This window comes from Euleptes europaea, chromosome 3 (assembly GCF_029931775.1).
Source record: "Euleptes europaea isolate rEulEur1 chromosome 3, rEulEur1.hap1, whole genome shotgun sequence".
Taxonomy (NCBI): domain Eukaryota; kingdom Metazoa; phylum Chordata; class Lepidosauria; order Squamata; family Sphaerodactylidae; genus Euleptes; species Euleptes europaea.
This window is the reverse complement of record NC_079314.1, coordinates 54,233,614-54,305,702: the sequence shown is the minus strand read 5'-3', so window position 1 is coordinate 54,305,702 and position 72,089 is coordinate 54,233,614. Positions and strand designations below refer to the sequence as shown.

The 72,089-nt window shown below is 42.5% G+C and overlaps 2 protein-coding genes across 4 annotated transcripts in view; both read right to left on the bottom strand.

The window, feature by feature from the left end:
• Positions 1-17,941, bottom strand: part of PANX2 (pannexin 2) — a 25,685-nt gene extending 7,744 nt beyond the window's left edge. Inside the window, exon 1 of one of the 3 annotated variants that reach the window (XM_056846757.1) lies at positions 17,704-17,941. In XM_056846757.1, the coding sequence (XP_056702735.1) occupies positions 17,704-17,932 (229 nt within the window). In that variant the 5' untranslated portion in view covers positions 17,933-17,941. The remainder of the gene's footprint in view (positions 1-17,703) is intronic. The other 2 variants (XM_056846755.1, XM_056846758.1) reach the window with 2 other exon arrangements.
• Positions 17,942-33,963: 16,022 nt separating this feature from the next.
• MOV10L1 (Mov10 like RISC complex RNA helicase 1) lies at positions 33,964-68,365 on the bottom strand. Its single transcript, XM_056846485.1, has 23 exons — positions 68,236-68,365; positions 64,162-64,352; positions 61,945-62,085; positions 58,601-58,737; positions 58,322-58,484; positions 57,498-57,692; positions 56,969-57,083; positions 52,884-53,061; positions 52,157-52,224; positions 51,591-51,682; positions 50,512-50,570; positions 49,386-49,495; positions 48,838-48,931; positions 48,069-48,247; positions 47,272-47,418; positions 45,027-45,148; positions 41,381-41,480; positions 40,441-40,596; positions 39,727-39,900; positions 38,316-38,465; positions 36,648-36,755; positions 35,998-36,135; positions 33,964-34,099 (listed from the first exon to the last, which is right to left on the bottom strand). The coding sequence occupies exons 1-23, from the start codon at positions 68,359-68,361 to the stop codon at positions 34,004-34,006; spliced, it is 3,039 nt and encodes a 1,012-aa protein (XP_056702463.1). The 5' UTR covers positions 68,362-68,365; the 3' UTR covers positions 33,964-34,003.
• Positions 68,366-72,089: the final 3,724 nt, after the last annotated feature.

Below are 72,089 nucleotides of genomic sequence, written 5' to 3'. Positions count from 1 at the left end.
ACAGCCTTTGGACTTATGGCAATGCATAAAGTGATAATTGCAGTCCTTTAAGCCTAGCCAGCTATAGCCACACAGTGACCACCAAATCTGGCTGGGATCTGAAGATCTACTTTAGGCGTAGCCTAAACTGGACTCCCCCACCCCCACCCCCCGCCTATAAACAACAAATCCCTGCTTTGGAAAAACAGTTGGCCATAAGGCAAAGAGTCCCCCTTAGGTGCATACAGATGTGGATCTCTCTCTTCCCTCCCCACTTTGCTAAAAACAAAACAAAACAAAAAAACTAGAAATTTGGGGGAATTCTGAAAAAGCAAGTACCATCTTAATCAGTGCATGGTTCCCAAAGGACTCACAAAATCTTTTAAAATTACTCTGTATCAACTAAATGCACCACAGCCTTGCTCATTAGTGCTCTACATCAAAATATAGTGATCCTGACAGACAGGAATTTCCTGTGGTTGAAGAAGGTGTGTAATAGCTGCCTTGCGTATAAATTCCCTAAATAATTATGTTAAATCCAGTACTTCTAATCAGTAGCACTGTCGCTCTCACTGCTTCATTCAAAACTATGAACCCTAGACCAAGTACAGCTAGAAAAATGTATAGCAGCATAAACATAGGTGCTAGACGAGGTTTTCATTTATATATGAAGAGTCTGTAAGCAACAACAAAAATAACCATTGTTAGAATTTCAATAGTTTGCCTCTCAACAGAAAACTCTTTGGTGCTAATTTCATGTTGTTTGGAAGTGCTAATTTTCTGATAAATGCAGAGCGTTATGTTTTACATGGCAAGGACCAACAGCACACAAGCATTCATCGCTGAGATTTAAACATATTCTGTGGTATTGAACAGTACTAGAAGTCTGGATCTCTGACCTTTACGACAATAGATCTCGGTGTGAAAAGATAAGAAATCCAGCACTAGGAGTTCAGCTAGCAGAAAGCTTATTTTACAGGCCTCGCATATGACAAACGAGCATAATGAAGCACATCATTTTCAGTCCCTCTGTAGCCTCTCATGCACAACCCCACTGAAATGAGTGACAAGTGAAGAGCACACACCTGTGAGATTATGTTCTTAACAAAGCACAACATTACAGACGTGCACTCAGAAAGAAATATCCTTTTAGGTTGGGTATATGACTCCATGAATAAAAATACAACACAGCATGTGAATTATTAAAAAAATTTATTGGATGAAAAGTAGGGCTTCATAGTTCCGGTGAATAGGACTTAAAAAGGAAAAGTGGGGGGGAGAGAAATTGTCCTGGATCCTCTTCTTTCTGGAAAATAAATTATAATAGATTAAAATAGTTTAAACGCGTATATTTATTTGCTACCAAGTAATCACATCAGCCTTTGGCAGGTAAGGAATTTTATATAAACTTACTCTCCGGTATTACCAAGCAATGGTAACAGGGTGTATCCTAAGCGCTAGAACTGAGAATCTTGCAAGTGCCATCCTAAGCAGGGTTACACCTATCTAAGGTCACTGAGGTCTATGGGTCTAGAAAGGTGTAACTCTGCTTTCCAGTTATTATGTCTACTAAGCCACTCATATGCAAAGGCATGGAGGTAACATATTCTGAGAAGGTTCCCAGTCAGACCTGCTTCAGGATCTTTGATTATCTCCTTATGATCAAGAACCCTACAAATGGGTGGGGTGTGATGTCATCAATGGGACTTTGCCTGAGGAACTGTTGCTGTTTGTACCATAATGCAGGTCTCAGTACATCCACTCTCTCAATAATATTCCTGGAATCTGTCTGCCTACTTGCCCTCCTGAGTATCTTCCCCATGTTCCTAAATCAAGTTTCTAACACCCAGGGCCAAACTAAACATCACAGCATCCATGCGTCTGACCCATGGGTGCCGCTGCCATTTTAAAGCCTGATGAGGTGTTAGAAACTTGATTTTAAAAGGCTGTGAGAGACTGATCCTGATAGGCCCTGCAACATGACAGGATTAGGTCTCTTGTTCTCCCCTGCATCCTAGCTGTACTATAAACTCAATCAGGATCGGGACCTCATGGCATTTTTTAATTACATCATTAGGCTTTAAAATGGCATTGTCATGCATGGGTTAGACCTGTGGATGCTGTCATGTCTACCATTCTCCTCTGCATGAACCTTAGTTATTCATTGTGATTTGAATGACAACGATCTCTGAACTACAGATGTGTAACTGATTCTTCTCCAGATGATTCTCCTTGGACCCTACTGGTGTTCAGTCAGCACTGGGGCCTGACTTTCACATGCCTAAGCTCCATACTGAAATTTACTCATGAAATATACTCATAAGGCCAGTGCTATTTTAATCAACAGATAATTAGATCCCTCATGTTTTCTTATGATAGCAAAGCCTTGTTGAAAGTTTTGACACAAAATCAGCAGCGGTAACCTCTTATATTAGAGCCCCGTGGCGAAGAGTGGTAAGCTGCAGTCCAAGCTCCGCTCACAACATGAGTTTGATCCCGACGGAAGTTGGTTTAAGGTAGCCGGCTCAAGGTTGACACAGCCTTCCATCCTTCCAAGGTCGATAAAATGAGTACCCAGCTTGCTGGGGGTAAAGTGTAGATGACTGGGGAAGGCAATGGCAAGCAAAGTCTGCCTAGTAAATATCAAGATGTGACGTCCCCCCATGGGTCAGTAATTACCCAGTGCTTGCACAGAGCTTGCACCTTTACCTTTTTAACCTCTCATATTACTAATTCTGTTGCCCCCTCGGATTTAACAATAGGATAATATTACCTTTGGTTAAGAGTGCAGAATGCAGCGTTTCCTGACGACACATTCTCATACAACATACGTAACTAAGTACGGACCTCAGTCTTGTGATTCTAAACGTAGTTCACTGAAGTGAGTACAACTGAATGGGATGGTGTTACATCTTCAAAGAGTTAGTATCTGTTATTTAGTCTAGCAAGGGACAAAATCATCTTTCCAAATATAAAACAGTCTGCCATGTGGTTAAAAGTTCAATATGGGTGGCTCCAGGTGACTTTTGAGGTATGTAGCTGCTCCAGCTTTGAGGCCCAATGAAGAGATCTGAGAATGTTGGACAAAACCTTCATACAGAAGTAGTACATGGATGTCACTGTTCACTTTGTCTTAATGAAGCTTATTACTACCCTCCTTTGAAAAACAAATGAGGCAACGTTTATAAATGCACAACACAGTATTTGGCATGTGGCTTGCCTTGCTTACTTGAATCATCATTTTGAAGACTCTGGGGCACTCTCCTTATTTGCACATCCACTCTTTTTGCCCCATGTCAACTAAAGGGGCCCTCTGATGATTTATTGTCTAGAGGCCCCCCAAATCCTGAAGCTGGCTGTGTCATTCAAATGCAATAAAAAGTACTCAGGAAGGACAGCAGTTTTGCTAATTAGTTGCCTGCAAGGGGTAATGCTGCCCATGTGGCTTCTGTAGGGTTGCCAAGAGGCCTTGGAGAAAAACATCTTTTACCTTTAATCCAGTTCTAGTGCAAAAAGAGTGCCTGTATGCAAATGAGCATTTAGGCATAATTTACCTTTAATAAAGGCTGCATATGTGGAAAAGGACATTTGAAGCCTTGACATTTGAATGGCCCCCCTGGTCCCAGCCCCCCTCTCCCCCCAGCTCTAGTCTCTTCTGCTGGCTTTATCTATACTTCCTCGTTACACGATGACACTGTTGTGCTTTGGGGAATTGGATCTAAAGTTTAGTGTCCTCTGTGAAGCATCAGGCAACCACCAGGTCCTTGATGTTTGGGAGATGGCACTAAAACTTGCATACTGTCCCCCACAGCACATCAGGAGACAGATGCCGTGGTGCTGCAAGTAGGGGAATGGCAACCCCAAAGGGTTCCCAAGTTTTCATAAGGTAATTTCTGTTGTCCCTCATTCTCCGTTTTTTTAAAACAAACACCTTGCCCCCATTTTTTAATCAAACTAGATTTTTCTGCAGATGTGGGGTCCACTTGGATTTGAAAGTGAATTATAACCAGGGCTGTACCCGTTTTGAAGATTTTAAATCTGCTCAGGGGTCAGACCTTGAGTACTAGATATACAGATATTAAGAAACAACAACAAAATGAAAACTTATTTAGATTTGGTTTCTAGCTTTCAAAAGCTGAATTTTGAAAAAGAAATAAAAATATATACAAGCATCCATATTAAGCAGTCTGTGGTATAATCCCCACATGTGAAATGACTTTTGACCTTTTCTTTGCAGGAGACCGGCTATGTCTAATTTCCTGCCCTTTAAAAAAAACTAGCAGCTGTATAGACCCAGATTCTAAATTTAGCATATATCAAAGCTACAGCTATCATTGGCCCTGGCAGAGCCCCAATCCAAACTCACTTCGACCACACTGCAGCCCTTTCACAGATGTCTGCTCTGATTCAGAAATTATTTGTTCCAAATGTCTTGACACACCACAATATTAACAGAAATGGTCATTGCACCTATCCACAAAATATGAAGACGATAGTGGTATAAGACGTTTGGTAACAAATAAAAGTTCTTAGAGCTCCCTCTCAGGGAGAGTCTGAGTGGTATAGTCATTAGAGTGTTGGACTAGGGTCGGAGTGGCCCTGGTTGAAACCTCCACTCCACCACTGGAGCTCATCAAGTGACTTTGGGCAAGTCACTCTCTCTCAGCTGAGCCTACCTCACAGGGTTATTGTGAAGATGAAATGGAGGAGGGAAGACCAATATTATAATCTATGATGGGCTCCCATTGATAAGGATATAAAAATAAATAAACTAATCTGCATAACCTCAGCCGTTTTGAGGGCTGGAAACAATGTAACTGATAAAGAAATCCCATCTGCACTGAACTTAAATAGGAATGATTAATGGCATATCTGAAATGCCTGATTACTTGAACTCATAATGGATTACTTTGGATATGGTAGCAGAACTTAGTGCATAAACTGCTAATGTACCATTCAGAGCCAGGGTCACTTTCCCTCTTGGAAAAAAGGGCTATGGTGTTTGCTCAGGCTGCTTTATAGGTTATCCCATATTTTCCTCACAATAACAATATTAGCTCTGAGGTCAACTGACCTGCCCCAAGGTGAATCAATGATCTTTATGGCTGAAGAAACACTGTGGCTGTGTTCAGATGACAAAGACCAACTCTGGATTTTTCACGGTGAAAATCCATGCTGTTAGTTCTTGGGCTCATGAACCCCCTTCCTCCCTTGGTGCAGGGCGTTGAGATTGAAGGCTTCCTGTGTTAGCGAGTCTGATCAAAATGCAGTTTGTTGTGCAAGTCTGATTTAAAAGTACCTTCATGAATTGTTAGTCCCTCCTTGACATTCTAGAAACCTTTATTTATCATGGCACTTGCAACTTCATTTTGGGCCATCCTCTCTTTATCATCCCCATTAATTTCTATATTGTCTCTCTCATCTTTCTTTGTTTCCTGCTTTATTTCTTCTAGCTTCTCCTCAGTGGCTGGATAATTCAACTCCAATCTGCATCTTGCTTGGGTTGAGTTTCAGATATTTCTCTCTGCATCTTTCCAGCAGTGCTTTTAGGTTATCATCATGTTCTTCTCTGGTGGAACCATGTGCCAGTATGTCATCAATAATTACTTCCACACTTTTCAATTCTTCTACTACTTTATGGATTTTTTTGAAAGATTTCCTGAGCAAAAGGTATTCTGCTGCAGTTCCAGCATCCAAATGGTGAGCTGAAAGTAGTCAGTTTACTGCTTTCCTCATCTAGCTTCAGTTGCCACTATCCATTATGTCCATCCAGTACACTGAAGTACTTATCCCTTGAGAGCTTGTATGTTCTGTCTTCTAATGTAGGAAGTTCGTAGTGTTCTCTCACGGTGACTTTGTTTAAGTCTCTAGGGTCTATACAAATCCGTAATTGTTTGGAATTTTTCTTCTCTGTGGCAACCATCAAACTTACCCATTCTGTGAGTTCAACTGCTTTTATCAGAACTCCAATTTGTTCCATTTGTTTGAATTCTTTCTCAGTTTTCTTCTTAAGTGTATTGGTACTCTTTTTGGTGAATTTATTACAGGTTTTGCATCTGATTCCAGCTTTATGGGGCACAGTCCTGGTAATTAACCTAGTCCTGTAAACACATCTGATAATTGTTCTTTCACTTTTTTGCTTAGTTATCTATGTGCCTTCTGTGTTCACTAGTCTTACAAGCTTTATCAGGTTCCTTTGTTTACTTGCCTTCCAACCCAAAACTGGTTTTACATTTGTTTCCTCCATAATGCAGAATGTACGGGTATGCATAATCTTTTTGTGCTCTAAGGTACATTTTCCCAACACCATTAATGAATATCCCTGCATCCTTTCAAGCTTGGTAAGCCAGTTTGTTTCCAAATTTACATCTGAGAACAGCTTGTGATATGTTTAGGCTGGTATGCCGTTAACATCAGCTCTTATATCTATTTGGAACTGAATCACTTGCTATTTTTGCCTGCTTTTATATCCACCATTGTTTTGTTTTCTTTCTTTTATTTATTTATGACTGCTGCCAAAAATAGTGTATCTGTGCTGCTAGATGTTTCCAGAGGTCCCTCTCCTTTTTGTATCTCATTTACTTTCCTCAGGGTTACATTCACTGTAATGCATAGTTGGGCAAAACAAATCTTTTGCATTTATAACAAATTTCCTCCATGCTGGGCATTCATCCCCTTTGCTGTGTTTCTTTCCACACTGTTTTCACTGTTTGGTTGAGGCAGTAATGAGATGGAATGTACCCTCCCAGCTTCTATGTCCTTGAAGCTGTTATGCTCAGTGGTGTGAATTGCACCTGGGTTCCCCTCCCAGCTCCCTTACCTGGGTCTCTGGATCCTAAACAGAAGGGGTCGTTGTACCTGTGGGACCGCCTCTCCCGCTATGTCTCCTGAAGAGCTCTTTGGTCTGCTGAAGGAAATCTGCTGGTGATCCCTGCCTGAAAGACGTCCGGCTGTCCTCTGCCAGGGCCTTTTCGGCTCTGGTGGAACACTCTCCCAAGTGAGATCCGGGCACTACGGGACTTCAATCAATTCCACAGGGCCTGCAAGATGGAGTTGTTCCACCGGCATATGGTTGAGGACAGCAACGGCTTCTACAATGCTGGCCTCCCTCCTCCTTCCTCCCTCCCTCTTTGCTGCTGGGATGTGTAAATGAATTGAAGGGTGTGGTTGTATTAACTGATATTTTAATTAATTTGTATATGTTATTATTTTAAAGTCTGTAATAATGATGTAAGCCACTGTGAGCCCAACTTGTCAGGATAGAGGGGCCTAAAAGTCTAATAAATTATTATTAGTTGTTATTATTATTGCAAGCAACTCAGCTTGAGTTTTCAGTAAAAGAAACTTCCATCTTTTCTAGGCCTCAGCCTGAACCATTGTTTGAACAAGACAGTGCTTAAAGGAACCAGTTTCTTGATACTAGCATTGCAGGCTCTGCCTGGATACCTCTGCCTTTCTGGCCAATGCTGATTTGAAACTGTGCAGCCTTTGGTTCATCAGACCACTTGTCTGCCTCTAAGTCTGCAAATATCAGTTCCATGACTTCCTTCCACTGGGCCCAATTCTCAGCAACATCCCTATGTTCAAAGTCCACAGGGGGTATTTGCCTGGTGCTGAATGCCATTCTGTTCAGTCCACTTTTCAGTTCGCCTTTACTTTTAACACCATGTTATATATCTGGTCTCTCACAAAGAAGTGTGCACCACAAGGCCTCAGTAACAAAACAGTAACTTGTTTACAAACCCAGGGGAGGGGCCATGACTCAGAGCATCTGCTTGGCATGCAGAAGGTCCCAGGTTCAATCTCTGGCATCTCCAGTTAAAGGATCTGGCAGTAAGTCATGGGAAAGACCTCTGCCTGAGACCCTGGAGAGCCGCTGCCGGTCTCAGTAGACAATACTACCAGCTTCTTGCTGTCATGTATTCCACCATTTTGAATATAACCTTACAAAGACAGTGAGTACTTTAGAGCCTGCTCTGGTCTACCAGCAAACTGCACTTCTATTATATTCTGCATATTGCAATGAAAGAGCACTCACCAGGCCTCCCAACATACACTATTTCCTTAACTGAAACAGCCCTATTGAGCCCCTATTGCTCTGTTGGGGAAACACACAGATATTGATAGGAACAAACACTGGCTACCCAGGACTGTTTCAGGTAGGGGGAAAGGGCTGACCTATTGGAAAGGGGGCTAAATCCTCCCTTCGTGCTACTACTTCAATCAGGTGGCCACTGAATGCCTGAAAATTAAATTTAAAGTGATGCTGGGAGTTGAGCCCATGTGTATTGTTGTAGCAGAATTCAGGAGCTAGATTTTCAAACACAAAGACTCAAAGCCAGCTTTGGAAGAATCAGATTTATTATTTCAAATAGCTATTTGAGTCTCCAGACTCTGCCCTTCAGAGGCTTTCAATGTGGAGTTGGAGCCCTGAACATAAATGTGTTTAGACTTATATAACCTTTGGTTAGCTCATACATTATCTAAAATACGTCATTTATACATTATACTAATGATTGGTTTACAACTTTTCTGCTAACTTATTGGTTGATTAATATGTAATTCATTTGTTCATTGGCTTACTAATACAGACATTTCATTGGTAAGTCATAAAGCAACAATAACATGATTGGTTAAATAAACTGGTGTAAAGAGTCCATTGTTAAGACACCTGGTATTCTATCTAATCTTCCTCCCTACTAATTCCCTGACGCCTTTTCTGTTTTTCAACCTTGGGCTTGGCTGAATAATAACTTTTTGGTTATGTTATTGTCTCCTTCTTGCCTCTCCCTGTCTATTTCTGAACTAAATATATCTTCTTGGCCCCCTCCTTTGGAACCCAGTGATTTTCCAAAAGGCCTATTGATTTTCCAGAGACCTGCTGTCTCAGTATGGACACACTTTAGCCACACAAACCGCTTTCACTTACATGGGGGTTGTGTGGACAAAGCATTTTGCAGACATATAACCGCAAAGCCACGTGGTGCAGCTTTTGCTGGGCTCCAGCGTCTCAAACTGAATGAATGCTTGTTTGAACAAATTCTTCTCCATATTCCTCCATAGATACCAAAGCAGTCTGCAAAGACTGAAGCTAGCCTCGAATTCTCCTCTCAAACTTGGATGTGGAGGGAGATGTTTTAATACAGGGGAGCAGTCAGACATAGAAGATTCGCCCATTTCAGTTTGAAGTGGCACGACTGAACAAAAGTTACACAACTGGACTGTGCAATTGCGCATCATAAAAGATGAATGGAGAAAAGAAAAAAAGAATGGAGAAAAGCCAGGCTCACCAGGCAGAGGTTTTTTTTTTTTTTTAAAGAACAAAATCCATCCTGGCTTCTGTTTTTCTGCATGACAGTGAGCATACAGTGCATTCCTGAGAGGAATGCCTGCGCCGGGCTTAGGAGACAACACAGCGGCACTGCCTCTTAAGGAGATTTCAGCCAGGCCGAAACCTCTGCCCGGCGTCAAAAATCAGTGCAAACCTGCATTTTCTTCAAAAATAAAAGGGGGCGTTCCCAAGCCATAACGGCTTAGGAGGCTGCTTAACGGCGGCCCCACCCTCCAGCTGGCGCTGTGACGCCCTGGGAACACCTCCCGGGACGCTGCTGCGGCCTTTGCCAAGGTCTGGACACCGGCTGAAGGCTCTGTTGGAGTCCGGGCTTGGCGCTGCCACAGCTGGCGACCGGCCTTCACACCGGGGCTGGGGCCACAAACGCTGGCGTATGCCGCCCGGACGCCGGCGCTGTGGACCCTTGCGCTGGCACAGGCCTTGGCCAGCCTCCTGAGGCCTTTCGTCCTGGCCATCGGTAAGGCTCAGGAATGCGCTGTCAGTCTCTTGTCTGGCCCTGCTAACCCCAGGGAGGTCTTAACTTTGGAGTACATTTGCACAGGACTGGGCTGCATGAACTTTAATAAACACTGCTGCTCAGAGACACAACTAGGGATACTCAAAACAAATCATGCTTCACAAAGAAAATCCTAAACCCTTGCAAATCATGTACAGCAGAACAAAAGCATCAGTTATGCCAGACTGCTTACATATCACGGATTACAACAAGAAACCAGTTCTGACTACGCCATACTGTCTTCTCCATCACTTCTTCATGAGAATTTTGTAATAGACGCATGGCTAAAGACAGAACTAGCTAACTGCAAATAAATGTAGAATAACAGTTGATATGGTATAAGGGAATCATTACAAATAAATGAAGCAAGTAAGCAGAGGCCAGAGGATGTAGCTCTGATTAAACTGTACATAATTTGCCCTCTTAGTTTTTAAAGGTGGCATTTGGGCACATTTTGGGATAAGGAAAAACTTGGTACATTCATGCAGTCTTTTTGAGATTTACTAACAGTTTGGACACATTCAGCACAAAAATGATACACACTTTTAAAGCTTCTTCAAAAGCATTCCAAGAACACTGTAATTTCATATTACTTGTACAATGGAGATAATGACCCTTCTCTTCTCTCAATGGCAGAGGTGCTAGGGAAACAAAACCCTACCCCTTCCCTGGAATTATCTCAAGATGAATCATTACTCTTGTGAGCCTCATAAACCCTGACCGGAATGGACAGAGGTGAGAAATTTAAAGCCAGCTTCAGAAATCCCTGCCATAGCAACAGCAGAAATAGAAAGAGGAATGAGCAGAATGCACTGGAGCAAGAAATGCAAGCCATGAAAGAATTCATATGATATCTAATTAGGCAATAAGCTCCACATTCCCCTGGATTTTCATACTTGCCCAGAGGATAGTTAAACATTTCTTAGCTAGCTATTTTCTCATTTGTGACTTCAATCATAGGAACAAGGAGGTAAATATGTTTCACGTGATGAGGAGACATGGGAGCTTTATGCAGAAAACCTTTTAATTGTATTTGAAAGGTTGAGCGATGATATTTTTACCTCACATGTCCTCAAGGAAGGGGAAAAGGTTCTTCCCTCCTCCATTTTGTCTTTAACAACCCTGTGAGGTAGGTTAGATTGAGAGAGAGTGACTGGCCTGAGGTCACCCAGTGAGCTCTGTGACTGAGGGAGGGTCTGAACCCAGGTTTTCCCAGTACTGATCAGACACTGTAAGAATACCATTATACCTGCCCATGTCAGAGCTCTCCTGGGTTTTGAAACCCCCTCACTCTGGAGCAGTGTTTTCCAAACTTTCAGGACACCTTTCTACATGGGTTTCTCTGATACTAAACCCTCCCTCCCCCTGTGCATTATAGAATGTTCTAGGACATGCTTTAGTATGCACGCTCAGTTCACGAGGAGCCGTAGGCAGGTCTGTTTGGTGTCATTTGTGTCCTGAGAGATCACCTTGGGAACGCATCCATGTGGCTGTGCTTTGCAAGCCAAGATTGGTAGTTGTAGGCAAATATATTGCAGGGGTGCTTGTTGGTCACATTTTGACCTCCACCAATTTGTTGGACGGGTCTTTGACCGTACGGGAATATATAAACGGGCATAATAAAATATTTAATTGTTAGTGGTGTCGTAGATACAAACGAGTAATGAATAATGAAGACCCAGTAAACAACTAGATAAAAACAAGGAAAGGAATGGCTCTTTCATAGCTCAGTAGTCTTTCAAAAAATTATTCAGCTCATAAAATAAACATAACAATTGCCATTATTTCTTATCTGCCTATAAAGCAGTTGTAGTTGTAGTCCAAGAATGCTGCAGACATGATGTTTCAATATTTGACCACAGCTCCTTAGATAATTTAAAAGAGCAAAGGAAGCAAAAATAGCAATTAATTAAGACGCTAATGGCCTGGCTCACTGAAGCAATAAATGCCCACTGTTACCTTTATATTAGGGAAACTTCATATCAAAAGCTGAATCCAAAAGTTATGTTTCTTAAAAAGCCATTTATTCCCTGCTCCACAACATTCTTGGTAACTGCAAATGATCAAACACTGCTTCTTCTGCAGCTATTTCCTACACAAAATATGGGTCTTTCTTACTCTCAGCAAAGAAACAAAAAGCTAGAAAGGTGCTACCTCTGAGTGAAGTCTGTAACACTTGTACTGGTTTAGGGGAAATCATTCTAGCTATACAAGCTACTTCACATAATAAGGGTTATAATGTATCTACTGCTATTTTATGCAATTTAAAATTTAAAAAATATTTTATAAATGTCAGGTTATCTACAAAAAGTGGGATACAGAGCCATTTCACCCCCCTCAGCATGATCTGACAGTCTTGCCCGTATTAAACGGTTTTATTGTATTAAATCATTTTATCCTTTTGCATTTCTATGGTAGAATTCATACTGGGTTTAGAATAGAGGGTCTTCTGCATGAGTTGTGCGGCTCCCTTAAACTCATATGTTACATAAGAGGTGACTTTCTGCAACAGAGCAGTAGTTCATCTAGTCCACTACCCTATTCCACCGGGGCGAACTGGCCATTATAGCCACTGGGGAATTTCCGGTGGGCAGATGGCCTGCTGCTCCCTCACTAAGGCCAGTCCAGCCAATGGTGGAAGGGCCATGCATGGCTCTGGGAAGGTGGCTGCCAGCTGGTGCAAGCCTTACCTGGCCTACGGAAGATCCCGTTGGCTGGTGCAACCTGGGCACAGGAAAGATGCCATTGGCTGGTGTGAGATGGCCGCGCCTGGCCCAGCAGAGATGCAGGAGACACCCGGCCAAGCCAGGCAAGGTGCAGGTCACCATGGCTCCTTCTCCCTTCTTCCTTCTCTCTGTGGGGGTTTTCCACGGCTCTTTTCCCCCTCTCAATCCACCTCTGCAGTTCACATAGTAGCCAATCAGCTACCCTGGGAATGCAACTCTGATGCACAGGGGCTGGATCGGGATAATGGCATGCAAGAGGGAGGGTTTATACCTCCCTGCTCCATTTTCACAACCTGAAATGGACCCAGGAAGCTACTATCGGCCTCATCAAGGGCTGCATGTGCACTGATGGGTCAGTTATTCTCTCTCATCCTAAACTACCTCTCACAGGGTTGCTGTGAGGATAAAAGAGAGGAGGGGAGAATGTTGTAACCCACTTTGGGTCCCTATTGGGGAGAAAAGTGGGGTATAAATGAAGTAAGTAAGTAGAATTGGGAGGGAAGGCAGCATGGTATAGCCTGATCTTGTCAGATCTCAGAAGCTAAGCAGGGTTAGTACTTGAAAGGGAGACCACCAAAGAAGACTCTGGCAAACCACCTCTGCTTCTCACTTGCCTTGAAAGCTCTTTGTTGGGGTCGCCATAAGTCCCTGCGACTTGATGGCGCTTTACACAAAGACAAGGAGAATTGGCCTATTCAAGTCCATAACAGCTATTATATCCTAGAAGGGGTGGCTGGGATCAGTGGTAAATTTCCCATTCATTTGCATACCCATCATTTTTACAAAAGTGTATCTTCCCTGAGATATATCTCATGGGCTCTGAACTCACAGTGTTTATCATCAGCAGTGCACTTTTATTTCATAACAGAAACCTGCAGAGATACAAAGTTCTACCTTCTTTTAAATCTACTGGCAAACCGGTTTCCTTTTTACAAGCTTTATTTCATTCACTCAGAGCCCATTCAGATACTAATACTACCAGAACCCATTCAGTAAACTGGTGGTAGGGGGAGGAATCATTGGCTATTGAAAATATTATGATTACTCATAGACTGGATCCCGCCAGTTTGTACCAGCAGAAGCAGATTTTCCACCCAGCACCCAGTGACCCCCTCAAAAGCTAAGAGCTGCAGGACCTTGTGGATGAGTGTGTGTGTCAGAGGGATGCAGTAAGGAACAGAATCAGGCCAGAAAGCCCCTCTCTCCTCTTGTGTCAATGGAACATCAGCTGGATACAACTCATTGTATTTTAAGACTGACAAGGAATAGAAAGGAGGTAAATTCATTTTAAAGCTTCTTGAGCTCAAACACACACAAACAGGCTGTTTTCTGTTTCAAAAACCCGGTCAACTCTCTGGCATAGACATACAAACAGGTGTTAGCTGAATCACAGCCACAGTCTTTGTTCCTTTGCTAAGTGATTGTGTCAACCTGCTAAGCCCCACCAAAACAAATTCATCATCAGTATTTCCAAAATTGATAAGACAGTTTTTCAAGGGAAAAAACAGGTATGCTAGTATCCATTACTCAAATAATTTATGTTGGTGTAAGAATATACGTCCTGCTTACATAGAAGTTTGCAACTTGTGAATAACTTCAGCAAAAGACTCCACAATAACGTTGTCTTCTCCACACACACAACACCCCAAAGGATCAAAGCAAATGACTCATGGTGCAATCCTAGACAGAATTACTCCAGTCTAAGCCAACTGAAATGAATGGACTTAGACTGAAATAACTCTGTACAGGACTGCTTTCACAGAGGGATTTTTTCCCTTGTGGATCCCTTTGCTGGATCACTTGCAGTGGCTTTAGAGACTGTATACCTGATCTGGATAGCCCAGGCTAGCCTGATCTCATCAGATCTCAGAAGCTAAGCAGGGTGAACCCTGGCAAGCATTTGGATGGGAGACATCCAAGGAATACCAAGGTTGTGATGGGGCAGCAGGCAATGGCAAACCACCTCCGAACAGGCTCTTGCCTTGAAAACCCACCAGGGGTCACCATAAGTCAGCTGTGACTTAATAGCAAAAAAAGAAAAGAAAAATAAGTTTAAAAAGTTGAACTGGTTCTGATGGAAAGTGAATGCTGACATCAGATCATCTACACAAACACATTACCCAACAGAAACACCAGCCATGTTTTATTTTTCCATGTTCTGTACAAGATTACATCCACTTATTGAAAGAACCCACTCTGTAATAGTCATCTATCTCCCAAAATGGCCAGAACAATTTTTCTAGCAATGGTCTAAGATCTGCAGATCTGGAGGATAAAATGTATGTGCAACAATCTCCTAATTTGCAGCTAAATCCTTACAGCTGAAACCAACCGGGATTCCTGTTGAAATACAAGATGACAAATACAATCTAGCCCTTTGTAGCATGTCGTGTGAATAACAGACAATGGAATGCCATTTACACAGAGGCATGGCGACAGAGATCACAACAAACTTTTAACAGCCTTAAAAGAAATTATAATAGCTGTGATGAATCATGAGAAAAATATGTGCCAGCCATAGGACTGTGGGGTGGAAAACCAGGAGACAGACAAGCATTTCTGAGAAACAACACCTAGGTAGGCAACCACTGGTGCAAATGCCGAAGAGTGGCACGCTGAGGTGTGAGCAGAGCTACCAGAGCTCAACAGGCTGCCAAGTACAGCCTCTCCTCTTTCCTCTCTGCCTTTCTGTTTGCCAGCACATCAACCTCTTCCCTGACTGACTGCAGTTTTATTGGCACTCAGGCCAAAAGGGCTGTCTACTGTCATATCTGAAGAAGCAATTGGTGACTCCCAAAAGCTCCTATTTTAATAAACGTGGTTGGTCCAGGTGCCGCTGGACTTCTGTGTTATTTTGTCTACTCCTGGGCTAGTCTCACAGGGCCACGTAACATCTCACACTGTGCCAGTGGGCTGGAGGGTACACACAACTGAATGTTCCCACATATGAACAAATAATAAAATTCCTGCACACGTAAAAAGCCAATATTCAGGGAAAGCTAGGCAAGCACCCCCAGGCCAAATCAAGACAGGTGGGAATGGGTGATAATAGTGAGACGTGTGAGCACAGCAGACAACAGTACATGCAACTGTGCAATGGTGGGTTTTGAACAAATTAAGTAGCCTTATATTGAATCACTGGGTTACCTTGTGCATCACTGTCTACCTTGACTGGCAGATCTCATCAAGGTCTTTGGCAGAGAAGAGTCTTCCTGATCCTGGCTAAATGAGATCTTCTTGGCTGAAGATGTCAGGGACTGAACTTGAGACCTTCAGCATGCAAAGTGTGGACTGAGCCACAGTCCCTCTATATCCCCCTGCTCCATCCCAATTTCTTTGGGAAAATGTGAACCGCACACCGTTCAAGACTCCATAACAGCAATGAAATCAAGGCCATGGATTTCAAGGAAAAGAGACTAACAATGCATTTCAAAGGAGAGTTACTTCAGTCTAAGCCAATTGAAATGATTGGGCTTAGACTGGAGTAACTCTGCTTAGGAATGCCCTAGAACTGCTCCTTTCCCGCCAAAGTTCAGTGACAGATGGTGTCCTTGGGGAAATGGATCTTAAATCACAGCTGCTCTCAGGAGAAGCTGGGTTAGATCCAGACTAAAATGGTAATTTCTGCTGATTCCCCCTTCTTGCTGCAGATCCACCCCTTGACATTCCTCAGAGTCCCCTGTCCCCCAGGAGCAGCATTTCTTGGAGATCACTGGGATGCATTGAGAGGACGAGGCCAAGGAAGTTCCATCCTGCCGCTGGAAAATTTAGGCTGCATCCAGCTTGATGTGTGTCATGCAAGTGGCACTGGACACCGAAGAACAAAGCTATCGTTCCACCTTCTCTTCTGTGGGAGGCGCTGTACTCTGAAACCACTGACCCTAGGGTGACTTTAAGATACAGTTCCATCCCCTCTCCCAAAGGGCACCAGGTTGTCACTGCACACGTTCCTCGCTCTCTCTACTTTGATATCCCATCCACAAACTAGTTATTCTCCTCTCTTATGCGGCTTTGCCCTGTCATATCCTGATGGGAGTTTTAGAAGCTCTGATCGAAGCACTTCATGTTTTCTCTTGTTATAATTGCTGCAGCAACCATACAAAGCAGGACAGACTTACTGCGAGAGCGGCTCGCTGTCTGAGGAGTTCAGGGCAGAGCTGACATGTGAACTGGTGACCTTCTGATTCATAGCTTATCTGGTAGTTATATGTCATGTCCATGGTATTAAGCCTAGGGTCTGTGCCTTTACCTGGAACATCTTTAAAAAAAAAAATCCCAAACATCCTCCTGGTCTTTTAACAGCCGCATCGCTGACAACAATCTCAACCGGCTCTTAACATGCAGTGATGGGAAACAGCTTCACCAGCTGGATTTCCACTCGCCAGTCAGCTTTTAAGAGCAGCACGACTGGCAGAATGTCAACAAGCAGTGCTGGCTGCAAGGGGCCAGAAAACAGCCTCACCCGCTGGACTTCCCCATCCTCCGTTTTGAACAGCGGCCGGACTGGGGGCATTTCAACAGGCAGACCTGATCTTGGAATGCCATGGGAAACAGCTGATTCTGCTGGATTCCCACCCGTCACTCAGCTTTGGGAGTGACCGGCAGGATTTCAACAGGTGGAGCCGACAAGGGCAAGCAAGAAACGGCTCCACTGTTGTGACAAACCATGGGTTTGGGGGTGGGGGGGAGAGAGACCTAAAGACCATTGTTTCAAGAAACAGTTTTTTATTTGGAGCAGCTGCGACCCAGAGGCCCTAATGGGCAGAAATCTCTGAGTCCTGATTGTACTGAGGGAGAGATATTTATCCAAATTCAAGATATGACAACCCCTTAACATTCAGGGTAAAGCTGATAGCACTACAGACATAGAGGAGGCAGCAAAGTAACAGTTTCACCCAGTTCTTGTTATGGTTTACTGTAACCCCAGTTCCTTAGCACACAGACGCACAAGAGATACCCTGCCCAGCAACAAGCTATTCCCTTGCTGTCCTAATACATGTACAGAAAGGAAAAGAGATTGTTACAAATTGCTAAATCAGTGGATCTTCCACAGCCAGGGAAAGTCTACCTTGCTGTCTCACCACCGCGGGGATTTCCGCCTGTTACTCAGCACCCCCACAAACCACGTGCGGCTCCGCGGGGCCCCTTACCGGCAAAGTTCTTGGTGAAGACCAGCGTGACCAGGAGGATGGGGATGAGGACGGTGCCGATGGTGACCACGCGGTCGAAGGGCAGCTCCAGCTTGAGCTGCAGCAGCAGCGCCGCCAGGGAGCCGCCGGCCTTGTCGTCCTGCGGGCCCGGCAGGATCAGCTCCTTCAGTTTCTCCCCCGCCAGCAGCGCCGTTGCCATGTCGGGATGGTTGTCGATGATGTGTTGCATAAGCGGCGGAGGGGCGGCGGCGGCGGCGGCGGCTCCTTCCACTCAGCAGCCTGCCAGCGCGGGGAAGCTCGGCCGCCCCCCCTCGCCCCCCTGCCTGTCCCCCGGGCAATTGCACCAAGGACGGGGCGGCGGGCAGAGCTTTGCAAAAGGGGAAGGGCGATGCCCCATTGCACGCGCAGCCCCCCTCCCCCCCAAGCGATTGCACCGAATCGACCTGGAGCACGCGAAGCGGCTAGGTGCGGACGGGAGGGGGGGGGTCTGCGTAATAGAAACCGAGCCGAAGGCGGCGCTGAGAAAGAAAGGGAGAAGAGTCCCCCCCTTTTACCTGAATGACGTTATGTCGCGCCCGGGGAGGGGGGGGGGGGGCGTCGCTGCTGACCCAAACCCGAAAGAGCCAAAGGATGACTCTGCAAAAAACACGCGCGGATGCAGAGGGGTGGAAAGACGCCCTCGCATCTTAGTTCCCCTCGGTCCGAAAGGAAGCCCGTCCCCACCCCCCAGTATAATGCAGTCACCCCCTCGTGAGAAGGGAGGGACGATTTGTTTGGGGCGAATTATTCCGGCGCTTGGCGGGCATTTTCCATCTGCAGCGGGAGACGTCGGAACGTGCAAACGCGACACGAGAAGGAGGGGATTCACTGCCGCAACAGGGAGGGGAGCAAATCACTGTAATGTATGCAGCGGAAAGCAGAATCTATACCAGGGGTTGGGGAACCTTTTTTCCGCCTAGGGCCATTTGGATATTTATGACATCATTCGTGGGCCATACAAAATGATCAACTTAAAAATTAGTTTCTTGGGCGGTCCTAGCAGCTCCGTAGCAAACGACTCTTCTGCAAGGGTGGAAAATGTTTCTTTTCTCAGCAAAACAAACTCACATCTGCCTTGAACAGAGGGTATTCCTGTCCGCGGGAGGGGGTGGATCACCAGTCTTAGATCCTTCTGAGCTAGAGATCTGCCAGGACCCACAAAGGGCCAGACCAAATGATTTCGCGGGCCTTAAATGGCCCCCGGGCCTGATGTTCCCCACCCCTGATCTATACTGAGCTTGGAGTTTCTCCAGGCTCCTGAGCTGCGTGTTCGTATTGGCTGTAAGACTGTAATTGTCCAATCACAGACTCGATTGCTTGTGTGTTCTCATTGGCTGCAATGGCTGTAGCCACCTAATAGAGTACTGGGGTTGGGGTGAGGCCTGCGGGGCTGAGTGAGCATATAGGCACGATGCACACTGAGTTAGCAAGCTGTAATCACAATAAAGCAATGTTGTATTAGCTCTGCCTCCTGCCTCGTGTATCGCCCATGCTACATAACAGTGGCGACGAGGATGGGATGTAGGCGCTGGTAGGCAACCCATCCCATCCCAGCTGGAATCATTTGGGGACCGGTAAGCAGCCCAGCTCGTCAGCTGAATCACTACCGATACACCGGGGGAGTCACGGAGCGAGATGCAATGGCTGCCCCAGGCAAGTTTGAGGCGTTCAACCCCGCCGCTCCAGAGAAGTGGGAGTCTTACGCCATGAGCCTGAAATTCTTCATGGCGGCCAATGACATCACGGATGCTGAAAAGAAGTGGGCGACCTTCTTCAGCAGCTGCGGCCTGCCCACGTTCGAGATCGCCCAGGGACTCCTGGCCCCTGTGCAGTTGGACGTGGCCACATTCGACAACATCATGACCGTGCTGAAAGCCCACTTCGACCCGCAACCGTCCCTACTCGCCAAGCGCAACTCGTTCCAGATGTGCCAGCAAGGGCCCATGGACTCGGTAACCGAGTACGTGTTGACACTCCGCCAGACTGCCCGAGGGTGCAAGTTCCCAGACCTCGAGGATAGAATCCGAGACCAGCTGGTTATTGGACTCCGGGACGAGAAGATCAGGCTGCGGTTGTTTGCTAAGAAGGCCCCCACGTTCACAGTGGCCTTGGAGGAAGCCATGGCAGCCGAGGCCGCCAAGAGGGTGCCCTGCCGCCCCAGCAGCCATTACGCCCCCCGCACAGCCGTCCCTGTCCACCATGAGGACGATGGCGAGGAGGAGATGGAGTATGCTCACGAGATGTCTGCCAGGGACCCCCGACCGAGGTCCTCAACTGGGAAGCCGTGTGCAAGCTGCGGCGACCCACATGATAGACATTCCTGCCATTTCCGTGACGTGACCTGCAGGGGATGTGGGAAAGTCGGCCACATCACCATGTTTTCCCACTCAACATGGAGAGGGGGGAATTCGAATTTTCCACAAAGCACGATGGCGCCGCTCATCCAACCAACTCACTGTCCGCCATCCACACCAACGTTAAGCATCTGGAAATAGGACCGGAGGGGCAGGTTTGGACCAGCAGGGAAGAGCGGCTGGGAGGGGGCTCATCTGCAGGCAGGAGCGGCAGACTCGACCGGCTCCCCCGCTTGCTGCAAGGTGCCTCCCTGGGAGGGCTGCTGCGCCTGGCTGTGGTGGTGACCAGTTGTAATAGCAGGAGATCAGTTGTAATAGCAGATCTCCAGCTAGTATATAGGGTTTCCAGGTCCCTCTTTGCCACCGGTGGGAGGTTTTTGGGGTGGAGCCTGAGAAAGGCGGGGTTTGGGGAGGGGAGGGCTTTAGTGCCATAGAGGCCAATTGCCAAAGCGGCCATTTTCTACAGGTGAACTGATCTCTATCGGCTGGAGATCAGTTGTAATAGCAGATCTCCAGCTACTATCTGGAGGTTGGCAACCCTAAGCTAGTACCTGGAGGTTATGTGTGGAAAAGAAACAGGGCAGGCTCAAAGTATCAAAATATCAAAAAACTATATTAAATGACCTAAATGGTGCAAGACTTCCACAAGTTGGTGTAACATACATATATATACAACAATGTACAGCAGCTGTTAAGAAGGACAACAGCAAATACAATAATAAGCACATTGGCAGTCTCCAAAGAAAGACATGAAGCAAGTCCAAGAGGTAGGTGATCTTGATGTAAACTTCCAAGGGAGGAATCCACAGCTCTGCCGCAGCCAGACGGGAATGGGGCAGGACGGGGAGGAGGAAACACTTTCCCGGATAATTATAGCACTTTCACCTTATCAAGCTTCATCAGCCTAAAAATCAAGTAACATCTATAAATAAATTTGTACAAGCATACAATTGCAAGCTTACATATAATAAACTTTCTTACCTCAATTAAGAGTATGTGTTCAAAGTTTGCCTGGGAGAATCATCATATTTCTGCTAATCAATCAGAATAAACATCTTCTGTTTCATTTTGCTATTTTTATTTTGGTTTTTTTTCTATAAAGTTTATGCTCCCAAAAAGAACAGGGCTGAAATTCTATCTGTTAGTTGTTAGGTGTAGCGTCGTGTGAAGTATATTTCCTGTCTCAGGTCATGTGATGGTGTGTGCATAGATCTCAAGAATTTAAAGGGGACCTGTCCAATTAATGGTCCGTTTCACTTATAAAGAAAAAAGCACTATAAAAAAGCACTATAAAAAACAAGATAGATCTGTTTCATTATTTAAACCGTGGGGGGCCATGGTATTAAAGTGATGGATGAAGTGCATCTCTTGTTGGAGAAGGGTCTTCTGTACGTCCGTTGTATCGTGAGGATGGTCTCTGAATGTCCACAGCACAAAAAATCTCAGGTCATTCTCTGAATGCTTCTGTTCCAAAAAGTGACTTGTTAACGGGGCATCTAAATTCCGCGCACGTATGCGGGATCTGTGTTCCCCATGCGTAATCTGATTTGGCGGACCGTGCTTCCAATGTAAAGTTTTGAACATTTACATGTGATGGCGTAAACCACGTGGCTCGTTGCGCCATTTTTCGAATGGCGCAACTTAAATTTGAAGTTAGACGTGGTAGAACTGAACTCCTTGACGGGTAGGCTTAACGGACAAACAGAACACTGTCCACATTTAAAATGGCCGCTCATCGAGGAATGCTGCGTGGGTTTGAGGATGTCAGAATGAACTAGACGGTCTTGGAGAGAACTGGTTCTCCGCATGCCAAACTTAGGGGGGATTTCACAGCCTAGTATTGCTTGAACAATATGCCAGTGTTTCTTGATAATTTGTTGTACCTCATGGGAATGTTTGCTATATGTTAAAGAGCAAAAGATATTAGGTTTATGTTTTGTCTTGTTCTCAAATAAAGTGGCATGATCTCTTCTTTTAGCTTTATCTTTGGCATCCAAGATTACATCTAAGGGATAACTACGCTTCATTAGAGAGAACGTCATTCTATCGGAAGCAACTTCAAAGTCAATTTCATTAGTAGCATTTCTTTTTAATCGAAGAAAATGACTGAATGGCAGATTCTTTTTCAAGAAAACGGGATGGTTAGCGGTAAAATGCAACCCAGAGTCCTTAGCTAAATTCTTGCGGTATGTTCTTACAGCTAGCTTCCTGTTGGGTTGAACAAATATTTCAAGATCCAGAAAAGTAGTACATTTGGTGTTACAAGAACCTGTGAAGGTTAAATGCTCACACAGAGTGTTTAGCCATTCAGCAAAGGTATTGAAGAAATTGGAAGAATCAAACGAAAAATAAATCATCAACATAATGCTTATAAAAAAGCATCTGGGAACCAAAAGGATTATTGTGAAGAATGTAAGTCGATTCAAATTCGATCATAAAAAGGTTGGCAATAGCTAGGGCGCAAGCGCCGCCCATGGCTACCCCCTTGGTTTGCAAAAAGAATTCTGGCTCAAATCTGAAATAATTATATTCAAATAATAAATCAACTAACTGTAAAAGAAAATAGGTAGGAGGAGACTGGTCTACTCGAGAGTCTAATCTCTCCGCAATGATGTTTCTCGCGTCCTCAAGGGGCACGTTTGTATACAGTGCTCCAACGCTGCTCCAGCAGTGCTCCAGCACGATTCGCCAAATTAGACTCCGTATAGAAGAACACAGGTCCAGGATACGAGCGAGCAATTTAGAGGCCCCCCTCACGAGCCATTTTTTGGAACCGAAACACTCAGAGAATGATTTAAGATTTTTTGTATTATGGAAGTATAAAGATCATCCCCACGACACTAAAGATATGCAGAAAATCCTCCTCCAACACAAGATGAGGTTCATCCATCTGTTTAATACCCTGATCCCTAATGGATTGAATAATGAAATTGATTTGTCCTGTTTCTTATAATTTCACAACTATCTTCCATTTGTGAATGAAAATTGGATCCTGTCCCCTTTAAGAACTACGACTAGCGAGTGTGTCAGTAAACACGTGATCGGACTCAGGAAGTATATGGGCTTAACACTGTGAACCCACCCTTAAGCATTAGCAGCCCACTCTTTTGGGAGCTAATAAGAAAAAGGATAAACACCTAAAAATAAAAATAAAATAAGTTGAAACTTTTGAATTCACCCTGAAGAACCTCCCAGAACGAATACATACTGGTGGGCTTAAACCTTCATCGCTGAGGTAAGAATGACTAGCTATAGATACCTACCCTAAATTTTGTATAATAAGTCGGCATGGTAATTTACATGATTTTTTCTCATACATACTAATATTTTAGGCTGATGAAGCCAAACATATGGTGACAGCGCTACAAATATCCGGGATAGCGTTCCCTCTGTCACCTTTTTGGAGCCGCAAGAGGTGTTCCAGCAGACGTTGATTTTTGAAACTACTGGCATTGGACTTTCTTAATTTCATTGGAGATAGCCATTGTGCTTTACCTAATATTGCTGTCACATTGTGAATAGCTTTGTATATATTTTGTATTCCCTTGATAGTTATTCTTGTATTAGCACTTGTTTTTTGTTTGTGTCTTGCACTCTTTCATGAATATATGTTTTTGATACAATTGCCTGCACTGTTTCCTTCCTGCCACTACTAATTAACAGTGAAATTGAGTTTTTCTTTGGTTGGTTAGTACCTGGAGGTTGGCAACCCTATTCATAGTGCAACGGTGCTCCTGCAAACCCAAAGCAGACAGAGGTGAACCCAGAGAGTTCAAGCGGGCATTTAGGACTGCCACATGCTGCTGTTAGGAAGTTGTGGGGGCACCCTCCCCCCACATAATGTCAAGAGTTAACCCAGAGTTAAGTCAAGGGAACACACTTCCAAGCAAGAGGGTGTAGGATTGCTGCTGCAGCTTCTTGGGTGAACTGTGATGCTATACAATGCTTACCAATAAAGCATTGCTACATTAGCAAGGGAGAACTCAGCCCTTCAACTCGAGAAGTCTGCTGCCCCAGAGGGCCACCAGAGCCATGTGGCTCCAGTGGTGCCTCTAGTGCAGCTTAAAGCTGGGCCCTAGCCACGAATGTAGGATCACCCCACAGAGAACCTACACCATGGTCCGGGCTCGACCTGTTGTCGCCTCCTTGGTGCTTTCAGAGCCACAGAGGTCACTTAGTTTAGTTTGTGCCCCGGCCTGTTTTAATAGTCTCTGCGCAGGGCACACATGTTTTTGAAGACAGGTCAATACTGGTTGGGAAGAAGGACCCATCACAATCTAGATATGATCATTTAGAATGGTTGTATCATCAAACGGGGGCAGTGGTCTTCAACCAGTGAATTGGGACCCCCAAGTGGGCCTCCTGCTAGGTTGCAAATCTCTACAGGGGTGCCATTCGGAAAGGCCTTGTACCTGTAGAGCAAGCATGCTGTTCCTGATGCCTTTGTTTGCATACACGTGTATTGAGAAGAGCAGCAGGATAGTGCAGCAAGATCACTCAGTGATCGAGAGGATTCCTCCATGGATCTGATGTGTGGCTTGTTCCTCATTGCAGAATTCTCCTGGTACTTGACTTGTGTTCCTGTTCCCAGCTCTTTTGATCCGCGGCTCATGGTCCTTGCCTTCTGACTCCTTGCCACATGATTCTGATCTCACATCCTTTCCTGCTATACAGACCTGCAGCTGAATGGGTTACAGGTTTGGAAAGGTTGAAAACCACTCAGGTAGGAGGTGCTTACAAAGACATACACATGTTTTTTTTGTGGCACTTTCTGCCCAAGCTTTCCCATGTCCTGAGGTGGAACTTGGTGGAAATCGGAGTAACCTTACATATGAGTACAGGCACACAACCCCCCCCCCCCCAAACAACTATTGCATACATATATATAATATTGAATATGATACAAGGCGCTAAGCCTTGAACTTGGCTATTTTAAAAAAAGTATTTCATGGTTGTACAGAAAGCCCCCCACCCCAAGCAATTTTAAATATGCCTGGAAGCTATAGGAGACATCAATGAACCTTCAGCAGCCTGCACCAGTACAGTAGCTAGCTAATTCTACAAAACAAGCTAATTCTTTGGTGCTGCTTTATTGTTACGTATGGTGGAGCAACACTTATTTTGCTTCAGTCCATCTACTGTACCTCCCTGGAGCAGATTTTTTTCCATATTCGTCAGAAAATATAATCTACAACAGTGGCCCTTTCTAGATTCAGGTCTCCACCTTTAACTCGGGAACAGTATGGGATCTACTGAACAGCAAGTTCATGATAGGAAGGCCTGGCATCACAGTCACATGGCAGGAAGTGACAAAGCATCACCAAGATCAAGGCCAGGACCATGGACAGTAAACCAAGGGAAGCCATAGCTAGGAGACACAAGCTGAGCACCAGGAGGTGCCTCATGGTGAGGAACAGATTAGGACAAGCAAATTCAGAGTTTATCCTAATTTGTCTGTATTTTGTCTAAATTTTTTGTCCCTCCCAGCTTGACTTTCCCCCATTTATTCATTGCTCCTTGTCATGAGAACATAAGTAGAGCTTGTTGGATCAGACCTACTGTCCATCTAGTTCTCCATACTTTTCACATAGTGGTAAGCCAGTTGGCCTGGAGGGTCAACCAAACAGGGCCTGAGGCCCTCCCCTGCTGCTGCCTCCATGCACTGGTATTCAGAAGTGAGCTGCGTCTGTATATGGGGACTCCCTCCTGTTACTATGGCTTAGTAGCCATTGATGGACCTCTCCTCCATGTATCTATCTAACCCCTTTTTAAAGCTATCTGTGCTCATGACCATCACTCTTATGCTTGCAGCAAGTACTCCCTGCTTGGTACATGGCCCTATTGTGTATTTCACTCCCTTGCTGACAGGAACTTGACCCTCAAGGTCACAATTAGTAGTAGTAGTAGTAATGACAAGCAGATTCTGACTTCATATGACCAATAGGTCTTGCTTTTCTCAAATTCTCAAATCTCACTTTTGATTGTTGCCAGGCTTCACCGCATCAGGGAAAACTTAGGTGAGAAATCACAGGAAAATTTAAGGACAGATTCTCCCACTAGCAAATGTCATCTTTCTGTTAGCATCTTTCATTTTAAAATGTTGTTCTATTCAGTGGGTTCACAAATCTACGCAAAACTAATATAAGGTCATGGCAATTTTTGCAGCATGTTTGTTTTCATTTCCTGCATTTCTGCCTGTAAAAGCTACTGAACAGCTGTACCACATTTCTTAATGTGATTGTAACCAGAAGGTATCTGTCTCCTGAGTCATTGGATGACGCAAATGCTTTCACTGAGGCGAACGAATTGCTTAGGCAACTTGCCTTATTTATTTGAACAAATGGCACCATTTTGCTAAAGAATGTCTTCCAGTGCTCAGAACCTTCAATTGGCCTTCAGGAGAGGTAGGGTCCACACTAAAATCCCATTCTTTTTAAATTACAGAAGAGGCTCACACAAAGTATATGACTTTGGGGCACTAAATGCTATTTAGTCAAGACACACACAGCGAGGAAGCCAGTCTTGCCCATGAACCTGGGAAGAGGAATCTTATGTTTTTATGCTGTTTATTGTCATTCTACTTTTAAACCTGCTCTTTGAGTTTTGACTGTGCAGTTCTGTTTATTGCCACTTTTAGAATCTTAATTCCACCCTCATCCCATTTTTGTTCCCCTTTCCCACCTCCCCACCGCACACTTTTGGCTTCTCATCTCACCTCCCAACTGCTGCTTGCAGTACCTTATCTGCCTGAAACCTTTCATTCTGATGTGGTTACTAGGCAACCCCATAATACCAACGATGATCATGTGAGGCTTCACAAGATCATGGTCATTATTCTTCATGGGGAGGGGTCTGCAAACCTACTGGCTATCCCGGATATGCAGAAATAAAGGTCTCTGCTCTGTAAAAATCCCCTTGTGTGGATTTTTAAAATTTACATTCTTGGACAATGTTAAGAATTAGAGATACAATTTCTATTTTTTTTTTAATTCTTAATGTAAAGCAGCTGAGATACTCCTTGAAGTAGGATGGCTTGGATGAAAACCATCTAAATAATAGAAACTTTTCTAATATAACTGCAATAATGAATTTAAGTTAAAATTTTACTGTTTCAGAAGTTACTTATTTACACTAGCATTAAGTATCAAGTGTTGGTGTCTTTTTGTTCTGTTAAGGCCAATGGTTCATAAATACCTGATCAGCATTGTATTTATTTATATCTACTTATTTACTTCATTTATACCCTGCCTTTCTCCCTAGCAGGGGCCCAAAGCATCATTCTAAAAGGTAAAGGTCCCCTGTGCAAGCACTAGGTCATTCCTGACCCATGGGGTGACGTCACATCGCAACGTTTCCTAGGCAGACTTTGTTTGCTGGGTGGTTTGCCAGTGCCTTCCCCAGTCATCTTCCCTTTACCCCCAGCAAGCTGGGTACTAATTTGACCGACCTCGGAAGGATGGAAGGCTGAGTCAACCTTGAGTCAGCTACCTGAAACCAACTTCCGTCGGGATCGAACTCAGGTCGTGAGCAGAGCTTGGACTGCAGTACTGCAGCTTACCACTCTGCGCCACAGGGCTCCTAAGCATCATTCTACTCTCCATTTTATCATTGGTCAGTCCTACAGCAGATTAGAAAGGTAGTATGAGGAAAACGTTTTCACACACTGCCCACTTCACTCAGTGATCCACCATGGTTCCCACCAATGTGTTCCTTGGTGCTCACTTGTTACTTCCCCAAAGCACAGAGCTAATCCTGCACTTCTTTCTCTTCTCAGGGAAGAGGTATTTTAGAGTAACCCAGGACATATTACTCCTGTGGCTGCAGGATGTGCCATTCTGAAATAGCTGCCCCATCTTAGAAAGATCTTGTCTTGAAACCTCTCAAATTTTGTAATTAGAATTATAGAATCATAGAGGTGGAAGGGGCAATACAGGCCATCTATTCCAACTACCTACTCAATGCAAGATCAACTTAGAGCATCCCTGACAAGTATTTGTCCAGCCGCTGCTTGAAGACTGCCAGTGATGGGGAGCTACTGACCTCCCTAGGCAGCCAATTCCACTGCCTGTAATTTAAACCCACTATTGTGAGTCCCATCTTCTGCCGCCAACAGGAACAGCTCCCTGCCCTCCTCGAATTGTCAGACCTTCAAATACTTAGAGTAATCATATCCCCCCTCAACTTCTTCTCCAGACTGAACATTCCCAAGTCCTTCAGCATTTCCTTGTAGGGCTTGGTCTCCAGACCCTTGATCATCCTCATTGTTCTCATCTGCACCTGCTCCATTCTGTCTACATCCTTTTTGAAGTGAAGCCTCCCGAACTGCACACAGTACTCCAGGTGTAGCCTGACCAATGCAGTGTACAGGGAGACTATGACATCTTGTGATTTGGATGTAATGCCTCTGTTGATAAACCTCAAAATTGCATTAGCCTTTTTTTGCTGCTGCATGATTGACTGCTCATATTCAGTTTACAGTCCACTCGTACCCCTAGATCTTGTTCAGTTACCCAGAAATGTATCCCCCATCCAGTAAATGTTTTGGACTTTTGTTACCCAGATGTAGAACTTTGCACTTGTCCTTGTTGAACTGCATCTTGTTCCCTCCACCCCCTCATCCAGATCATTTATAAAAATATTGAAAAGTACTGGGCCCAGAACCGAGCCCTGTGACACCTCATTGGACACGTCCTTCCATTCAGATGAAATGTCACTGACAACCACTCTTTGAGTGTGGTTCTCCAACCAGTTCCCTATCCACTTAACTATCTTGAAGTTCAGTCCACAGTCCTCCAGTTTTACCCATCAGAACATCATGGGGAACCCTGTCAAAAGCTTTACTGAAATCCAGGTAAACATCCAACAGCATTCCCTCAATCCAGTAAGCTTGTCACTTGATCAAAGGAAACAAGGTTGGTCTGGCAGGACCTGTTGGGGATAAATCCGTGCCAACTTCTTCCCTCAGATGCTTGCAGATTAATCGCTTTAAAATCTGCTCCAGTATCTTCCCTGGGACGGAGGTTGGTCATACCCTCTATTGCAATCATTGTGACAATATGTTACCCTCTCAGAATTCCCAAAGTGCCCACAGGCTGAAAAGGTTAAGAATGTCTAATATAGGGCCTTTGGAGGTAGAAGGATATTTTAGCTTCTACGCTGTTAGCTTTTTAGTAGTTATGGTTAACGTGTCTTTTTTTAGTTTACTGCTGTTAAGCCATTCTTATTTCTTACCTATTTTAGATTTCCAATTTGTCATTTTAAGTTGTTTTGCTATTATTTTTAGCTGCTGTGTCACAACACTAAGAGGAAAGATACAAGTTTTCTGCTTAAAATAAAACTGGTCCTCTTAGAACAATTGAACACACTTTTTTGCAGGTTATATACACCATTATCTACTTGGTGTTTTGTCTCAGATTTAAGAATTTGAGAAGAAGCCTGCAAACTATTATAATATTTGAATCTCTGACAGATCACATTTCGTTTGCTGAATTTTTATCCAGTTGTTATATAAAATATTAAAATAGAGACAAGATACATTTGTCTTCAGCCATAGGCACCACAGAGATGCTCAACAGCCACTGCCAGAACCTAGTCATTACAGCATCATCAAAATAATGTTCCATCACAAGCAGGAAAAATGGAATGTCCGAATACCTATAATTAAGCATACAAAAGCACCAAGGCCCTTGAATTTTTTATGAAATAGTCATGTGTATTTATACTAAAAATATTCTTTTGTCAGCCTTTTTAGAGCACATAAACCTTGTTCCAAGTTCAACCACTTCCAAATCATTTGCTATCAATTTTCCAATGAGCGGGATGTAATCTGCAACCAAGTCCCCCCCACCCCCCCGCAATTCCTTACTGGAACAGTGAATTTTTCTCCTGAAAGAAATGAAACTGCCCCCAGCCTCATCTGTTGAAAAACAAAATTGTTTGGTACGCACCCCACCCATGATCCCAAATTTCTAGTTCCATTACAAGGCTTTATGCCAGGGCCTATTTGCCATGTGAGGCGACTGTAGATTGGAATAGGATCTTTCCACATCTCAGAATAAATGTACTTGTCAGAAAAAGGGATCTTTGGTGTTCAAGTTAACAAGTTTCATTTTTGTCATAGTACCCTTTTAGAATGTGCTGTTAAGAATGCTTCAAACTGCAAAATGAGGAAGGCAACAGATGTGGATCACAACTCAACTGAGCTGGGGAATTCAGCAGTGCACTTGCTGAGCAGAAGGCATTAAAATGGTCTCGCTCTTAGTACTGTACTAAAAACCTATTAAATAGATAGACATCATGGAGATTCCCCCCTTGTGGCTAGTATTAACCTTACCACCATTGATAGTGTCTGGGAGCATCAGTTCCACGAGTCATGTCTGCATATTTGAATACATTCTCAGCAAAGAGAACAGGTTCTAAGGCGCATTAGGGCTGTGTTCAACTGAAGCGGCAATTCTTAGAAGCAACTATTGGAGAAGTCACTAGAAACTCTCTACTGGTGTAGGTTGAAAGTATAGCTAGAAATTCAGTTATCGTTGCCATCCATTATTAAAACAGATCCTACTAATTGAAACAGAGTGTGTGTGGTGGTGGGGAGAGGTTTGTATATTTCATTGCAGCTGTCACTGCAAGTTTTCAGACAGCACAAAGAACATTGATTTGTTCCTCTTCCTGGAGTACTCTGCTTCCCCAGTGGCTCTACTGATAAGAGTGACACTGAAGCAGTAATTACCTCCTCCTCTGCTGCTAACACTCATATTGCAATGAAAGAATATGGGGGGGGAAAGCAAGAAATAAGGTTAAGCTGAAGAGAAATACAGCTGCAATCAACTCCGATTTATTTGGTAGTGCTGAACAATTTCAAACTCAAAGGTCTAGCCATAGTTCACCCCATGATAACTAAATGCATGCAGTAGCAGATAAATGCTTGGGGAACCAGAGAAAAGTATTAGAGCAGCTTTTAAAAAGGTAGCATGTCCTGTTACTTCTATATAAGAAAGCCAACATGAATTGTGAACCGTGGCCAAACATTTCAGATGCTAAAAAAAAAAATCTCTGAATTGATAACTTTCCCTCTGCAAGAGACACAGATTTCAAATACATGAATGGTGTGCATGATTGCCCTGAGGCTACAGTATACCGCTCTAGACCTGTGTGCAGGATGGGATGTGTCTAGGAGTGGCAATCTGGTCTGGAGAACATGTGATCATAGAAAAGGTTAGTTATCTCTTGCAGTGCTGTTTCTTCACTCTAAATTCTGATTCCCTAGGCTGCTATAACGAGCTCTCTATATTTTAAGGATGTCTAGCAACAACTGTTGCAAAGACCTTTTTATCTGCCTGAAATTCTGGGAAGCCGCTCTCAGAGGACAACACTGAACTAGTGATCTGACTGGGTTATAAGGCAGGTTCATACAGGCCTCTCAAATGTATTTCAATTTGTAAGGTTGTGGTCAGCAACGAAGTTTTATAATGGTTTAAGGAGTCATTTGTGTTACAAACCAAGTCCCCTTAACACAGTAACAACCTATAGACTGCTGCTTCAATATGTACCTACTTGTACACAGTGCAATAAATGAAAATGTCTACCTCCCACAAAGCGGTTATGCTATTATTTTTAATCTCTATGCTACTTTAAGCATAACCATATAAACAATAATTCACAGTGGGTAGCCGTGTTAGTCTGTTTGCAGTAGTCAAAAAGGGCAAGAGTCCAGTAGCACCTTAGACTAACAAAAATATTTTCTGGTAGGGTATGAGCTTTCTGAAGAAGTGAGCTGTGGCTCACGAAAGCTCATACCCTACCAGAAAATATTTTTGTTAAGTCTTTAAGGTGCTACTGGACTCTTGCCCTTTTTGACTACATATAAACAATAGGGGCAGTTACTGCTTTAAGCACAAGTACAGAAGACCCAGTTCTTTGGCTAAAATGTGAAGATTTCTAAGGATAGGTGTGGTGCGCAGAAGCAGTTATGCATTGTCACCCCCAGATCCGGTTCAGTTTAAATCCAACTCGGCCTAAAGCCTCCTCCCTTCTTGTTTCCAGCTGCCATCAACTGGGCCCTTGGTGAAAACCAGAAAACAGTCATACATCCTCCATCATGTATAAATCCAGCTCAGCAGAGAACACCCTGGTTGATTCCACTGTGGGTTGGATACAGTTAGCTTTCCCACTCAATTACATCCAATTCCCCTCATTCCTACTGCCCCCACATCACATCCATTTTATCCATGCTCCCAAGTTCCCTATTTTAGTCTTTTTGGTGATCAAAGGAGATCCTCTCCTCCCTTTTTCACCAACCCATTCTTATCTGCATTAGCTTTTGATTCTTGGGAGCTGTTTCAGGAACCTAGTTCTTAGCTGGAAAGTGGCATAAAGGTATAAAACCCACCAGATGTCACAAGCCCCTCCAGTTGCTTATAATCATGCTATCTCCATCTGAAAGTGATAATGCCACGGAATGACATGCATTTAAACTCCCCCCTCCCTTGCCAAATGTACATAAATGTATTTAGCGATACTGGTGAGGACTTGCAGCAGGCACTGTGTTTAAGTTTTCATTTAGCTCTGGATCCTGTGGCCAAGGATGATATGAAACATTTTCTATGTCTCCTGACAGCCCTGGGTACTGTTGTGGGGTGGTTGGCAGTCTAGATCTTATAGCACTTGGCATAAACCCTTCGTACTGTGTTCGGATGAGTTTCAGAAAGGGAAGAGTGGTGGGAAGAGGGAAGGAATCTGCACTGGACCCAATTCAGAGCCCAGACAGTTGCTGAAAATCATCAGGCACTGGGCAACCATTTAATTCCTCCATCTTACTTCTAATAGGGGCCAACCCATCACTACCAAAAAGAATGTGCACATCTAAGTTTCAGTATTCACAGGAGTTCTCAAAACAGTTAAATATCTTTACAAAGGGACACCTCCATCTATGCTATGGGAAGCCAGAAGGAATCCCCCATTTTGCTACATACTGTTAGGTGGAATGAGGCATTCAACATTGTATGTCTTAATTGAGTTGGATAGTACAAGACTTCAGAGGGATGGCAGATTATGATGGATCTCACATCTGAGGAATGTGGAGACAGTGCACAAGAATGAGATTGCATCAGACTGGAATACAGCTACACTATATCCCAAAAATTAGTTCACGAATGGCAATTTCCCCTTTTAACAACATTTTACCTTCTCCTCCTACACCAATGCATCTACAAAGCCCCAAAATAAATGACAACATGCAGAGAACTTTAATCATACGCAAAAATTTTTTACAGCACAATACAATTATGAACTTTTAAGAATACAATTACAAACTTTTGCAATTTGTCAGTGAAGTGCCATCTTTATACTATAGCTCAAACCTTTGGCAGCAAAAATGTGATCAGGAAGAGTCACTCAGAAGTACTACAATTCTTAAAAAAAAAAAGAACGAGAGCAAACTAGTCACACCTTTGAATTGACAATAAAACTATGAAAGAGTACAAATAGCCATCTTAATACTAAACGCTCCACAAACACAGGATGTGTTTATAGGGCAGAATACACAGGACTCTTGAGAAGAGCAAGTCAGTTGAACAGTCATATACTAGTCAAAGTGTGTGCCCATTCTCAGTTTAATCATTTATTATATATATAAATAATTCTGATATTCCCCCAAGATCTCCAATTTCAGACTACAAAGCTCTGTTATTTCACCCATCGGTAGCACTACTTAGTGGCATTGGCTATACAGAGCAAGACCATGTGAAGTGTGCAGTTCTTAACAATATGTACTTCATTTTCAAATATAGCAACACCAGTATACTTCCCCCCCTCCATTATGCCCTTTTAAAAGGGTTTATGGAAGAGGAGTGACTGCTGATTTATCTAGTCTCACTTCTTCCTTGTCCAGCATTGCTGAAAGAGATTCACTGTTTTTGACTTTGCAGCTCTTGTGGTAAGTCACAGCCAACGTAAACTCCATTGGACAAACTGTAGTCCAAGAAAGTACTAAAGCAAGGATCCTGCCCAAAAAAGAACAAAGATTGTAACAACTCTTCCATCTTTATTTTAAATGAATAACAGATGATGCTGCAGTTAAAGCCTACTGATTATAAATACTATACCCCTAAAGAACAAGAGATTAGGGTACTATTTGCAACTGGATTACACTTTAACATTTTTCTGATATGGAGATTTAATTTTCTTTCCCCTTCTCAATACAGCCCCCACCCCCATGTGTAGCTGATTATCAACGTGGATCCCATTGGCAACATTGTACAAACAGATGCAAAAAGATGTTCGTTAGATAAATTCATGAGGTTTTTTTTAAAAAACTCATGCTACACACAGTGCAATTCTATGCATGTTCCCCCCACTATGTTCAACAGGGCTTACAGGTTTGCAGCCTTAAGAACAATTCAGTTTTAACCAGAAAAGTTCACATGTCCTTAGCTAGATTTCAAACTGCTTTCTAATTTAAAAAATTAACGTGAAAGATGCCAACTGAAGATTCCACCAATAACTTGGTCAGGTTGCATTTCATTCTTCATGGCCTTGCAGTGTAGTTTAACTCACTCCAAATGTTAAAAAAAGGCCTATTATGAAGGCAGATAATGTCAATTTGTGTATAGGGCAGATATATACAGCTCATTTTCAAGGGTACGTTTATTGCATTATTAATTTCACTTGTAATATGACATGTTGCATTGGGAACCACCGAGGAAGTCCAGAGTCATTACATAGAGGCAGGCAATGACAAACCACCTCTGAATGTTTCTTGCCTTGAAATCCCTAAGAGGTTGCCATAGGTCAGCTGTGACTTGATGGCACTTGCCATCACCAGGTGTGATACTACTGTGAGTGCCCCCTGCAGCTGGTTTACCTCTGCCGCCCTCAACCATGGTCCTCTCTACCTGAAGAGGTTCCCCAGGCCTCAGAATCAGAGTGCGGGCAAGGGTTGTTGCACCCAGCACTCTTCCCTGAGAGTGCTCAACTTTAACACCAGGCTCAGCATCTCCTTACTCCTCTCTGGCCTGATTTAGCAGTTCTCCTTGTATTCTCTCCTCCTTTTAATCTGGCCCGGCCAGGGTAAGTCCCATCTCCTTTCCCCTTGTCCAGGTGCCTGTCTTTGGAGTTCAACTTTTATAGCTGCCAGAGATTTCCTGTGGTGATGTGAGTAGGTTGCTGGCTCTTTGTCATTGGCGGCCGACTAGCAGTTGTTGCAGGAGCCAGCTGTTGCGAGGGCCGGCTCCTGGGCTTCCTAACTGGCATGGAACTCAGCAGCAAGGTGGAGCCTCGACGCAACTCCATCTTCCGCTGCGAAGGCTTTCCCACCACTGGACTAGGTAAGTGCGGCAGGTCTGGGGCTCCCGCTGGGGTGGCTGGGTGAGGGGCTGCACCCGGACAACTACTGGAGAGGTTTAAAATGTTACATTTAGCTCACTGTCCAACTATCCCTTGATTTGACTGTACGAGGGCTGTTTAAGACTAAACATTTACTACAAAACTTCTATTTTAAATTTTTATCTTTTCTTGCCAAACCCTCTATTGAATCTGGCCAAAGTTCATCTACAGCAGTGGTTCCCAAACTGTGCTCCACGGAGCACTTGGTGCTCACTGAAACATCTCCTTAGTGCTCCGTGAAGAGATTGGAAAAATACTACCGTCCTTCGGTTTAGTATATAGGTGCTAAGTGAAAATTAGTGCTCCGTGACGAATTTCTGTCCTGAAAAGTGCTCCATGACTCAAAACGTTTGGAAACCCGCTGATCTACAGAAAGGGTATTTCCTTATACCGAAAACAAGAGGTGGCTTGAGCCAATGTAAACACTGCCTAAAAGACACTTCATACTACCAATGGACAACAGCAACTTGACCCCCCCCCCGCCCTGAAATTTAACCCTTTCAATGGAATGCCTTACTTTGGCGAGCACATGAGGATTTCCCACTATAATCAGCAGTGCCTTGGACCTGGTAATTGCTACGTTAAAGCGCTTTGGATTAGTAAGAAAGCCCAAAAAGTACCTCTCCTCATTAAGTGAGCTTTCATTTGACCGGACCTAGAATGGAAACAGCAACATTAAATCCCACAGGTCAAGACTGCTGCAGGCAGTTCTACAGAAATTACTTTTGTAAAAGAAAAACCAGATGCTTTTCCTATTGCAATAATGTATTCACTAAAATAGAGGAAAACCTTACCTAGATTATTTCTTGCATGTTAAAAAGGTAGGATTCACAAACTGTTCTCTCTCACACACAAATTATGCCAAATCTCACTGTAGTGTCTTGCATCACTAGCTGTTGTGGATACACACCCTAAACTGTTAAATTCAGGACAGTATTTTACTACAGTCACCAAGAAGCTCAGAAGAAATTTAGTAAAGCCAGCTAGAGCTAATTTTTTTAATAAGCTTTCCACAAATCAGGGACAATTACTGCCAGTTTTCATAAAATTAGACGGCATGTCTATCTTATATCTGTGGAGGTCACTACCATAATCCAAGCCTTGCATTGTCTCCTTACATGTATTTTGGTGCATGCAAATGAATACACACAGCGCCTAATTACATACTGTTGATATGAGGATCACTAGGAATTCCTGCCCTTGAAACTCCTCTACAGATCCAACTTTGATGTCTGCCAGATCCACACTACGCAAGAGAAGTCTAATTTTTTCCACCTGAAGTAAGAACAATGTAAAAATTACTTTCAAGTTGCCATATTCACAGGTGACACTTTAAAGAATACCTTGGTCTGAAGAAAAGAAAGGTTCAAATATTAATGAAAGATTCCAACTGCATCTTCTTGAATTAATTTTCTAGCACAATGGAGGTAACAAAAAAAAATGCAGGGTAAGACTAATGGGCCATCTAGTCCGACATCTTCTTCCACACAATGGCCAGCCAGATGTTCCTGGAGAGCCCAGAGACAGGGCATGGAGGCCAAAACCTCCCCAAACACTGGTATCCAGATAGTTAACACCCTTGAACACAAATGTTCAGTTTCATCACCATGTCTAATAGCCGCTGATAGACCTATATTCCATTTTAAAGACAGCTAAACTAGTGGCCATCACATTGCAACCTTATTACCAACAACCTACTTGTAGATTTAAGTAAAGAAGTTTCTCTTGCCTGTTCTGAATCTCACTGGCTGCTCATAATTTTTAGCATTACGGGAGAAACTTATTTACTCACCCAGCTTTTATAAGCTTCTATAGCTAAGAAATATTTACTTGTACGCTCTGCTTCCCATTTTAACCATTTTCTCACCCACGAGTCCAGTAGCACCTTATAGACCCACGTGATTTTTGTGGTATAAGCTTTCAAGAGTCAAAGTTCCCTTCAACAGATATGTCAGCTTTGACTCTCAAAAGCTTATACCCCAAAATCCTGTTGGTCTCTAAGGTGCTACTAGGCTGAATTTGAGCTCTTCCATGGCAGACCAACATGTCTATCCTTTGAAACTACTGTAGTTTAGAACAGGGCTGTAACTGGGGGGGGGGGGGGGCGAGGAGGGTGGCACCTGCCACCCCTGTGGCATGCAAAGAGGGCGGCAGAACTGTCTCTCCTACCAGGCCTGCTCCTCCTGTAGGAGAGGCAGTTCTGCTGCTCACTCTGCATGCACAGGGGCAGCGGCTGCCCTCCTTCTCCCCTGCCCCAGCTATGGCCCTGGTTTAGAGGCTTCTAGCACCAGCATATTAATACGGACATCTTTTTTTCTTCCCCAAGCTCCCTCAGTGTGCACATGTTCCTGCAGATGCTCCAAACAGTTCAGAATGTTAAGTCACTTAAAAACAAAACTGGGGGGGATTAGCTTGCTGAAGTCCTCGTCAGCTTATTGAATCCCGGAGATCTGGGATACAGAGATGTATGCAAGCATACACACACCCATTTTATGTAAAGTTGTGTTTTACTGCTAGGAACTGACATAATTTCTGATTGCAGAATCAGAGACAGAATGCACATTGAGAAACATTATGAGGAATTACTTTAGAAGTGATTTTTATCATACTGAACTGGGAAATGTTACAAGAATTTACCTGTTTTATTAAACCTACTAATCTAGAAGAGTTGCACTTAATTTTTATAACTTTACAACTATTTAAGTTTGTGACATTTATGCTTCACAATATGGCATTAAAAAGCCTTCAAGACAGCTTATGGAACATAAACCCATTAAAAATGCTGAACAAAAGAGGAACACCATCATGATAAATATCCACAGTATCAAACCATACCTGCTTACGATAAGGCGCAATTACTCCAATGTCTGCTTCTGACACTGTATGGCTAATCCTTTTAGCAAGAAGGCAACAATAACGTAGTATTTGAACTGCTTCTGTAGGATTGAACCAAGAGGGATTGTGGCCTTCACGCATTTCATTGCCCTGCATTAAGGTGTCAGAAAATGCAATACATTAAGACCAAGAGAACTTAAGAGCAGCTATGGCGGATCAGACCAATGGTTCATCTAGTTTACTTTAGCTTCATTTTAAAATGTATATCCTGTTTTATAGCCCAAATGGCACCCTATGAAAAATCTAGACAATACAAATTAAAACCAAGAATGGTCCCCCTAAATAACTACCCCTGAAAACTTCACAGAAGCTCAACAGCAAATAGGCTCTTGAAAGCACATTCCATAGCAGCTGACCAATGAGAAAACTTTATTCCAAGGGGTTTAAACCAAGGGCAATCTCATGCGGCCTGCACCACAACTCCCATAACAGTGACAGTGTTGTAACAAGTTATTAGTTGGTTAGCAGAGACGGTTCTCACGCCTTGTGACTCATTCAACCATGCAAGAGAACATGGGTATCCATTGCAGCCTCGAATGCCCAATCCTAGGGTTACAGAGCAAAAGCTGAAACTATTCTGCCATCCCGTGGTAGTACCTAAGCAAACAGTATCTCTCATTAGTGCTGGCTGCAGGCCAGCAGCTCCTAGGAGGCTGGCAGTGATGGTGCAGATAGCAAGTTCACCACATCTTCTCTTCTCTGTCACGGGCTGCAGGAGCAGCATGGTTTTGCACCTTCCCCCCAGGACAAGCTTTTGCAGCTTGCTGCAGAGATCAGGAACATGCCAAGCACTCTTTGCCCCATGTGGCTCAGGGGTGACTCAGTTCCTTATGGGGAAGGACAAGATTGTCTTTTTATTCAATATTAGGAGTATTGTTCTGATATTTCCAGAACTACTTTCTGATACGACAACACCACTCTCTATGTGCTTTCTGACACAACTAAAACGATAGTATTTTTTTTATCTGCGCACCCCATCCACTACAGCTATAGGGGTAGGCTGCACCCTTCATGAAAGAAAGTAGTAAGTCATAAGAAACGTGTCTACTGACTCCCACTTAAAAGTTTTTAATTTTTTAAAAAACAGCAAGAATCTAATATAGTGTCTCTTTATTACCCTCAAGTTGTCAACTAAAGCAATATTCTGAAATATTTCCCGAAGCTTAGAAAACAATGCAGATTGCAGATACCCTTTTTACCAAAAATGTCTATAATGTACATTCCCACTTATTCATATTACATTGCATAAAAATGTGTCTACATAATCTTGTGGCAATATTGTTTCAGTACCTCACATCTTTAAACAAAGTCTATTTATGAAGAGTTGTTTGGATAAAAGGATTTTACATACCCTCACTCCATGAAAAATTAGTGGAAAACCTTTCCTTGGCAACTTCACCCACCCCAACAAAGAGTTTACCACTGAAGGATCAGCACAGACTTCTAGCTCCTTGTGGTAAAAGAGCTTAGATGGCAATGCTATCAGTGCAGCATGAGACCTGTAATTCTTCACAAGCTTAGTAACCTGCAAGGAAAAAATTAAGTAGCTGGTGAGCGAAGAACACACAGCCTGGCTGAATCAGACCAAAAAGGTCCACCTAGTCCTATTTCTTCGCGTGGGCGGCCAGATGCTTCTGGGAGCAGGGGAGCCATGTATCTAGAACCTTGAGGCCACAGTGCTAACCGGTGATGGCACATATTCCAGAGACCTGCTGAAAATCACTTTTACCCACCTGTAATGTGTTTTAGATGTGAGAAAAATCCAGTTCCAGAGGGCTTAGCAACATTATTGTACATAGCATTTTGTCCCTAAAGACTAGTGAATGGAATTAAGCTTCTGTGAGGTGGCACCCACTGACATCAGATGCACCTGACAAAGATGCTCTGCCCCACAGAACCATATACTACAGTAAATAAATGATGCCATTGGCCAAGAGATCTAACGTATTTAGTCAAAGGCTGCCTGAGATGGTATCCTAAATTTAAACTCTATTTTAATGCATTAGAAAAGCTAAAACAAGACTTTAACATTCAACAGTGAAGAGAATTCCCCCACTGAACTTACCAATAGAGGATTATATGACCCACAAGCATCCTCATCTCTCAAATACAAAGGCCGAGACATCAGCCTTTCCATCAGGGAAACGTTTAATCCATAAACTGCAGCAATCTTAGATTTTATGACTGGGCCTAACTGCATTGGATCACCCGAAAGCACTATCTGAAAGTAGAAATACAATTTTTTTCCTGCATGAAAGTTTACAGCAAGAATTAAAATTTTACATAATTTTAATGCTTAAAAACATGCCAGTTTGTGCCTTAACCAAACACATGAACTGAGAGTGTATGATCCTGCTTCATACTATTCTTGTTTAATATATATTACAGCATACCTAGAACAATAATGCATCAGGTGAGGATGGAGCCGAGAGAACACAGAAATATGAACTGGACACATCACGTGTGAAATATTCTCTCAAGTTAGACCACTTATCCTTCTAGCACCGTAGAAACACAGAATCATGGAATTGGAAGGGACCATTAGGGTCATCTAGTCCAAAACCCCTGCACAATGCAGGAAATTCAAGGCTACCTCCCCCCCACAAGCTTTCCAAGGCCCTTAGCACATGCCCCCCCCCCCCCCCCCCCGTACACACTACCAAGATCCATTGTCTTTGTACCTGGAGATACAGAAAGTGAATCTGTGACCTATATGCAAAGCCAGTGACACGCCACTGGCCTACGGTTTTAAAACGTTTAATATACTACTGTAGTAGGTCTTGCAGCAATTTGATACTTAAAATTAAAAGCACGGGCACTTTTATCCCTTATGTGCTTTTGTTTAAATCAGTATTATGCAAATAAGACCTTTTAATACAGACTCTTCTCCTTCCTAAGAACATCCGTTCGTTTCACAAAGTGACCAGCTAGGAAAGAAAAACGAGAAAAGGTTCAATTGAAAGGAAGGTCAAGAAAAATATGGCTACGGGGAGAAGAATACAAACCTGTCCGTTGATTTCAGAAATCAACCCCAATGGGATTAGGCATTCAGGTTCACTTGCCTGGCCTGCTTCATCCACAAATACATGTGTGAAGTGTCCAACCCTAGAGTTACAGAGCAAAAGTTGAAACTATTCTGCCACCCTGTGGCAGTACCTAAGCAAACAGACAATTTACAAGAATTGTGCCAAAGTAATACATGCAACACAGTATTTTAATACCACTCAGGGTTTTACATATTACCAGAGTTCTACGTTACACACAAGATATTAATGTGACTTTCCATCCAACATTCCTTAATAAACATTTCACACTTACTTCCATACCCATCTCTACTACTTCCAATAGACTCAGCTGGGATTGGCACCTCTCAATTTCTTACTGATCTTTAGAATTTCTAAGTTTTATCTTCCAAATCCCAACACAATCCACTGTTAAGTCATTCTGAACAACCAAGGGATATATCAGAGGTTCAATCATTCTACCTTTATTCCTGCCTTTCCTCAAAGGAGCTCAGAGCTGCATACATGTTTTCCCTCCCCATGGTACTTACTTGTTTTAGAGGGTGAAGGGAACAGAACCATGCAAAATTCAGAGGATTTCTCTCATCTCATCTGTAATAACTTCACCATGCTACAAATACCCTTTCCAGTTCACATGTACGTTATTCACTGGTGCCTGTCCTTGTATCACATTTATCTTTTAAAAACAAAAATGGCCTTACTGCAGTGATCCCCTCATAGTGCCTGCCAATAGGTTTCTTGGCTTCCATCTGCTTCTTGGGGATAAATTTTTAGGGTCTTGAATGGAAAAGAAAAACAGGTGCTCCCTACCTTTTGGTGATCTAGCAATGAACTAAGCCCATTCTAGTCAGGCTATCGAAGTGTCAGGAATGGAAATTGGGTTGGCGTTTCTAGGTCCTGTCCTACCTTGCAGGAATGGCCTGCAGCAAGTAGTTTCACAGGTGAGCACCGCACCAAAGTAGAGCTGCTAGGCTCTTGTGGGGAATACTCCCTCAAGGGTCTAATTACACAGCTGCAGCCTGTCGTGGAAGGGTGGCTCAGACCCTTTCCCTGAGAGGAGCAGGATCAGCACTGTTGTGAGCTATCTCCACTCTCACTCCTGCTTCCCAGAGATTCACAGAAACAAGCTCTTGTCCAAAGCAGAGTTTATTCAGCAGCAGAGAGATAACAAGCAACCAGCACTACCCACAATGTCTCCCCAGATCAGGCTAGAGAACAAAGCAACAGTCACATATAGAGTCAGGGTAATTCCCTGGCAGAGCTCTTGGACTGCCCTGGATGATGGACTGCTACAGCAAGGGCACCCTTTGCTAATTTTGGGGTCTCTACTTGTGCCCTGTTCAAAACATCGGGTGGTGGTACCACAGAGCATCAAAATGTACACAATTACAGAACAATTACATGTTCTGCACATGTTGCAAGTGCCCCTGATGCGAAAAGACAGAGTGGACCCTCCTTCAGGCTTTATCGGGACTTCAGAAACTGCATGTGCTAATCAGGTGTGTCTTTGGGATCTGCGTTCTCTCTAACAAGCAACTGACCTTCATGACCAATAAGCTGGTCCCCCCCTTGCTGTCTTCCAGCCAGGGTTAGAGATACACCTGTTTCTGAGAGAGACAGGCTGGAGTTTGCTTCTCAGAAAGAAGATTCTAAAATGGCTGTGCTTTGGACGAGAGAAAAAAGGCCTAGAAAATGCCAGGAAAAAGAGAAAAAATGCAGGTTTTTTTCCCGTTTCTAACACAGCGGAGTGGCCTCTGCTTACCCATGGACAGACTTTGTCTGTGGCCTTTAGAAAGGGGAACCAAACTGCCACTACTTCACAAAAGTGAAGATATCGTTTTGTTTTCCTCCACTTCTGAGGCTATTCTGGAGCACTTCCTACTCCAAGAAAGCACCACCTTTGAAGACTATCTGAAAGTAGTGAGACCTGGGGAGAAACATTTTGTTTCTAAAGATTCATTGCTTCATAAAATAAAAATGAACGGATGCCATTGCCAATACAGTATTAGGCAAGCTTGGCTGTTTCAAAGTTGGAATTAGTATTTTTTCAATTGATTATCCCTAGGAATTTTATGAGAATACAGGCATTTTTTACTGATTTGTAAACTACGAAGGGGGGGATAAAGCCACAAATAACGCAAAATCTAGTTTTAAAACCACCTGATTGTCTGGGCAGATCAAATCAAAACCAAAACTAAAATTCTTATTTCTATTTCTCTCCATACACATGGAGAAGGGATACTGTAGTCTGTAATCTCATATGGAATTAACAGATAATGCAAGTGATGCTACAGAGCATGATGGCAAAACTTAGGTGTCCCTGTGACCTCCGTGGAAGAGAGTTAAATTCTGTTAAAACAGAATGGCCATGATTGGGGACAGGCAGTGGCTCAGTGATAGAGCATCTGCTTTTATGCATAAGGTCCCAGGATCAACCCCCAGCATCTCGTTAAACGGATCAGGGAGGAGGTGATATGAAAGACTTCCACCTTAGACCCTGAAGAGCTGCTACCAGTCTGAGTAGGCAATACTGACTTTAACGGACCATTCATTGTAAGGAAACTTCACGTGTGTTCATGATGCACCATTTGAGCGGTGTGCTAAAATGGTGCCAGCGCATTAATTCCCCCCCCTAACTGAACCATGCAAAGGAAGTACAAGATATACCGTATTTATTACAAGTATCATTCCAATAAAATTAACTTCTACATACATTTTCAAATTGGTTTGGACACAGTATTTTTTTTTTTGAATCAAATACTTCAGTTCAGATATTTCTTGTTACTGGGGCATAAAATTAGCACAGTGGGGGTAGAAAGTGCTGTCAAGTCACAGCCACCTTATGTCGATCCCTTAGGGTTTTCAAGGCAAAAGACAGAGGTGGTTTGCAACTGCCTGTCTCTGAGGAGCAGCCCTTGATTTCCTTGGTGTTCTCCCATCCAAACACTAACCAGGGTTGACCCTGCTTAGCTTCCGAGATCTGGCTAGCCCGGGCCATCCATGTAAGGCAAAATTAACACAGAGAACCGTTAAAAAGGCTGTTTACTAAATATAATAATTAAAAACACACCAAATCAAATAGCACTCTATTTACGGCATTTGCCAATTTCCCAAAAAAACCAGAGTTCTCGAAATACACAAATCCCTTTTTCCTCAATAAGCAGAGAACCCCAGTACAGCTCTTGCAGGCACCACTTTGCTTTCTGTACTCCAGATAATTGTGTAAGGCAGTAAAGGTTCAAACAGCACAGTGAATGGATGGTCTTAAATATCCTACTCCTCTTTCCACTGGTAGTATGCCAAATTCAAACATACCCCACTGCTGCGCACAAACTAAGTAACTTATTTCCTCGTGCACTTTGACATACATTATCACTGGGTGTTCCAGCATGTCATTTCTCTCGTAACATTAAGTAATAATGGGAGAAGGTGGTCTGAAGGAGGCAGCAAAAACAAAAGATATATGCTGAAACATTATTCAATTGAATAAAAAAGTGTACCACCAGACATTACATTTTGACTCTTTGGTTATCCTCTGTTTAGGGAAGAGTTGCATGGCTAGAGCCTTCTGTTTTTATGTCCCAGATTTGTTTCAGGTGTTTCATCTAAATATGCATTCACCATATACCTTATTCCTATTTGGTAGAACATTCCAGCACTGCTGCACGTGACGACAATGATCCTAAACCGAGATGCTTGCCAAATGTCTTCTCCATCTTTGCAGTAAAGCTTTATTACATCGCTCAGACACTGAGTAAACACAAACAAGCAATTTGTTCTTCATTCTAAAGCTAATCTACACCGATGGCAGAATACTGAAACACAAAGTATCATTTTAAACATTGGAAAGATGTTGACTGTTTGGATCTGTGAAGCCCCACATACTTGATTTTGATTCTAATAACCAGATGTACCATGAAAACAATTTTAAGCTATTCTGAGTGTGCTTCTGAGCAACAGATGCCCTTTCCTCAATGGAGAAGACACAAGGGGCTGCTGTTTGAAACTGATCCTTGTTGCCTTTGTTCAAGATGTACTCACTATACATCCACACAGCTCTCTACACTTCTGTATGGCCTTTTGTAACTCTTCTCTAGAACTGGTTACTTTCTTCTTGTACTTTTGCCCCATAATACTTTAGTGAGGAAAGCCCATGTAAATTGGACTGTCTACCACTAACTTTCCTAAGTTAGTGCTAATGCTGACTGCAGTTTTATGAGTTAATATCAGAACTACGACGACATAATATACTGGATACCAGGTACATCCCCAGGTCCTATCAGCATATATTCTTCGAGAGTTCTGTGCTCATATTTAACCCCCAGGCCTATGGGGCCCAATTCAGAATGGGACCATGCCATGCTGTGGAGGCTGCTCAAGGTGCTGCCTGTGATATTTTCTTGCTCTGAAATGGCTCTGGAGAGCATTCGCCCCATTGGGGAAACCTGTGTACAGCCCATCGGTACAAGTACGTGTCCCTGACTGAGCAAACAGTGGGTCCCTGGGTATGTTTTGGATCATGAAAATGGAACAGCAGGAAAGCTAATGGCCCCTCTCCCTGTATGCTCCAGGTAGAGGCCCTGTGTCAGGCCCCCATGCACTTAGGAATTAAGTTTCAAGTACAGAACTTCCAGAGCATGATTGCTGAAAGGACCCTGAGATAGACCTGGGAACATATAAGTCAGGCAATCAGTCCTATTTTCCTGCAGGAGTCTGAACTCCCAAGTATACATATTTCTTCCAAAAAGTGTTCAGCTTTGGGGATACCATCCCTCCTAGTCTCAGCGGGAGGCTTACAAGAGTGACACTCTCCACTACTCCATCCAGCCCCTATAGCCCCTATGCAGAAACTGGGCAGCTGTCCTGGAACAGTTTATCTGGATGAGTGAGATCCACAATCAGCAGGGGTACCACAACAACTATTTATTTATTTAATGCATTTTATATACCACCTGTCAAGATATCCAAAATGGTTTATAGCTGGTAGAGTTAGTCAGAAAACCAAGCAATAAATACTACAAGGGAAAAAGAATCAGCATTGGAGAATCCAGTAAACAAACTTTGGGTAAACACATCATTTCAGCAGCAAGGTTGTCATGGAACTGTATTCTTAGTCTATGACACATGTACCACTTTCTCTCCCCCAGAATGAATTTAGGAGAAATGGTTTATTGGACTGGAGCCATATTTACAAAGAGGTGATTGGCTCGCCTTGCATCATTGACAAATCACTCAGAGTAAAAATTGTTTTAAAAATTATAAAAATCCTAAAATGTTTGTTCATATTAAGGTCCTCATAGGGCATAGACTCCAGACCTTTAACCATTCTGGAGGAGAGTGACCAGAATGGTCAAAGGTCTGGAGTCTATGCCCTATGAGGGGAGACTTAAGGAGCTGTGTTTGTTTAGTCTGGAGAAGAGAAGGCTAAGGGGTGACATGATAGCCATGTTTAAATATCTGAAGAGATGCCATGTTAATGAGGGAACTAGCTTGTTCTCTGTTGCTTCAGAGACTAGGACACGGAGTAATGGATTTAAACTAAGAGAAAAGTGATTCCACCTAAACATTAGGAAAGACTTTCTGACGGTAAGGGCGGTTCAACGGTGGAATGCACTGCCTTGGGGGTGGTGGAGTCCCCGTTGTTGGAGGTCTTTAAGCAGAGGTTGGATGGCCATCTGTCGAGAGCGCTTTGATTGTGGGATCCTGCATGGCAGGGGGTTGGACTGGATGGCCCTTGTGGTCTCTTCCAACCTTGTGTGATTTTGTGATTTGTAAAAGCTTGATATGTACAGGAAAGTACAAATAGAGGAAGCTGATGAAGCTGATATGCAATTCAGATAGAATAAAGTCAAAGAGAACAAGGTCAACTTTACCTGTTCATTTCTGCTGGACGCATTCACTCTGACCATAGCTCCGGGCTTTAACATGTTACTGTCATGAAGTCGTAAACAAATCAGATCTGTTGCGCTATTTGATGATGCACAAACTAGGATTCGGCTGTCTGGTAAATTGTAATGTACCTAAAAATTTAAAGGGAAAAAGCCACACAACATTTTTTCTAGTTGTCCTGTTTCTTGGGACATTCGTAAAAAACAGTAACACCTTTGCAAACAAAACATGATCTGAAACACAAGTTTTCTGTATTATAAGGAAAGTATCTGCCCTTTAAAGCAACCTACATTCAAAACACTAGTTTCCCCCATTCCAAAACCCACTTAGAATATTAGAATATCTCTGGGAAGAGAGACTGGAACTACTTCTGGTCCATATAAGCATAACTTTTTTGGAACATCCTCTTTATCTACCAATTATATTCACAAAAGTAATTATTTGATGGCTGATTCTGGGCTACAATAAAATAATTTCTAGCAAAACAATTTCTTAAGCAAAGAGTTGCTTCTCTTCATACCAATAAGGTTTAGATCAGTACTACTGCAATTATTTTAGGGTGAACAAAGCAAATCACAAGCCCTATGGTTTCTTCGCTAAAATCACCTATTGCAGACATATTCTTAGGTTTGTTTTCCCACTTCTTTTAAAAATTAAAAAATGGAATTAATTCATAACTAAGATTAAATTATGACTGAATGAACAAAGAATTATGATTTAACTATTACATCTTGCATTACATTTTACGTGTGGCAGTAGCAAGATCTAATTACACCATTACCTGTAAAACTGCTTCAATTACTGTTACAGTTTTGCCAGTTCCAGGTGGTCCAAAAATAATATAAGGCATGGGACGACATTCACCACTAAGTATTCTTTTCACTGCTAGTTTCTGACGCTCATTCAGAAAAGGATTGAAGAAGTCATCATCGCTTGGCTGAGAAGTTGCTGAGCCATTCACTGTATTAAAATGACTTATGTTTATAACATTGTTAACCTGCATTTAGGTTTTCTAGATCCACAAAATAGCTAACAAGATATTCGCCTCAACCAATACAATATGAATCAAACTGGCTAACAAGTCAGCAAAACCAATACACACAAATCAGTGAAGGACTACAAAACCCTGTTAGTAATTAAGCAGTGTGAAATCAGAAATAATTTATATTTAAGAAAAAAGTTCCTACAGCACAATCTATATTTGATTTTGTAATTACATCCTTCCTCCAAGAAGCTCATGATTGCGTATATGGATTTCCCCTCTTCCAGTTTATTCTCACAGTACAAAATAGTTTCAGCTGAGAATGACTGGCCTAAGGACATTGTGCTTCATGGCAAAGTGAATATTTCAGCCTTGGTCACACCAGTACCTCTACCCGTTATCAAACACTCTCCCCTAGTATTCTAGAGATTACAATATACTTAGCTTTAAAAGTCATATCTTATAACAGCACATGCAGCAAAAGGTTTAGAAGAGCTTCTAAAGTGCATATACAAAATTACTGAATATTTAGAAAAATAAAAGCAAGCATTAAATTATATCCACTTACTTGTTTGTGTGGCAATAGTAACCATACCAGGCACAACTGCTGCCTTGTTCTCCTTTGGAAGCCTTTCTCTATTACCACGGAGTTCCTTCTCAGACTGAAAACAGCATAGGGAAAAATGCAATAAACATCAAGATTTGCCATATTAAAACCATAACCATTGTTAAAGTTTTGCTGTAAGAGTAATGGTGCGACAACTGCATGTAGAGCTTATTCACGTGCACATTCTGAAGAGCCTTCAAACTGCTTTCCACATACATTACTGCTTGAAAAGAATTTGAAAAAAGCATTTGGATTGAAGAGAGAGAGAAGCGCAGGGCTTTGCTTTTTCTTACACTGAAAAAGATGCAACTGAGCTGCTGAATGATAGTAGTTTCCAAGATCTAAACACTAAACTTCCTTAGTTTGTTCCAACTGATTGCATGGCACAGCACTGAAGTTTTTTCAATATTACCAAGAAACTTTAAGGCTTTGGTGCGGATTCATTTTGACACTCAAAATAGTAAGCCACTTAGTGCAAAACCAACAATACACCGGGGTCAGTAGGTTACCTCATCTTCTTGTGGGATGCTCTGTCTTTCAGTGCTGCCAGTAAACTCTGAATCACACCACTGCTTGACAACTTGAGGAGACTGCACTGCAAGACTGTCTGGAAATAAAACTTCAGGAAGGCCGAGAAAATAGGATGGTGTGTTATTCTGAACTGGAGCTGCATCAACTGAACTGCTTTTTAAACAACAACAAATGTTATCAAAGCCATTTTCCCCTGCCTCTTCAGTTTTAAAATGGTCAATTCATGCCTTTCTGGCTGAACTAGAACAGAAATACATAGAAACACTAGCACTTTCACTACCACACTAATATTCAGACACAGGAATCATTTCAGACAAACTCCTCGTCAGGTGAAAAAGTGTTGAGGGGTGGGTGGGAAAAACTTCCTCATGCCAGATTTACAGGAGCCCTGTTCATGAGTTACAGTGAACCCATGTATTGTGTACATTTGATTTTTCTTTATACATGTGTTGCATAATTCCCATGTAATAGTCACCACATGTACAGCACTGGAACCGCACATTTATGCCCGGTTTCATTTGTAAAGTTACTATGTTAGCTTTTTCTTACAAACAGATGTATGCACATACATGCAGATTGTATATGTGTTCACTAAAATGGCTACTACTTGCAACAGACATGGTATCAGGGACATCTGGATATAGCCCAGTTAGAAAACTGGCATAGCTTTGATGTGCATATATGGAGGGATTTATATGTAGATTGGGAGAGAAAGGGCAAGTATGCTGAAAATAGCATGATAACCAATTCTCTCCAAACTGTACCTCTGTATACTAAACAGCACAGTAAGCATCCTACTCTCTCTATAATAATGTCAACGCGTCTACCAAGATTTAGTCCAAACTATACAGGATCATTACTGGATCATACCATACAGGATCATTAGTGATCAAAAGGCTGAAGATAATAATTCCAGAGGAGCTGTGAATAAATTCCCTTTCTCCTCTCCGAGATGATTAGCTCTGTAGAGTCAACACATCAGTAAAAAAAGTGGGGTATAAGGTACCCCTTAGGCAGAAGAAGTTTCAAGCAGCCTCCATATGGTGACAGTTTGTTTGGAACAGGCTGGGTCTTCCATCCATTAGAAGGGAAAACATAACCTACCCTTTTCGTGCAGATGGATGGCTTGTTCTACTGCAAAATGGCACCTCCTGGTAGAAGTCCTATCAAAAGATCAGAACAGAAGCTAGTAGTAGTGTTTCCAGAACTCATAATAGTATGCACAACCAATGTGTTTGAGCTACTGCTGTATTTAAAAAGACACACAAATGCCTTAAGCCAGCAGTTTCAGTTCAACCATTTCTCATTAGCAGCTCAAGACAATTCTACAATGTATTGTGTGTGTGTGTAAAGTGCTATCAAGTCGCAGCCGACTTATTGCGACCCCTTTTGGGGGTTTTCATGGCAAGAGACTAACAGAGGTGGTTTGCCAGTGCCTTCCTCTGCACAGCAACCCTGGACTTACTTGGTGGTCTCCCATCCAAATACTAACCAGGGCTGACCCTGCTTAGCTTCTGAGATCTGACGAGATCAGGCTATCCAACATTTATTTAAGGATGGATAAAACTGTGTTACATTTAAAAGGAAAAGATAACAAAGGGTTTTCTAAATTAGGATGATCTCATTTTTAGTGAAGATCTGTCATCTTTATCTACAATGTTGCTAGTATATTAATGAGAACAAGGCCCTTCAGTCAATACTGCTCTGCACATGGAAGCCTTAGGTGCCGCACATCACTTTTTCTTCAGCAAAACTCTTCCGGCTCATCCCTTTTGTTCCCCCTGCTCACAAAGAGACATTAGAGTGACACACTCAAGGCAACCTAAAGCAGGGTCATCTACTTTTCCTCCTTGTGTAAAAACCATTACAATACATACAATTGGAGGATCTAGACCAGTGGTTCCCAAAGTGGGCAGTACCACCCCCTCGGGGGCGGTGGGATTACCTAGGATGGCATTAAGAGGCAAGGGGGCAGCAGGGGAGTGCTAGAGGTGGGCCCCTTCAACTGTGCTGTTGGATAGGGTAGGAGGCGCTGGGGTTCAGTTTGTGGAACCAAGGAGGGGGGGGTGGCCTGAAAAGTTTGGGAACCACTGATCTAGACTGAGCTTCCCAGAATCTTCTGAACTGGATACATTTGCATCACAAAGCATCCTGCATACAGCTGTGAAGTCTACAGTGCATACCTGCTAAATGTAAACTCCACATCCATGGGTTCACCATTATAAGCCTGTTCAAACTCTGGGTTAAGGTTTAGAGTAACTTCTTCTTCATGAATCTACATGTAAGAGGAGGAAGACAGAACCTGAACTTCAGACTTCCTAAAACGATCATATGCTAACCAAGTTATGTTTCTACATATGTGTTTAAACAGAAGCACTTAATTGTGGAAATCAAACTCAGAAAACACAGAAAACCCTTAATGAAATTAATTCTAAAGCAAAAGGGGCTACCTGCAACCAATCTCAAAGACAAGAGCGTTTTTGCATCCATTTTCCATTACCCCCCAAACCCAGTATAGTGTTCCGGTTAAGAGTGCCAGACTAGGATCTGGGAGACCCAAGTTCAAACCTCCACTCAGCAATGAAAGCTTGCGGGGTGACCTTGGGACAGTCATACATTCTTAGCCTAACCTGCCTCAGAGTTGCTGAATGGATAAAATGGAGGAGAGTAGGACAATGTAAACCACTTTGGGTCACCAATGGGGAGAAAGGCAGGGTGTGAATGAATAAATATAGCAAAAGCAGCTTACCTCAGTGACAGATGCAATATAACTTATTTGCTCCAAGTAATCTTGGGTCTTCAATATCACCTTGTCACCTAATTTAGAACACACACATGAAACCTTTTCCTCTTTTTACAACTTAAAGCAAATCTTTATATACATAACAGGAAACCTTAGCAAAATAAAGTGCTTCCAGGGTTTCAGTGATGGCTTTAAATGCAGTGTTAGGAGGATGCCTAGGTCCATCTGGTGTTCTACTGAACTGATTTAATTGTTCACTGTTGTTTATGGGTGCTATGTGGTATTCTTGAGATATTTTGTAAAAGGCAGGATATGCCTTCTAAAAATAAAAATTAACGCATACAAGAATGATCAGCATGCTCTTGCCATCTCCCACAAAAATACTCTAGGAAATAGTTTGATCCATGGCTTCAGAACCCTTCCAATAGGTCAGGATTTTAATGAATAAACTACGTACACAGGCTATCATGGCAATTTTGACATGTCTTAAGCTAACTTGTGAAATAAAGACTGCAGTCATGTGTGCATGCTCACTCTTGATAACTTGGGATGCTTAGTACAAATAGATTCCATTTAAGAGAAAAATGGGTTAAAGTTTTGTCTAAAATCCTACCGTATTTTAGACTGGAAATGAAAAAGCTATTCTATAACCAGATGCAGTTGGTAACAGCTGCCAGTGCTGTTAATGTGGCTAGAATATGAACACTACATTAGAATTTGCAGAAAGGCACACCTGTGCATAAAGAAGGGCGACCCTCTGTGACCCCAGGCACGTCAAGAACTAGGAAGTTCCCATTTCTTTTCAAAGAGACTCCGCACAGGGCAAAACTCTTCACTTCCATCTCTTCATGGATTTCCTCAAGCCACAGCAGTGTAGAAAAAAATGCTTTATAGTTAGCTAGACAGAGGCCCTGAAATGAATGAAGTTCATGACATGGTTTAGATTGGAGAACCTCCAGAACTCACAACACATATTAAGGACCAAGGTACTACCCTTCTGTTTCAAGTAACTCACAACGTACAAATCATAAATTAGCCTCTCTAAGAATGTAGCTACTGCACTTGCACAATGCAACAGACAGGTAGTAACAAGCAGGGGACCAGCAAGGATTTGCAGAGGGCATCTCATTTCCCCTTCCCCCACTCTTTCAGGGAAGGAAAAACTCCTATAGCCTCTCCTTTTCCTGCTCCCCTCCTCCATTCTATCTTCACAACAACCCTGTGACATAGGTTAGGCTGAGAATATGTAACTGGCCCAGTTACCCAGCGAGCTTCCATTGCAGAGTGTCAACTGAAACCTGAGTGTCTTAGATCCTAGCCTGACATTTTAACCACCACACAACAGTGGCTTTTGTGAGGTGGCTGCTGTGGAACAGTAGCAAGCAACCAGACCTGTGTGAATCATTCGAGTCACATGGTATCAAGTTGCCAGTGTGTAACTGCCAAGCATGGCCCCAATGTGTCCCCCATCAATGATGAAAACAGCCCTGGAAAGGGCCCTGCTCCTCCCCTGCCCTTTACTGGCAGAAACCAAGTTTTGAAGGCTGGCAACACTGTTGTGGTTGCTGAGCAACCCCCATAATGGCTAAAGAGAAGGAATTCATTTCTTAAAGTTACAGGTGCTGCTTCAACTATTCTGAGAGCTTTTGAATCCCCCCAAATATATATATTTTAAAGATTTTGTATTTTTCTGCAAATAATTAAGTGCTGTCAAATCACAACTGACTCATGGCCAACCCAGGTCTATGGGGTTTTTAAGGCAAGAGATGAGCAGAGGTGGTTTGCCATTGCCTTCTTCTGCTTAGCAATCCCAGTCTTTCTTGGTGGTCTCCTATCCATGTACTAACTGTGGCCGACCTTGCTTAGATTCCAAGCTCTGGCAAGATTGGGCTAGATGGGCTATGTGTGTGTGTGTAAAGTGCCTTCAAGTCGCAGCCGACTTATGGCGACCCCTTTTGGGGTTTTCATGGCAGGAGACTAACAGAGGTGGTTTGCCAGTGCCTTCCTCTGCACAGCAGCCCTGGTATTCCTTGGCGGTCTCCCATCCAAATACTAACCAGGGCTGACCCTGCTTAGCTTCTGAGATCTGACGAGATCAGGCTAGCCTGGGCCATCCAGGTCAGGGCAGATGGGCTATACCTAGGTGTTTTTTGTGGTTTGTAGAAAAATCTCTCTTGACTGTTTGTGACTCCAAATTCTAGATTTCAGTTGCCACAAATTTGGCCACATTGAGAATTAGATATATTGATCTATTTGCTGACTTCTTCCTAAAAAAATAAAATCAAATACACAATACAAAGCATGCTTTCAAGAACAATGTTCTATGCAGGTCAGCTACTAAGGAAAAGGGTCAAAAGTGTTGCACTGATGACCAGCAACCTAGCCACAAAAGGAGGGGGGGGAGATTACCTCACTTGGAAAACTCTTAGAAGAGAAGCGTAGAATGAAATGTGTTGGCCAAGGTCATAGTATAGTCTTAACAGCAATTTCAGAAATAGCAATACAGATGCCCCATTCTCTGTTCTATTGCTCTAAACACTAGAAGATAGATAACACCTCAACAGATAACACCTCAATAGTACAATATGCAGCTGAATTAAAAATTGCTCTGAGTTCAACAGACTGTGCTAGATTAAGCTATAAAGCAACACAAATCAAGCAAAATGTTCCGACAAACCTTTATCTTGTCTCTCTGCCTCAAGAAAGAACCACCCACTAAATAAACACTAAGGATTAGACTTTGACAATATATATCATGTCTACCCCTCTCAGGATTTCCAATTCAAAAAGGTTTCAGAGAGAAAATTCCATGGAGCTAAAGAATACATCTGAATCCAGTGACTAGTGTTCATATACTTGTCCATCCAATACTCAAACAAGGATCTACTCAATTCAGCCTACGTTTCCATACCACCATCCCCATTCAACCCACTTTATCACTAGTGAGGTAGGTGAGAAACAACAAAAAGAGAGAAGTGCCAATTTTGGCAACCTACATTTCTTGACAATGATAGTAAAACACAAAGTTAGTGGCTAAATCATGCTCTTGGCTAAACAGCATGACTAAGTTTCAATTGCCAAGACTGACTGACCCTGAGATTTTGTAGGGGGCAACATCTTCCCCTGCCCCTAAGTTAAAAAATGCCCCCTCCCCACATTTTTGGGCAAAACCTTGCTTGGTGCAAACTGAATACACTGCAAAAGTTTGCTTAATGTATAAACATGTAAATATACAGATACATAATTTCACCTATATACATTTGATGTAGCCTGTACTGTCCCTATACAGGCCAATGAAGTGTGTGTCCCAGGTTTTTTGGACTATTGCTATCACAATGAGAAAATGAAAGCACATGTTGGTTGCCACACCCCACTATATTGTCCTTTTAATATAATGTCAGAAAAAGACTGCAATAGTGCAGTTTCTTTCAGTTCAGGTATTATTACAAGGTGAGGGCCAGAGATCAAGCCCAAAATCCATTCCCAACTTTACTATGTGTAGCGGGTTGGGGGTGATAGGAAGAGGAGATATGATAAGAGACTGTCTGAACATCCTTCTAGGGCAATGATCTCCAATGCAAATGTTCCAGACCCTACTTGTTTCAGACCCTACTTGCTGGGTCAAAAAGTCCCATACAGCCGCCATATTATCTGCTGTTTTTTCAAAGGATTTTTTGCTAGTTTACACTTCTGCCTTTCTTTGCATGAAAGCTGAGAAGAGTAGGACGACAGCAAGATTAGGCCACAACAATCGACAAGATGCTTCAAGTCACTAACTATTTGCTTTTTTGTCACTACATTACTCCCAACATTGTTATTTCCTGCTGACTGATTTCTTGGTCTACTGCACAGTTTTCTGATCTCAACACCAATGAGGTTGTATCTCAGGCTCCCCCACTTCCTATAAGATGACTGTATCACATGCTCACAGCCTAATGGTTGCAATGCTGCTGCCTAGAAGTCTGGAAAGGTTGAATACCATTGATTTCGGGGACAAAGAAGCCCCTTCTGATTATTTCCCGTACTCACTCCCCAATCCTTAATAAGCTTTTTTTGTAAGTAAGAATACGCATATTTTTGTCTGCTTTCACGTCACTGAAAGTGTAATATGCAGTTTCAAATGAACTTGTATGATAGGGCCAGAATAGAGATAGGATCAACTCTTCAAGCCCCCTTGGTTCAGACTGCTGCACCATTATGAGTAGCATTAAAAAAACCGTGTACAACAGGTCCTTTTAAAAAGCTGCCTTTTCTCCTTTAAAATGCTAATAGCATGGGCAATTGTTTCAATTAGCAAAACCTAGTGGGGCTTGAAGGGTTAATCTCTTCCTTATTGGTCTCAACCACACTGCAGTTGCATATGTGCCTTTTACCATTCACAGAATGAGGAATACTTATGGTTCGTCAGATTTGTGTGAATATAACCCTAGGTCCTATTTTCACATGAACACATGAAGCTGCCTTATACTGAATCACACCCTTGGTCCATTGAAGTCAGTATTGTCTACTCAGACCAGCAGCAGCTCTCCAGGTTCTCAGGTAGGGGTCTTTCACATTTCTTGTTTGCCTGGTTCCTTTAACTGGAGATGCCGGGGATTGAACCTGGGACCTTCTGCATATCAAGGAGATGCTCTACCACTGAGCCACAGCCCGTCCCCTTTTCAGTGTTTGCCATGCCTGTACTCCTTCAAATCTATGAAACAGCCACTGAAAGCATATCAGAACAAGACATTAGGAATATTATACATAAGAAAAGCTACAGCTGCTTGTACACTATGGATTTCTATGTTTAATTTGGCAGTAATTTTTATTACCTACCTCTCCAAGATGTGGTTCGAAAATCAAAACATCCCATCTGTTTTCCACACATTTCCTTAATCTATCTGGAACAGGATAATGAGGAATGAAGCTTGGTAGCTGTCTCCTTGACTTTCTAAGATATATGATAAATTAAAAATGAAAAGCAGCAGTAAAATTTCAGTATTATAACTAAAGAAGAACAACTGGGTGACTGGCCTGATTATACAGACCTCTTACCTTCTGGAGTAAGAACTCTAAAGTACTTTGTATAATCTCTTCATAGCTCCCCCGTTACCTAAGACAGACTCCATCCCCTTACCAATGCAACTCTTAAGAGATCCCAATGGCTGCTCACACTAGCTTGGCACTAGCTTTATACAGTTAGAATCTTTTCCTTTTATGCAGCTGAATGTTAAGCATCTAGCTCAGCTTAGCCATCTATACTTGTATTTTCAAAACAGGGCTCAAAATTTACTAAAAATCCTTATTAAAAACAAATCATGTTGTAATTTCTTAAAGGTGATCAACCTACTGCAATTTACAGTACCTTTTTACGTCTGGTAAAGACACAATTGCTTTTGTATACTGGAACTCTGGAGTAATTTGAGGTTTTCTTGGGCAAAAAGGCTCAGTAGCTGCTATTTGCAACTCTTCCGCAGTTACAATAGTTGCTTCAATGTAGCGCCCAATAATGCAGTCAGAAAAACAGAGCAACAGAAGTTCTTTGCAACGACCCAGGTTTCTTTAAGGGAATAAAATAAAGGTAAGACGTAATTAAAACCCTGTATGAAAAAGATCTACAGGAAGAGCTTTTATGAGCAAGAAAGACGAGTAAAGAGTACTTGACCAATGTTTTTAAATCTTTTGCATTTCATCATGAATCTCTATCCAGTATTTTCTTGCTTTCTTGCATAACCACCACATGTGACAGAAAGGTGCATCCATATTTTGGGGTATTCTCTAACAATTCCCACTGTATTTGCTATTGGTTTGTGCTATATCTTCGGGATGATTTGGAATGGTTTGTTCCACACAAAATGGGATTGTAAACTGAGATTATAGCGAGGGTTCAAATTGCACAGTCTGAGTCTGTTGTAGTACTTTTAGCAGTTTAGAACTATGAGTAATTCACCAGTGAGTGAAAGAGTTTCCTAGTGGATGGCAGCTACTTCCCTAAGGAAATCACCTGCTAATTAGACATCTTTTGTCTGGCATTAATCACAACTATATCAAATTTGGGATTTGCACAACTGTGCGTTCAGTGTGCATGTTCCACCCCAAGTCCCTTTAGCAGTTTGAATTCTGCCCCCCCCCAATAAATCATAATCTACTTACGTTGCAAACGTGTTTATACTAATACCCAGTACTTACTTTGCCGTGCATAAAATCACTATGCAAGTCTTTGTACCAGGAGGCAGAGAAATCTCTATACTGGGCCCTGTTTTTCCTTTTATAACTTCTTTTTCGTTGTTTAGTTTTTCAGCTGTTCCAATAATGGACTTATCCTGGTCTCCAATTTTCTTTAGATCCACTTCTACAGAAAGATAGATCAAATTAAGCCAAATCACACCAAGTCTGACATGCAGGGGCTTTTTAGGGACAGAAGAGACATAGCCATTCATAATGTTTAAAATATTCATGGAGATTTACTTGGTGTAATAGCTGATGTTAGAGAAGCTGAAGAATTCTTGTGGTCTTCTCTTGGCATTTGAAGACAAAATTGTTTCTCTTTTTCCCAGCCACCTAATTTGCAGCTAATTAAACAGTGTGTTCCTTGTCCTTTATTCCTAAAAGGGGAACATTGAGACCTAATGTTGGCTTTGAAAAAGTTTTCCAAGATATGAGATGATCATTCTGGGTTTTTTTCTCCCAATCATTTTATCCCATCTTTACAACAGGTGTTTTGAGATAACCCGGACAATTAAAAATTAAATAAACACTCATAAGATATCAGAATGACACTTGACTTAATGGGCTAGGAGAAATTCAACCACCACAAGCACAGTGTCTGTCCCAAGCCACCAAAGATATAAGGTCAAGATTTTTGAGAAGTTTCAAACTTGAGCTGATGATTACACTAGGCAGTACTTTAATAGGGTACAGACAAATTATCCGAATAGAATCATAGAGTTGGAAGGGACCACAAGGGTCATCAGGTCCAACCCCCTGCACAATGCAGGAAATTCACAACTACCTCCCCCACACACCCCCAGTGACCAGAAGATGTCCAAGATGCCCTCTCTCTCATCACCTGCCTAAGGTCACAGAATCAGCATTGCTGACAGTTGGCCATCTAACCTCTTCTTAAAAACCTCCAGGGAAGGAGAGCTTACCACCTCCCGAGGAAGCCTGTTCCACTGAGGAACAGCTCTAACTGTTAGAAAATTCTTCCTAATACTCTTTTGATTTAATTTCAACCCGTTGGTTCTGGTCCAACCTTCTTGGGCAACAGAAAACAACTCGGCACCATCCTCTATATGACAGCCCCTCAAGTACTTGAACATGGTTATCATATCCCCTCTCAGTCTTCTCCTCTTCAGGCTAAACATACCCAGTTCCTTCAACCTTTCCTCATAGGACTTGGTCTCCAGACCCCTCACCATCTTTGTTGCCCTCCTCTGGACACGTTCCAGCTTGTCTACATCTTTTTAAAATTGTGGTGCCCAAAACTGAACACAGTACTCTAGTTGAGGTCTAAACAGAGCGGAGTAAAGTGATACCATCACTTCGCGTGATCTGGACACTATACTTCTGTTGATGCAGCCCAAGACTGCATTTGCCTTTTTAGCTACCGCATCACACTGCTGACTCATGTTCAGTGTTTGGTCTACTAAGACCCCAAGATCCTTTTCACACACACTACTGCTCAGACAAGTCTCCCCCATCCTATAATTATGCATTTGATTTTTCCTACCTAAATGCAGAACTTTACATTTGTCTTCGTTGAAGTGCATTTTATTAGATCTAGCCCACTTCTCCAGCCTGTCAAGATCATCCTGCATCTTGGCTCGGTCTTCTACCGTATTTGCTACCCCTCCCAATTTAGTATCATCTGCAAATTTAATACACATCCCCTTTATGCCTTCATCCAAATCATTTATAAATAGATAAAAAATGTGTTTATTTTATTTGACTTTTTCCCTGCACCTTTCCCAGCCAGGCTGGCCTCAGGGTGGCTTCCAACAGTAATATACAATATAAAATTATACATAATATTTAAAAACCATAGCTCCTACTTAAGTTTACCTCTTAATGTTAGTGTGAAGAGTGAATAAAGGATTCCCAGTTTGGGTTACATTGGTGATATTGTGTCATCTTTTGTATGCTCCCTCTCTACAGCTTTGTGCATGCTAACATATTGAAACATCATGCTAGGGTTGTTAACAGGCAAGCAAAACCCTTATTATATCAAGACTCTTGTTTGTAATCACTTCTTAGTAACTGCTGCCAGCACAAGATGACAAGTCACCTCCATTGCTGCCCTATATTCTAGGGAATCTGTGACTATCTTCAATTCGCTTTCAGCTTGACTGGGTTTTTGTTAACTTGAAAAAGTGGCTAAATATATTCTCTCTAAATAATAAACAGAGAACTGATTTAAATCCATCATTTCAATTGGCTTTCTTGGCGATGTAAGATTCCTTGGTGGTGGTGGTGGTGGAGGAAAGTGCCCTCAAGTTATAGTCAACTTATGGTGATCCCATAGGGTTTTCAAGACAAGAGACTAACAAAGGTTGTTTGCCATTCAATACCTTTGCATAGCGATCCTGAATTTCCTTGGTGGTCTCCTACCCAACCCTGCTTAGCTTTCAAAATCAGATGAGATTGGACTATCCCAGGGGTCTCAAAACTGCGGCTCCTGAGCCGCATGTGGCTCTTTGGCCCGTTGAGTGCGGCTCTCCGAACTTGGATCGGAGCCCCTGCTCTTGCGCCCGCTTGAGCCGGCAGCTGGGCTGCGGAGCCGGCGCGCCTGAGAGAGAGAGAGAGCGGGCGCGCTGTCTCTCCCCCCCCACCGTGGAGAATGGCCAGGTCCCCCTTTCCCTTGCCCTCAATGGTTGGGAGGCTAAAGCCTCCCCTCCCCTCTAGCCATGCGATTGATGGGCGGGCGGCTCGGCGGTTCCTGCCCCCCCGCCTATCAGCTGTTGGGCGGGGTGGGCTTCCTTTGGTAGACCTGGCCTCCAGCTGAGTCCCATTGGGAGGCCACGTCTACCCACAAAGTCCCCCTTCAGAGGCCAGGTCTACCAATTGGCTTCTATGGGCCTCCAGAGGCCAGGTCTACTGCCAAGAAAGCCAATGGGTAGACCTGGCCTCCCAATGGGACTCAGCCGGAGGCCAGGTCTACCAATAGGCTTTTATGGCAGTAGACCAAGGCTCCAGACGAGGACTCCAGACGGGGAGGGGGAAATGGCAGGGACTTACAATTTAATTTTTATCAATAAATAAGATCACTATTAAGTATGATATCAAGTTTTATTCAGTGTACCTATAGTTTAATTAAGACTTAAAACTTTAATTAAAGTTTATTAAGTTAATAAACAGTGTACCTACCTATATAGTTTAAGTTTAAGAAATTTGGCTCTCAAAAGAAATCTCAATCGTTGTACTGTTGATATTTGGCTCTTTTGACTAATGAGTTTGCCGACCCCTGGACTAGCCTTAAGGCAATGTAAAACCAAAGTCCAGTGGCACCTTAAAGACTAACAACATTTATTCTAGCATGAGCTTTCGTCAGAGCTCACTTCTTGTACTCTGTCTCTCTGACACATACACAAACATAGATATGCTGCAGTTACTGCCAAAAGGTACACTGTCAGTTTCACTATCCCTCCTATCTTCAAAATATCCATTCCCCTAAAATACACTTACACAAATAAATCTAGATAATCCACAGCACAAGTTCACTATGAAGACGTGCATTATGTTTTAGGGTTCAAATCTGACTCTGGATAGTTAAAAAGGAAAAATCTAAATAGTCAATAAAGAAAGCAATTTACTCAATCCAGACTTCCATGCTTTTCTTCTCTCCTAGTTTGAGTGTTCCAAAGTCTGTTGTTTTTGACACCCAGAGACCTCCTTTGTCCTTCAATAAGTTTTCATATGGCTCATTCAAGTTCACTCCATTGGCTGAAGACGTCCTGTAAAAAGACAGAATTAGAACTTGCATTGCATCACAAGACACAGTTTATTATTCCAAATAAAGCAAAGCTGTCGCCACCAATTATATGTACACTAATAGCCAAAATGCAACTCCAGCAGGAGTTAAAGAATTTTATTCAGTATATTTTTAATGAGACAAATATTGAATAGAAACAGTATTTTATTCCTACTTCTGAATTAATAGAAAAAATCTGTTGAGGAATGTTCCTTAAAGACTAATAAACTGGTTTTATCACAAACCAAAGCTGCTATCAATGATCTCGATATAATTTTGACTCATGTCAAAATCTCTCTCTGTGTAGTCTTGCTGACTGGATTGTCACTTCATGAATCTGATAGGAGGATTTAAGCTCATGAAAGATTTTGCTACCATAAATCTGTTACGTCTTTAAAGTGCCACAAGTTTTTTTCTGTTGCAACAGGGTAAACTACTCTTGCTTAATTTTTAGAAATAGCAGCTCCCTTTGCATTTTTCCCGAGCTGATCAAGAGTTAGTAAATTAACTCAATGTTAAACTATATGAGATGAAAGTCTTGGACTTCACAGTGTTCTGAACTACTTTCCAGGCATACACAGCCCTAGGGAGTGTTAATGAGGGTGTGCAATCGATTTGCCAAACTCGAAAAAAGCCAAAAAATACCTTTGGCATTTTTTTAGCTGAAAAAAATGGTGCTCTTTTAACAGTAGCTGAAAAATCCGAATTCAGTATTGCCAGCTACTGTTAAAGCGCGCCCACAGATGCAAAGAAGGAGGGAAAAAAAGGCTTCCATCATACTCTGGAGAATCTTTCAAGGGCTCAGGGTGCGTGGGTGGGCACTGCTGTTTAAAGTACAGGTACCAAATCTGCAGCATAGTTGCCGGTGACTCTCCTTACAAGAACCCCCACATTTGGTAAAGATTAGGTCAGGAGTCCAATTTTATTGCCCCCCATTTTCCCCTCCATTTGGGGGCCAATAAAATTGGACCTCCTGACCTAATTTTACCAAACTCAGTGGTTCTTGTAAGGAGAGTAATTAACAGCTATACTGCAAATTTGCTGCCTCTGCTTTAAAAAACAGCTCCCCTCAAGCCCTGGAAAGACTCCCCATAATGTACAATGGAGCAGAAAAATTTAGGGACCCCCCCCAAAAAAATCCATAAGTGTCTAGGGATTTGGTATTTTTTGGTAATCCAAATTTGGGGGGGGGGGTATAATATACCTGAATCTGAAAAATATCATTTTTTGTGCACAGCCCTAGTTTTAATCCTTCTAACACAGCACAGCATCTCACTGGTGCTCCTAGTAAATTAAAAAATAACTCGGTATGGGTGGGAGAAGAAAGTATCTTTTTTCCTTGTAGGATTAATGAATGGAGTTTGCTGCTAGGTGAAATCGCACAGAGTATTAGGATTAAACCCCGCTTCTTTCCTGACCTTAATCCACATTTGCGTCTAAATGCACTTGAACTTTAGTTCCTGAAAAAAACCATAGGGAACATCTCATCTGTTCTGAACCTCAGTTAGTGGAAGAACTCCTTTGCCAGTCTGTCAAAAAATTGTTTTTGGCTTTTAACTGACTCAGAATCATGCAATGCAAGAATGTTGTATGCATGTGTGGGTAATTTACAGCGGCATTTCAACCTGCTTGTGCTTTCTAATATGCATGCTACTTCTGTCCATTAATTGTGAATTTGAACATGGCTTCTATGTTTATGGATGCATCTTTAGGATGCAGCAACATTCTGGGTATGCTAGTAGCTCTTATGAACTTATCTGCAAGACTGCTTCAATACACATTAAATTGCACATGATATCCTTGGCATGGGTGGAGAACTTACATTTCTGGAAAGAGATTTACACATTTTTCAAGAACCCAAATGATTTTACTGTTCTAACAATAAAATACCCTGCAATAGAACAAAGACAGCTTTCCAAACTAGTCTTTAGCAGATTACACTGCTCAGAAAACCCAAGAGGAAACTGCAATCTAATTACTCTCTCAACACACTTGTTTTCTCACAGACAAGAAACTTTTCAAGGACAAACAAGAGGATTCTTAATGAAACAAGATTTACCTGTTATTTTCTGACGGACTCATGCAAAGCGCTCTCCAACTATAACATGACTGATTACTCTCCACCACAACCACATTGACCAGATCATTCCTATGGGGCATATAACCATCAGGAAGTATCAATGAATCCAGAGTGAAAAACACACTGTTATCTACCACACCAATTCTTCCACAAACACTGGAAATCTGAACCTGCAACGATTACAATTAGCATTAGATGCAATAAAAACTATTAAGAGCAAAAAGCAAAATATCCCTTTACATTACTTAATGAATACTTAGGCTGAGGTTACTGGATAGAACAGTATCTTAAAATGTCCAATTACTCTTCATATAGGAAGAATCTCGGCTACATCCAGCTGTCTCCACAAAAGAGGTCAGACAGTGTTGAGCATAAACTCTGCTTGCTGGTGCTTATTCTGCTTCTCCTGCCCCCCAATCAAGTGCCAAGTGCAATCAAACACTTCCTGGTCTTAAAAGCCTTAACTCAAACTCTAATTGGTAAAACTATCCAACTGTAGGCAACTGGGTGAACTGAGGCTTGCTTCTTCCCCATGAACCAAGATTCTATATTTTAGTTGTACGTGCAGTATGTGTGTGTAGGGAGAAAGCGCCAGTTCACCGAGATGCCCAAAATGTAGGTGCAAAGGTGAACAGGAGTTCAGTTCAAGAGTTACCTGGCACCATGTTCCACAAATAAGGGAAGCAGGCTGTGTTTATATCCCATTACAGATGAACCTCTATTGTCTTGCAACAGCTAAATGCTGCCATTTTTGCAAGACCACTGTAACTTTCCATTATGCAGTACTGCACTTTGTTTTCAGTAGCCAATTATTAGATCAGCATAGCTAGTTTATTGTCTTTTCCTATAAATTAATAAACTATACTAAATATTAAATTTACTAAATATTGGTTTAAGACCGATTCCAGGATGCCAGTATTGGTCACTCCAACGCCAATACATGGAAGAACATTTCAAATTACTGCAATACGGCAGACGATATGCTTGAACATTACCATATCTCCTCACTTCTAGTCATGATGGGATTGGGAGTTGGTCTTGGACAAGCTCCCACTACGCATTCAAGCGCTCAGCAACTGCCAGCAGAGCACACAGTTTAGAAATGTCAGGTCCTTTAGAATTTAGGGAAGACTGCCAGACACTCAGGCCTACTTACAGCACTTATGTAGGATAAGCTTAACATTTTAATGTTTAGTGTAAATGTAAAATTTACATTTACATAGCAGCTTTAACGTAATGGCTCCTAGAAGGAATGCTGGCAACCACAGCCTTGTGCAGAGTGATTTCTCCCCAACAGAAGCCTTTAGTGCCCTAACAGAACTAAAGCTGACAGATTGCCTAGAGGAAAGCCATGACAACTGCATTTCTTCATGTTTGTATGGGGATTTCCACTTGAGAACCTCAATTTTTAAAGTTTTACTCAGTGTAGAAGTTACTAAAGTTACCCGCTGTCCTCACATTACAACACTTGAGAAAATATTTGTAACCACTCCCCAAAACTAGATCAGGCAATATGCCTACCTTGTCAATTCTTTTATATCTCAAGGGCTTAACAGAAACTGCTTCACTGCTCCAAGTTGTTGGGTTAATAACATATTCAGCTTGTACCCAATCACCTCTGTAAGGTTCAAAGTCTTAAAAATAAAACCAGCACAAATGACAAAAAGGTTTGGAGAGGAGGAATAAAAGTTTGAATCAGTTTGAACAAAGCATGATATGAAAACAAGGCACAGAACAAGATCAATACATAGTTATAAGACCAGAACTTGAATTAATTTTGGTGTTCTATCTGACATTGGAAATAAAACTTCAAAACAGCAAAATGGAAAATGCCACAAATGTCAACAGTCCATATGTATTTTATCACATCTAATGCCATAAGCTGTTCAGAGATCAACATCTTCCTCTCTTCCATAGCACTCAACGGGGGGCTGCCCAGCAGTTAACTTGGAATCTTCAACTAGTACAAAATATTTTGGCCTATTTATTACTTGGCATGGGTTGGCATGAGCATATCATACATATTTTGACATTACTGGGCTCAATTCCAGGTGCCAGCTATCACTTATTAAATCCTTCGTAACCTGGGACCTGAATCAACCCAAAGCACTGTCTCCCCCTGTACAACAATATGGGGAGGAAAATTTCTAATGCTTAATTTCCTCCAGAAATTTTTATTTATAAATATTCATTGTTTCATCAATAACAAATGGATAATATTACCAACACATTATTGAGCAAGCTTGGCAGTTTCAAAGTTAGAATTATTTTTTTCCAGGGGATCCTTCCTAGGATTGTGTACACGTATGCTTTACTGATTTAAAAATAAGGTGAGATTAAAAATCCAAAAATTCATATAATAGAAATAACTTAGTAGGAATTATCTAGAACAGCTTTTTAAATACCCTTTGAAATATTAAATCACATTCCATGCAGATCATCATAATCATACAAGTGGGTATTCTGTCCATCAGCCACCTTGTATTGGGAGCATTGTTAGGGTGTGGTAATAATCCTTTCTGTACTGTTCTTTCACACATGCCCAGCACAGAGACGGATTGGCCTTCACTGGCTGAACTGGCAGGCTACAAGGATAGATCAGGGATTCTACTGGTTTGTTGTTTATCATACTATCCCACAGGCACGGCTGAACTGATATAGTATCTGGTCTACTACTGGAGAACTTCAGGTTTATAATGCTGGAAGACTTCCACATCCATACTGAATGCCAAGAGCTGTGTGGCCATATTCTGGAGGGCTGGAAGCCTAACCCCCCCAGCCCACTACCATGAGCTGGTGACACCCTCCCCCCAGCCCATGTAATGTGGGTGCGAGCTTCTGCTGTAAGCCTCAGGGAGTGGGGCCCTTTTCCAGGGCTGTTTTCGCCTCCCAGTATGCCCTTGCTGACCCCTCCTCTCCCAACTGGTTCATCTCAGGACTTTGTGGCTCCATGGGGCTATCAGGTTGTACTAGGCCCAAACAAAAAAAGGACGTTAATTTTTTTTAAATGATGCACCGAAGATTTGAGAGCTGGTTAGTGGTGCAAAATAGAGACTATTGCCTTGGCGACATCATTATTGGTTTAATTTATGCACACCTTAAGGGAGGTGCCAGATGCTCAACTTCTGCAGATGTTATGTTAGTTAGGATTATAGAATGCTCATAGGGGAAGAGAGCATAAGAAGTGCCATTAAGGATTAGCACTACTTTCAGTGCTATTTAACATCTAAAAAAAGCCTTAATCCAAGAAAAACTAACAGTTACTTTCAAGAACCTCCTTCATGGAGAAGGACATTGTTTGATTGATGTAGCCACCAAGTGCAGTAACAGATGTAATAGTGCCAATTAACGTTTTCGGTTCAGAGTCGAAATGAAGCATGCTGCTACCGTTTTCCCATTTATCTGAGACAGCATCGACCTGTAAAAGCAAACAAAAACCACACTTTCCTACAGGAAATATTCACAGGCAAGGTTTTTTAATACTGTTTCAGACAGTTCATTAATAAGATATATCACACATGGCTAAAGAATATCCACTGTCCAAAGAACTTCTATAGCTTTGAGGAATAACTATTTAGAAAATAGCTGTTTCCAGATTTGGCTTTAAAAAATAACTAGATCATTAACTATGAGCAAAGAAAAACCAACTGGGTAAACAATCCTAACCCCCACCCAGTCCTCACTGTGGGGAGAAACTACAAATTGAACTAAACTATACTTACTTTATTTGAACCTAGTATCTCATTTAACACGCCCCCCAATCCATCAGAAAGAATGAGAGTTTTCTATCACAGCATCAGGGAGAAACCACATAAATATGGCACAGCTTGGATCAGATGTTACTTACTCTGAACAGAAAGGGAGGGTAATGGGCATGCTGAATACTTGTAACCAGGTTCAGATTTTTCCATAGTAGGTTACCCTTGAATAGAGCATATATGCAGAAAAACTGTGCTCGCAATCTGATATACCACCACATAAAACATTGAAGACGTCAATTTTTCTGGAAAGTAACAAAAACTCAATCAAATTTCACACTCATTTGTATCATACCTTGATTGCCTTTAATCCATTAGTGGTTTTATCCTCTTCTACAAGAGCTATGACTCTTTGTCCAACTTGCAATGGCACATTGCACATCACAGCATCATGGGTGAAACAAACCAAATCATCTATCATCCCATAATCTAGGCAAAATCTTGTAATTACACCTTCTATTGTTTTTATCTCTTTACTACCTAAAAAAATGAGAGACAGAAATTACTGAATTTGCTATGGTGACAGACATATTTCCATCAAAATAACGTTAACACCTATGGAAGGCTTCTGTAAGTTAAAATATTACAAAACCACAAACAGCCCATTCCTGACCTCCAAGGATGAAAGTCCTCAGAAGGCTAAAAAGGGGTTGCGCCGGTGCTGGGCCCCCGTGCCAGCACCCAAGCTACTTACACAGCGGTGAGCGGTCCCAACGCCAATGGGGAGGCCCGGGCACTAGCCCAGGGATGCCGGCTGGCCTTCTGCTGGCGTCCCAGGGGGCGTTCCCGGGGTGGAGCTGCCAATAGGCAGCTTCCTGTCCCCTTTCGGCGCAGCACACTGGCGGTAATTTTTTGCAGGCACAGCATCACTGTTCTCAATGGGGCAAAAGTCCCATTTAAAAAATAAAAAGCCTTTTTAAAGCTTTTCGGCAGCCAGGGAACAGCTTAGGAGGTGCCTGCCACAGCTGTGCCGCGGCCATGCCGTCCCCGGCCGCCAAAAGCTCAGAAACAGAAACCTTTTCACATGCTTTAAGTATGATGAATGAAATTACTGCAATTTTTAGTCATCACACAGTTAATTACAAAGGAGAAGATATTTCATAGTCCCCCCCCCCATGCTCCCCAAACTTCCAATGTTTCCGTTGGAAAAACTAAAAAAGTCTTCAGGGGGCCTCCCCATGTATTTCTGGGCCACAGTAACACATATTTGTTGCTTTAGAGGTTAACTGGTCGCTCACGCGGATTGAAGCATTTACAAATAAACCTCAATTACATTTAATTGTATTTGAAAACAAAAGTGAGAATGTATCAGAATACAGATTGTACACCACCATATGTCCCGTAAACATAATCGTGTACAGATTATGTTACCACATACAACAACAACTGGGTTGTTGTTTTTTTAAATAAAGTTATTAAACTAAACTTCCTACTGAAAGCACAATAAGGGCAAAAAATTTTTTTCTTGGGGCAAAGAAAACGATAGAAAGTAATTATTTTTGGGGGATAACAGGTGAATAAGCAGGTGCCTTTCTCCAGCTTTGGCTGATGAGCCAGCTACAGACTTTACTGGGCAAAAAAGATCTTGTCATTCTGGTACATGCCCTGGAAACACCTAGATTAGACTACGGCAGTATGCTCTACATGGGCCTTCCCTTGAAGAGTGGTCCGAAGCCACAGTTGATCAAGTATGCTGTAGCCAGAAAGCAGACTGGAGAGCGCTGTAGGGACACCACTCCAGCCTTGTTCCTCTGGCTCTCATGTAGCTTCCAGACCCAATTCAAGGTGCAGGTATTGACCTTTAAAACCCTATATGGCTTCTGACCAACCTACCTTAAGGACCGCCTACTCCCATATGAACCCGCTTCTAGCTAGCTACCCCTTATGTTCAAGACAAGGTAGTAGAAATAGCTTTAATGTTAATCCTAACCTACAATCTATTTGTCCAGGGAAGTTTCTTCCCATAAAGGCTGTAGGAGAAAATTAATCAATTTAAAGCAACCTCTCAAAATGAGAACTATGAATAATACTGAGTCCTTCTATTAGCACCCTTTGTAAAAGTTAAAATTCTGCACTAAAACTTCCAGTGTATCTTTTAAAAACATCATGACACAGTTTGTCAAAAATAACGTCAGCTGGTTTACTATTACACCTCACTTCTGAAATAAGCCATTCACTCAAGGAATAATTTCCAAACAGTAACAAAAACTCAACCAGTTCCTGTGGGGTCCCTTCAGAGAAGTTTAGTTCTTAGAAATTCACTGTTTACTATCAGCTATCAGTAAACACATAACAAACAAGGCCTCTGAAGAAATTCAAAAATAATTATATAACCAGCAGGATTCTTGACCAGAAAATATCATCAGCCTAAAATGTCATGAGTTCTTAAGAGTCTTTTCAGCAGCCAAAAGCAACGAAGCCTAAAATTAATCTATTCCAGATTTACTGGAAGGCTTTTTAAAAAAGCAACATGTCTAGGTTCCAAAGATACGAAAGCAAGTAACCCTGTTAAGATGTGCCAGTCTTTATCTAAAGGCAACCAAAGATGGTTTACCATAAGGTTGTCTTACTAGTGTATAAGTTAGTGAAGGAATAAATTTGAGAAATAATGATTACTGTATAGCCACAAAGATCTCACAGGCACGTGAAAAGACAAAAGCAAAATGGCTCAGTAAAACAAATTTTTTAAGAGGATTCTTTATAAAAGAAACAGGATTGTAGCTTTAATGGTTGAAAATTTAGACGGCAACTGTCCCCTTTGTACTGTTTATTGGACACATTATAGTTTTACTTCATTGTTCTCTGATTTCGTAATCTAGTTTTATTGCACTGTTTGATGTGCATTATTCTCATTTTTATGGCACTGCATCCTAATTTCTGTACTCCGCTTTACTTCTCAAGAAGAAAGGAGGATTATGAACAAACTTCTAACCACTATAAGAAACAGGATTCTGGGCCAGATGTACCTTTGATCAGATCAGCAGAATTCCATGTCCTTAAAAAAAAGGAACATGTAATATTGTACTACTGGTGCACAAAATAAAAACAGTATTAACCATACCTCACCACCACCATACCACAATTTAGGAAGCAATGCTGACTTGGAACTAAGGCACTCTGATCACGACAGTACTAAGGGCCAGAATATTATTTAGCCTCCCTTAAGACTGGCCAAGGAGCCCCGTGGCGCAGAGTGTTAAGCTGCAGTACTGCAATCAAAAAGCTCTGCTCACAACCTGAGTTCGATCCCGGCGAAAGTCGGTTTCAGGTAGCCGACTCAAGGTTGACTCAGCCTTCCATCCTTCCGAGGTCGGTGAAATGAGTACCCAGCTTGCTGGGGGTAAAGGGAAGATGACTGGGGAAGGCACTGGAAAACCACCCCGCAAACAAAGTCTGCCTAGTAAACGTTGGGATGTGATGTCACCCGATGGGTCAGGAATGACCCGGTGCTTGCACAGGGGACCTTTACCTTTAAGACTGGCCAGGGTGCAAAAAACTTGAGAATCCCAATCCACGAACACTGTGTGTATATGTATATATCTGACTAGGGGAGCTCTGACATAACCCCCCAAATCTTGTTGGTCTCTAAGGTGCAACTGGACTCAAATTTAGCATTCTATAGTGACATTTCAAAAAAATAAAAATTAACTCCTATGGGTCAAAAGCGGAGCAAATGTCGTAAACTCTGCGGTCAGGGTGTCCTGTCACTAAAAAGCAAAATTATCAGGGAGACACAAAATCCTGATGGAGTGGGAGGAAGGAAATAAGTTTACCTCCCCCCCAACCAGAAAGGCTAACAAGATGGGGAGGGGACAAAACTGCAGGGGCGCTAACAACTTGGGGGCGGGGCTATGGAGCCGGGCAAGTCACGTGACTGACAGTCATATGATGTTTTGTCTGGTGCGGAGGAGGAGAAGAGGGGATCTTGGTCTAGCGATCCCCGGGGTCTCTCAGCAGCCCCCAGAGCGCCTGATAACGGCACTATTTAAAACACAACCGAACCGGGGAGCTGCGAACCGTTTGGCGCGGCCCAGACAACGTAAGCAGCTCACGTGCAAGCCTACGAATACTTACTAGGGAGGAAGAAGTCCCGCCGTACTTGTCGGGACTTCTTCCGCAGTGAGCCACCCTTAAAACTGGGTTACAAAG

Excerpts from the sequence above, each read along its gene's own strand:
- MOV10L1 (XM_056846485.1), bottom strand. The coding sequence starts at position 68,361 with ATGATAGATGATTTGGTTTGTTTCACCCATGATGCTGTGATGTGCAAT. Across the intron at positions 58,738-61,944 it reads AGCATGGAAGTCTGGATTGA|GAATAAAGGACAAGGAACAC; the intron begins GTAAATTGCTTT and ends TTCCCCTTTTAG. Across the intron at positions 50,571-51,590 it reads GTGGAGTTTACATTTAGCAG|GACTTCTACCAGGAGGTGCC; the intron begins GTATGCACTGTA and ends ATCTTTTGATAG.